Source organism: Plecotus auritus, assembly GCF_963455305.1.
Source record: "Plecotus auritus genome assembly, chromosome: X".
Lineage (NCBI taxonomy): Eukaryota > Metazoa > Chordata > Mammalia > Chiroptera > Vespertilionidae > Plecotus > Plecotus auritus.
The window spans coordinates 98,796,933-98,869,021 of NC_137784.1; the positions used below are offsets into that span (position 1 = coordinate 98,796,933).

The 72,089-nt window shown below is 41.0% G+C and overlaps 1 protein-coding gene across 2 annotated transcripts; it reads right to left on the reverse strand.

Moving 5' to 3' along the window:
* Window positions 1-776: 776 nt before the first annotated feature.
* Window positions 777-35,790, reverse strand: NKAP (NFKB activating protein). Of its 2 annotated transcripts, none has more exons than XM_080651886.1 (9): window positions 35,265-35,790; window positions 33,058-33,138; window positions 12,819-12,889; window positions 12,494-12,634; window positions 10,681-10,744; window positions 9,440-9,549; window positions 9,266-9,341; window positions 8,196-8,345; window positions 777-4,058 (listed from the first exon to the last, which is right to left on the reverse strand). In XM_080651886.1, exons 1-9 carry the CDS (start codon window positions 35,648-35,650, stop codon window positions 3,884-3,886), a joined length of 1,254 nt encoding a protein of 417 aa, XP_080508012.1. In that variant the 5' UTR covers window positions 35,651-35,790; the 3' UTR covers window positions 777-3,883. The 2 variants fall into 2 exon arrangements, with proteins under 2 accessions (XP_080508012.1, XP_080508013.1); XM_080651887.1 differs by having other exon boundaries at window positions 783-4,058; window positions 12,494-12,631.
* Window positions 35,791-72,089: the final 36,299 nt, after the last annotated feature.

Consider the following 72,089-nt stretch of genomic DNA (forward strand, 5'->3'; position numbering starts at 1 on the left):
CTAGGCTGAGAACTGTCTTTTTCTCTCTTAGGATGCACCCATTGAAATCTCTTATATCTTTGAAGGACAGTCACTAGTACACAGGTAATGAACATTTGGAGACTTATTTGAAATGGGTGGTAGATAAAGGTCATCATACCCCAGGAATCCAGGAGGCCCACAGCAACAGATAATTCACGTAAGGGTCACCTTTCTCATTTGGACCACCTACCCCATTAAGATGGACTGAAAGTAGGACACTACCATTATTCTAGAAAATTGTTTTTGTTTGCTTTTTAGTATCTTGTTTTTCAGTGATTATAAACTTGAGGATTAGTTAGAGTAGGGTGGTGGCAAAGTGGGTCATGTCTATTGTTTTTATGGGAAAACTCACAATTACATGGGATTAACATATATAATAACCTCTTTTATTTGTATAGCAGCTCTTTTAAAGAATATATATAAGCTCATTAATTCTTTTGACTGGGCCTAAGGAATAGATACAGTCTTAGACCCCCCTCCCAAAGGCTTTTTGCTCACTAGGAATGAAACAGAGTAAACAGGGAATAAATATTTGGCTCAATGGTTTCTTTCATTTTAAAAAGCTTTTGTTGTATTTGTTTTTCTTCCTCTGCAGACCAGGAACGACTCGCTTTCGAGAAAATTGGGTGAAGGAAATGGTTGTGGCCAAACATAATATAATGAAGTCATTTCCCTTCTAATTCAGTTGTGTCTGACTCTTACGGAATGTTTTATGATTGGATTTCTAATCAGAATGTATTAAAAAACACCATATTGCACATCAAACCACAAAATATTTATTGAATAATAAACCGGTGACACACAATCCAACTGTATTTTTTTTGCATTCATTCATTTTCCTTTTGGCAACTTCCATCATGCTAACAGAATAACCAGTAAGTTGTTTTTTATTTTCTAAAAGGTTTTTCCCATCACTATCTGCATCACTCAGAGTCTTACAAGTATAGAAGTTGAGTTTAGAGAGTTGCTAAAATTCACCTGCCAGACCAACCGAGATTGGTACTTGACTGCCTATTCCTCCATTTGAGCTAAGTGTCCAGCCCAGACACAACTCTCTTTTTTGTTTGTTTTTGTTAATCTAAACCCAAGGATATTTTTCCCATTAATTTTTAGAGAGAGTGGAGGGAGGGACGGAAGAGGGGAGGGGAGGGGAGGGGAGGGGAGGGGAGGAGGGAGGGGGGAGGGAGGGAGGGAGGGAGAGAGAGAGAGAGAGAAACAAACCCAGGTACGTGCCCTTGACCAGGAATTGAACCCACACCTTTTGGTACACAGGTCGATGCTCTAACCCCTGGAGCCACACTAGCCAGGGCCAGATACATCTCTTTATGGGCACTACTGGGGAACAGAAAAATGGCAACAGTTCTATGGCTCAAACTATAACCAGTCTGAAGGGTTTCTCTACTCACAGACCCCTCATTTACTGCGAGGAAGCATCACTGTTAAACACATTCTGAAATTCTAAAACTGGGCATGCTGCCTGCCACAACACAGCATTGAAATTATGGTAGCAGGGCTGCTTCAGGAATGGGGGCAATGAAACATGGAAGGCTCAGTCTCCACCCTCACTTATTTCTTGTCTTCTTCCCATCCTCACACCAGATTATTACTTGTTCCTACCATCCCTATGAGGCTGTCTTACCTGGCTACAAAATTTTTAAAACACCAAAGACAAATTACATTACAAGTGATTACTTATAGGTACATCAGAATACATATTTACATAGACAAGCACTGGAAGTAAACAGAACCCTAAAGACAATTGATGTGGTAAGACTGTGGGTAATTTTTCTTCTTTTAACTGTTACATTTGTGCAATAAATAAAAAAGGAGGGAAAATCTTAGAGCAACAGGGGAGGAGGTGGGAAACTAGATAAGGCTTCCTTGGAGAACAAAAAATAAAGTATTTCAAATAAAAAAGCCTGCCTATTAGACTTATGGCTCAGGTGACTAAACATAGTTTGAAGCAGTAACTCTCATGAGCTAAAAAGAAAATACTTTTAGATTTTTATTCTTCCCTACCCTTTCCCAGAAAATATGCTACCGAAGCTATTCTTGGCACATCTTTCTTGAACAAACTCTGATGAAAGAAATGGTAAAGTTCTGAAATAAATTATTTTTTTCCATTTACTCAACAAGCATTTGTTGGAGGAGGCAGAAGAATACAATGAAAATGCACAGTATTTATATATCACAAAATTGTTGCATTTGAACTATCTTGCCTACTGAAAATAAGAGAACAAACTCATTCAGTCTTTAGGAGCCAGTAATAAAAAATAATGTTCTCAGAGAACAAAAATTTTAAATGGGGATTGTAAGTTTAGGTTTTATTATACAGGGAAGTAGATAGATTAGGATTCCCAAATTTGGGATCTAGTTTCCTTTTAACTTTTGGAAAAAATAGATTTCTTAGACTAGACAACAATGTTGATAAATATAAATAACTTCAAATTCAGGGGTCATAAATGTTGCTACATGCCAAGTGGCTGTTTAGTTCATTAGTTATGGGTTAAAGGTAGACATTTTCCTAAGACATGCTAAATAGTAAAGCTTCTGATCTATGCGTTGAAATCTAACTGCCTAAAAAAAAAAAAAATCTGACTGCCTTATTTGAAAACTTTGAAAAAAATACTTTAAACTATTCTAAGGGGAGAGGAGAGGGCATTTTATAACAGCAGAGTCAGAATTTCCTTACCATCCAGGTAATTTAAATTTATCCTAGGCACATAATAATGCAGCTCAAAAAATCAACAAAAACAACCCAAGCTTCCACTGTTCCCTCCCCCTTCAATCTTGTGATCTAATGACTAAAATGCAACAAAATAGGGAAGAAAAAAGATTGTAATCTCACAGTCCCAGAATTTTGCATTTCTCCAAAATATACTAGTAAAAGTCAATAGTAGCCATAAAAAAGTGATAAATTGAGGGGGTTCTATATAAAATTAAAGATTAAACTGCATGACTGATGTAAAAAATAAACTGAAAGGTTTATGTAAAGGACAGACAAAAAATTACATAAAGGACAGGCAAAAATGTTTAATATAATTTTAGCTTCATCCTTATAAAACAACTAAGTTAAAGTAATAATTCATTATATTTTTCCGTATTAAATGCCTGACCACAGTTGACTCCCATTCATTTCTAGTATTCAAATTATGATCCAAGTACAGCTTAGATGAAAATAATGTACTTACATTGGCACAACAGTAGACTTCCCAATATTTTATATTTGGGAAACACACTTAACCTGTTAAGAATTTTTAAAACTAATGTTCACATTTTCAATTTATTAAATCTGTGGGTTAGTTTGCTTTTGGGTTTGTTTGTGGGTTTTAGGGTGAGGGTAGGGACTAAAATCAAAATACAGGCAGATTATATATTGTACAATAAAGTAAATCTTCAAATTCCAGATTTGCTTTTTTTCAGTAATGCCTTAATTTTGTTAACAAAACTGGCCTCCTGTGTGTTTCTATCAATCCATTTATAACACATTCAACATAGAGGAATAATAATTTTCCACAAGTTCAGTTGCGGGGGGGTGAGCGTCATGTAGAGCTAAGAGTAGCACTGTACCATGGTGTGAGACAGTGAAACTTATTTTTCATCTCACTGACATCTTCTCTCAGTGTTACCTCCCCAAATATAGTAGGATTTCATTCACAATTTGGATTTTTCAACCAGGAAGTTTTAATCCAAAATATCCCAAAGTTATATCAATAAGCAGCTTTTTAATTGAAGGACTGAAAGAATTAAATAGAAGGCACAGTAGCACTGTAAAGCTTTCCAGATCATAATAACCTTTTTGTATGTATATATGGAACCTAGACTTTTTGTTGAAAATGTCTGCTGAATAATCTGAAAATCCTTATTTGTCATCTTTCCCTTTAGTTTTTCTGTATACCATCTCTCGAAAACTGGCCAGAATCTTGTTTTCTCTCTTTCGTCTCTCTTCTTGGTTAAAGGATGCAAGAGCTCTCTTCTCATCAGCACTATAGATCTGGTTCTCTTTCCGTAGTCGCACAGCCTCCATTCGGCGATGCCTGGAGATAATTTCATTTTTGGTTTAATTTCTCAGTAATTATTCTCATAGTTATTCTCATCATTCCTCATTAATCCTTTCTTTTTTTAAACTATATTTTTATTGATTTCAGAGAGGAAGGGAGAGGGAGATAGAAACATCAATGCTGAGAGAATCATTTTTTGGCTGCCTCCTGCACACCCCCTACTGGGGGCTGAGCCTGCAACTCTGCATGTGCCCTTACCAGAATCAAACTGTGACCTCCTGGTTCACAGGTAGACGCTCAACCACTGAGCCACACTGGCCAGGCACTAATCCTTTCTTAATACAGAGTGGTTTACTTAAAAATATGACAAATAGAAACTGTTTTTGTAATGGGTTATATTTTCAAAAGATCATTCATTTTATCTGCTGTGTCCTTTGATTTATTTCTAGTATTCAATTAATGATCTCTGATGTCATGTCAACATTGTGAATGTCATTAATTTCAAATACTAAGGGCATAAGTCTGGTTCTGCTGTTTCCAGTAAAACAACCAGTGCTGGGGCTGACCAGCAGACCTTGAGCGATGGATGAACAGATTGCTTTGACACACGTTATTGTGAAAGAGAGGCTAAGGGATTAGTTTGCTTTAGGAGCAAATAGCCCTGTTCACCTGCCTCCTTTGGCTTTTATTGTAACAACAGCTTGAACTAAAATTAACTATTAGATACTATTAGTAGGGTAAGCATCCTTGAGAAAGCACATGCGTCCTTTAAGCAAGGACATGTCTAAGTAAACACCCGGGGGCTCAGACTTGTTTGGGAAAGTCAAGGCAGGGGCTGCCGCCTTTGGCAAGGTCCCCCAGAGGCCTCCGACCTTTCAGAGATTCCTCCTTCCAGACCTTCCAACCAAGTCCCATGCTTCCTCACAAACCAGAAACAGGCAAATTATATTAAACTTCCTAGGTGATATGTGGAATTTGCTTTTGTGGAATTAATAATAGGATAGATGAAAGATGTAAGCTGTCATCAATTAGGTGGAACTTCTTCAAGGTTCAAATTTATCATAGAACCAAAAGAACCAAGTCTAAATCTACAATTGAATTTAACTCCTTTAGCAGCTCAAAGAAAATAAAGAAGGGATTTAGCACAAGATACAAATCAGGAAAATATAGAGGCGGGGCGGAGGGAAACTATTACATCTTCAAAAGGTTGTTTATTTAGAAGGAAACTTTCATGAAAGCCTGCCTCTTTTATGTATATACTAGAGGCCTGGTGCACAAAATTCGTGCATGGGGGGGGGGAGGTGTCCCTCAGCCCAGCCTGCACCCTCTCCAATCTGGGACCCCTCGAGGGATGTCCGACTGCCCGTTTAGGCCAGATCTCAGTGGGATCTGGCCTAAACGAGCAGTCGGACATCCCTCCCACAATCTGGGACTGCTGGCTCCCAACTGCTTGCCTGCCTGCCTGCCTGCCTGATTGCCCCTAACCACTTCTGCTTGCCAGCCTGATCATCCCCTAACCACTCCCCTGCCAGCCTGATCACCCACTAACCACTCTGCTGCTGGCCTGGTCATCCCTAACTGCCTTCCCTTGCAGGCCTGGTTCCCCCCAACTGCCCTCCCCTGCAGGCCTGTTCACCCACAACTGCCCTCCCATGCTGGCCTGATTGCCCACCACTGCCCTCCCCTGCTGGCCATCTTGTGGTGGCCATCTTGTGATGACATGACAGTCAATTTGCATATTACCTCTTTATTATACAGGATATATATAGGGCGTAATGTCACAGGAAGGTCATGGTATCCTGCCACCTGTGAGGAGTAAGCCCAAGTTGCTGTTGGATGTGTTATACACAGAGGAGCCATTACTCAGGCACTCTGCTCTCTCCACATCCACCATCTTTAAAATATATATTTTTAATTGATTTCAGAGAGGAAGGGAGAGGGAGAGAGAAATAGAAACATCAACCCAGGCATGTGCCCTGACTGGGAATCAAACCCATGACCTCCTGATTCATAGGTGGACACTCAACCACTGAGCCATGCAGGTCAGGCATGATCATCTTATGTGTTTATATGTCATACATATTTCTTCTGACAAATGCCTCTTTGTATCCTTTTCCCACTTTCTTTTTTTGTTTTAAATATATTTTTCTTGCTTCTTTCTTATCTCAGCTTGGAACTTGTCTTTTTACTTATTTTAAGATGCCTTTTGATGAACAAAAGTTTGTACTTTTAACCTAGGCAAATTTATCAATATTTTATCTTATGGTTATTGCATATTTTTGCCCTTTAAAAAACACTTCCTCCACCCCAAGTTCTAATAGATATCTGCTCATATTTTATACTGAGTATTAAAGTTGTTTTGACATTTAAGTTCTTAACCTAGCTGTACTAATTTTTAAATATGGTAATATAGGGTTCTATTTTCATCTTTTCCCATACACATAATCATTTTTTTTCCTGAACCATTTACTGAATAGTTCCTTCTTTCCCCAGTGATTCTATAGGCTATCTCTTTCATATATCTAAGTTCCATACATGTATGGCTCTGTCCCTGGACTCTGTATTTTATTCCACTGAACAATTCATTTGTTCCCCAACACTTTTGAAAGTGCTATAAGCTTCATAATAAGTCCTTATATCTGGTAGGGCAAGTCTCATCTTCCTCCTCTTCTTTAGAAGTGAACAGGCTATTCTTGGCCCTCTAGTCTAACAAATACATTTTAAAACCAACTTACTAAGTTTCACGAAAAACTTTGTTGTGATTTTGATGAGAACTTTACTGAATCTACAGATCAATTTGGGAAGAACTGATAACTTTACAATATTGCCTTTCTGTCCATGAATATGGTATCTCTCCACTTATTTCTATTTTTTAATGTCTCTTAATAATGTTTTATAGTTTTCCCTGTATAGGTCCTAGACATTTTTTATTAAGATTTATTCCTGCTGGGCCAGTGTGGCTTAGTGATTGAATGTCAACCCATGAACCAAGAGGTCCTTGGTTCCATTCTCAGTCAGGGCACATGCCCATGTTGCAGGCTTGAACCCCAGGAGGGGTGTGCAGGGCAGCCGATCGATGTCTCTTTCTCATCAAAGTTTTTATCTCTCTATCCCTCTCCCTCTAAAATCAATAAAAACATATTTAAAAAATATTTATTCCTAAATCCTTCATATTCTCTGATACTATTACAAATATTATTTACTTTTTATTTAATTACATTTTCTAGTTGTTTGTTGATGGTGCATAGAAATGAAATTGATTTTTGTGTATTAATCTTATATACAACCATTTGTTAAACCCTCTTATTATTTTAATTTATCTCTAGGTTCTTTAGGATGTTCTATATAAACAATCCATATCATTCACAAAAAATGACTGTGTTATATCTTCATTTCCAGTCCATATGCCTCTAATTTCTTTTTATCTTATTGTGCTGATCCTCAGATATAATATTCTTAAATGTTGGGCCTCAGAATTATAAGATTCTGGAAGTACTTCAGGGGTACTGCAAATATTTGCCTCCAATTTTATTTTAAAATACGTATCTACCTTTAGAAGTTTATAAAGTTTTTAAAAATCCAAAATTCAGTTTGATCTTGGTAGAGATGCCCTTTTCACTCTCCTTGTTCTTCCTGGTACTTTGCTTTCTCTTCCCTAATTTTATATTCATTCCCCTATGCTGAACCTGATGTCTGTCATAAACCCTTTCTGCTCTTCATTCTCAGAGTCCACAGAGAACTAGAGAGTCCATGTTTTCTGAGTCCACAGAGGCAAACTTAGAAACCAGGAAACATTGTTTTATGAAAATACTTTCTTCATGAGGCAGTAATATATAGCTGAATTTAACTATATCCTCCAGAGGACAAACTATCTGTACCAAAATATGAAATAAGAAAGGATACTGGAAAGACTGATTCTTTGACACAGCCGAGTTTGAGGCTCAGTTTCATACATACTTAGAATTTTAGACAACTACATTTATGTTAATAAAACCAGTATTAAAACAATATTTATACTTTATTTATACTGTATTAATAAAACCAGTATTAAAACAATACTTATACATTAAGGAATGATCACTTAATGAAAATCAATCACCAAATATAAACCTAGTAGTGAGAAAGAAGGAAATGATTTAATCATAAAAATTGACTTCAATGCCAAGAACGTACCTGCTACCACTCATTACATAACCCGAACATTCAAATGATGCAATTTCTTCACTTGTCAAACCAATTTCACCTCTTCGTGGGATACGTTTTCCAGCTTTTACATATTCAGCCATAGCTGCACCTTCCCCAGGTAACAGAGCATGGCCATAGCTACAAAGTAATTCAGAATTCAGAAAAGGTTCATTATAAAAACCTCATCATCTAAAGAGAGCACAAAAATTCATTTTCTCTCAGCAAACATTAGGAATAACAATTGCTGAGTGGACACATGCTACGAAGCCTAATATTAATTAATTTAATTAGTAACCTATGTAACTAACCCAGAAGTGCAGAGATATTTTGGAAGAATAAAAGAACTGGTGTTAGTATGTATAGATTCATATTTTACAATTATGGATAAATTTATCCCTACAGGTACTGCTTCTTTCAGCGAATTTCTTTTCCTTAAAAAAAAAAAAAGTAAAGAAATAATATAGCTCAAATTTAACATACTGTTTAGCCTTATAACCAATAATAACACAGTAACAATTTTCTATTACCTTTCATTCAAGGGGACTTTAAAACCTATCATCCCTTCATTCAATTCATTGAATAATTCTTAAATACCTATTAAGCAAAAATAATCTCTGATCTTGTAGGATTTACATATTAATAAGAATATAATTGAAATACAATTAGAATATATAATACATATCACAAAAGAAATAGAAAATTCTATGAGGATTAAAGGATGAAAGAGGGGTAGGAACCACACCTACTTGTGGAGGTACTGGGAATCAGCACATGCCCCTCCTATTTAAATGGGCTTTGAAGGATGGTAAGGGTTTTAACAGGAAGAAATTTAAGGTATTGAAGAAAACAGGGCTGAGGAAAATAGGGAAAGCCTATTGGAGGAAGAAATAAGGGAAACAAGGCACAATGTGGGAAAGTGCACAGTAAACACAGGAAAATTTAGTTCAGCTCAGTTGGAACCTGGGGTATAAATGAGGGAGCAGAGGGAGATAAGCTTGGAAAGATAAGTTAGGGGCTTACTTTTGGGAAGCTACTTTGTAAATGCACTATCAACTTACTTCAGAGGTTTATCATCTTGAGAGGCAAGTGTTTTTGGAGCCTCTGGGCCAATTAAATCTGAGGGTTCTTCAGGCTCTGCATGAAAGATGTTCAGAAAAATAATTCACCTTTTGACAAATTGGTTAATTTAATGTTTTATCTGTTCTGAGTCAAAGTCTATCAGAAGAACCTACTTGATCGATCCTTCCAGGGATTCTCCAGAAACTCTTCTTGGGAATCTTTAGAACTTGAGTCACTGGAATCTTTTCTGCTCTTCTTAGACTTCTTTTTCTTGTATTTCTTCCTGTAATTATTATAATTTGATACAAATTGACTTAATATTCCCATGTTAAAGGGTACATTATTTTTTCAAGGCAATGAAAAGACTGATTAAAATGATATGAATTCTCAGCTTATTCACAATTTTTAGAGAATTTTAATTTAAAAATCTTCTAACTTATTTAACCAAATTATGTTTCACTATAAAAAAAAGATTCCTAAAGGGAAAAATGAAATAAATTTCTCATGATATAGAAAGATAACAGAAATAAAGCAGTTTAAAAAACAGCTCTTACCAATTTGAGCATCAATAATTTCAAGTGTAATAGATTAAAAATCTTTAAACATGTATCATGTATCAATACTTGGGTTCATAATGATGTTAAAATAACCCAGCTCATTATTTAAAAAACTCATAAAACAAAAAGGTAAGCAACTGGGGGGTAAGAGATCAACCAAAGGATGTAAGCATAACCAATGGACACAGACAGTAGGGGTGTGAGGGCCTGTGCTGGGGGGCGGGAGCGGACTGGGAGAGGTCAATGGGGGAAAAAGGAGATATGTAATACTTTCAACAATAAAGAATTTTTAAAAAGTAAGTAATTATCCTGTCCTTCCTATATAAACTGTACTTCAGGGTTGCCAAATAGTTGATGAGGGTAGGTTTCGCTTATAAATACAGAGGACAGAACATGTTAAAAGGACATGATAATACAATCAGCAAAATCCATACTGCAGGAAATTCTACAGGATGAACGATTTGGTTTCTTCAACAATTTGCAAGAACAAAAATAGGAGAGGATAGAGATGTAAGAGACATATAAATCAATGGCAATTTATGACATTACTTGGAGCCTGATTTGAATATACTGTACAAAAAACTACCAAGAATTGAGAGGTTGTTAAATATTTTTAGTACTGCAGTTATGATTTTTTTAAAAAAAAGAATGCCTATCTTTTAGAGAAACATGGTGATTTATGGATAGAATGATATCTGGGATTGGTATAAAAATAATGGGGGGGGGCAGTAAGACTGCCCATGAGTTGGTAATTGTGCAAGCTGGGCAATAGTTACATGGGGGATCATTTTACTGTTTTACGTAATTTTATATATATTTGAACTTTTCCATAATAAAAATTAAAGAAAAAAACTGACGATCTGCGTTTCTTCTTCTTTTCCTTTTTCTTGGCTTTCTTTGATCTCCTTTTTGTGTCTTCATCTGCAAATGAAAGCACATTAGAAATTTTTAAAAAATTCATATCCCCGATACTTTTGAGTAGATAAATATCCCATTGCTGTTCTATTTGTTGTTACACAGAATTAATTAATTCATTTATTGCTACTTGTCAGGAAGTATGCTAGGCACTGGGGACACAGAAGTTAAAGTCACACTAAGTACTTGGTGATAAGGGGTATTATTTTTGTTACATGAAATAACATATTGTTATTAAATAGGAAAATGTCACAAAAAGAGATGTATACAGAAATCCTTGGGGTAGCAGTGTGATATTTGTAATTTATGTCGACTATCTCAGAAAAAAAAAATATTTGAAGCAAATATTTCAAAATACTAACAATTGTTAAAACCTAGGTGATATGTATATGGTTTTATGCTATTCTCTTTACTTTTCTGAATGTCTGGGTATCTTCATGATAGAAAGAGAGAAAACCCTATGTGTGTTTGGGGGGATGCTTTCCAGGAGCTCAGTCTAATGGAAGAGAAAGAGGTGAAGAGATAAATAGAATCTGGAGTGATAGGGGGAAGCCTGGGGCACTCTGGGCCTACAGGAGTCTCAAAATCAGGCTGATATGGAGAGGGTAGTTGAGGAATTGCTGGCCAGGCAAAGGTGACTCTAAAGCTACTTCTTTTTAAAATCAGTTTCTAAAGAAAAAAAATACAATAAAATCAGTTTTATTACAAAAGTAATGCATGCTAATTGCTGAAATGAGTAAGCCAAGCCACATGCAGGGAGAGACTGGCATTGCAGGCAGACAGACTATCTGTATCAAGTAACAAAAACAAGAGAAAGAACATGGGATATTGAGGAGACAGAAAGTAGTTCTCAAGCTACAGAGGATGCTCTGAGAGAAAGTGAGAGAGTATATGTGATCAGAGTGGATTAATCAAGGTCTGAACTTTACCCTGAAGGCCATTAAGAGCTACTAAATGAAGCATTAAGTAGGGGACTGAAATGTTCAGATTTGTGCTTTAACACGTTAAACACCAAGCCTGTTTGGTCTTCCTTTCCGTTTCAGTCACCAGTGACTGACATGGCGCTTAAAGTGTTAAGAAAGTCCAGTCTTCCAGCAATGAGGAAGAAAAGTGACAATGGAGGCTAGGCAACCCAGGTGACATGAGAGGAAGGGGTACGTTTGTGTAATGTGTCCTTAGAGGAGGCATCCTCTGTCAATCATCAGCCAGGACTGGGCACAAAAAAGGTGGCTTTTTGATGTGTAACCCACAGGGGTGTCTTCCTTCCTTAAATCAGCTGCCAGCCTGAAGGGGAACCTTTATGTGTAACCTTTTGAAAATTGCACAAAGGTTCCCACTGAGTGTGAGAATTACACAAAAGAGCTGCTCTACTGGGCTGATGCAGCCCTGTATGGCTTGGTTTGGCACCACACGCCTTGCAGCCCAATCCCAACTTGGTTCAGTACCACAGGCCTTGTACAACTACACACAAACAATCTAGAGTCACACTGCTTACGTTTGAATCCAAAATGTGTGACCTTGAGGGTGGTACTTTAAGCTGCTCTGTGCCTCCCTTTCCTCATCTCTAAGATGTATCCTATAGTTACTGTGTGGATTAACTAGCAAGGACTTAGCAGGGTGCCAGGCACAAAGTCAGTAAGTGTTAAAAGACTCTTGACTATTACTATTGTTTTTAAGAAACTACTTCTGAAATAAACTTTAAGAAGTAAAAGTAGTTTTGAAGCGAGGCTTGCAGAATGATGCTGACTTTCTTACCACTGGAGTCTGTTTCAGAATCAGAGTCACTGTCGCTATCGTCAGAATACTTCTTGTGTTTTCTTTTAGATGATTTTTTCTTTCTCCGTTTCTTGGACCTTTCTTTTGAATGGCTAGACTTCTTCTTCTTCTTCTTTTCTTCTACATAAAATACAAATAAAAACTAACGTCTAAAGAAGTATTACTGAATACCAATTTTACTGTATTTGAAATACTGAAAAGGAATGTGATAGACAATTTGAACAAAAGTAATGCCTAATGTTCAACTATTTATAAACTTATTTTTAAACTTCTAAATAAAAAAGCTCTGCATTTAAAATAATACCTTCTGAAGTAGAAGCTGAAGTGGTGCTTTTCTTTGGTTCTTCATCCTCTACTGGTGTATGTTCATCAGAGCTGAATTTAAAGAAGATGGTTATAAGAATCAGAAAACTGGTGGGCCAGTCAAGATGATGGAATAGGTAAACATGGTACTTGGAACGTCCTATAACCACATCAAAATTACAACTAAACTACAGAACCACCATCATTCAGAACCACCTGAAATCTAGCTGAACCGAGTCCTACAACTAAAAATATACAGAAGAAGCCACATCGAGACTGGTAGGAGAGGCAGAGACACTGAATGGGCTAGTCCCACACCCATGTGTGGCAGTTAAAAATTGGGAGGGATACCTTGGATGTAGAGTTCACCCCTGAGAAGTGAGGGGTCCAGTCCCACACCAAGCCCCCCAACCCAGGGTTCCAGTGCCAGGAAGAAAAGGTACCATAACTCCTGGCTCTAAAAACAAGCAGGGGTTGTGGCTGAGTGAGAGAAAGGGACTTACTCAGACTCACTCACTCTGAGTTTTAGCACTGGGGCAGCAGCTCAAAAGGCATTAGGGACATATGGGGAGAAACTAAATTCTCAGGGCAAGTCTAGAACTTCCTACAACCACAGCTTTCTCCCAGACAGAAGTGGTGGCAGAGGCCATTGTTCCCTTGCTGAACTCTTGCCACATAGAGCCGGCAAGTGGGTGCCATATCTGAGTCTCCATCAAGCTGACTAAGAATGTTTGCTCTGCCCTGGTGATTTCCTGAGACCCCATCCCTCCCAACTTTCAAGCCCACCAAAGCCTTTTCCAGTGGCTTTGCTCTCTTGCCTCATGCTTTGGACTTTCCTAAAATCTCTCAAACAAGCAGCATCTGGCTTCTTTGTATTCTGTGTCTCTTGCTAAGTGGTCCCAGGCCCAGCACTAGCAACAGCCAGACTTGGTTTGCAGCTTGGCCTCTCTCAGGTACCTCCAAGCCCAGCACAAGTAGCAGCCATCTGCAGTAGCTCATGTAAGTGGACCCAGGCAGGGCACAGGCTGTGGCTGACCATGCACCTTCCAGGAGGCTCCAGAGACAGCATACCTGGTGGACAGCTTCATACCATGCTGGATTATATCCCAACTACCTTCACGAGTGACACACTCAAAGGGTGGGTTCAGCAGGCACCAAAGCCCCATTGAAGTGAGTCCTGTTCTGTGGGGTTGGCCACTTCACAGCAGCTCCTCTGCTGTACTTATAGCTGGTCTTTGCAGCAGAGTGGCCTGGGGGTGGGGGGGGTGGTCAATCCCCCCCAATGCCGTGCCAACAGCAATCGAGGCTCAATTACAACAGAATAGTGCACACAGCCCACACAGGGGGTGCACCTGGAATGCCCAGCTCAGGTGACCAGGAACACTGTGCCACTGTGCACTATTAGATACCTACTACGTAAGGCCACTCTACCAAGACTGGGAGACATAGCAGCTCTACATGATACATAGAAACAAACACAGGGAGGCTGCCAAAATGAGGAGACAAAGAAACAGGTCCCAAATGAAGAACAGAACAAAACTCCAGAAAAAGAACTAAGCAAAATGGAGACAAGCAATTTACAAGATGCAAAGTTCAAAACACTGGTTATAAGGATGTTCAAGGAACTTAGAATTTCAACAGCATAAAAAAAGGACATGGAGTCCTGGCTGGCTGATCAGTGGTTAGAGTGTCATCCTATAGACTGAATGGTTGCAGGTTTGATTCCCAGTCAAGGGCATATACCTCATATATAGGCTTGATCCCCGCCCCAATCAGGGCATATGTAGGAGGCAACCAATCGATGTGTCTCTCTCACATTGATGTCTATGTCTCTCTCTCTCTCTTTTCCCTCCTCTCTCTCTCAAAAACCAATGGAGAGAATATCCTCAGGTAAGGAATCAAAAAGGACATGGAGCCTGGCCAGTATGGCTCGGTTGGTTGCAGCACTGACCCATACATGGGTTCTATTCCTGGTCAGGGCACATGTGGGAGGCAGATGATTGCTGTTCCTCTTTCACATTGATGTTTCCCTCTCTCTCCCTCTCCCTTCCTCTCTCTCTTAAAATCAAGAAAAAAATATCCTCAGGTAAGGATTAAAAAAATAAAATAAGGACATGGAAACTATAAAAAAGGACCAGTCAGAAATGAAGGATACACTAACTGAAATGAAGAATAAATTACAGGGAATCAACAGTAGAGTAGATGAAGCAAAGAATCAAATCAGCGATTTGGAAAACAAGGAAGCAGAAAACACCCAATCAGAACAACAAAAAGAATAAAAAAGATGAGGATAGTGTATGGAGCCTTTGGGACAACTTCAAGCATACCAACATTCGTACCATGGGGGTGCCGCAAAGGGAAGAGAGACAGTAAGGAACTGAAAACCTATTTGAAAAAATAATGATAGAAAACTTCCCTAACCTGGTAAAGAAAGTAGACATAGAAGTCCAGGAAGCACAGAAAGTCGCAAAAGTAAATTAAACCAAAGAGGCCTATACCAAGATACATCATAATTAAAACGTCAGAAGTTAAAGAAAAAGAGAGAATATTTTTTTGAAAAAATTTTACTTATTGATTTGAGAGAGAGAGAGAGAGAGAGAGAGAGAGAGAGAGAGAGAGAGAGGAAGAGAGAGAGAGGAAGAGAGACAGAGATTAACTTGTTGTTCCACTTATTTATGCATTCATTAGTTGATTCTTATATGTGCCCTGACTGGGATCAAACCCACAACCTGGGCATATTAGGACACTGTTCTAATCAACTGAGATACCTGGCCAGTGCCAAAGAGAGAATCTTAAAAGCAGCAAGAGAAAAGCAGTTAGTAACCTATAAGGGACCTCCCATAATACTATCAACTGATTTCTCAGCAGAAACTTTGCAAGCCAGAGGGACTGGCACAAAATATTCAAAGTGATGAAAAGCAAGGATCTACAACCAAGATTACTCTATACAGCAAATCTATTATTTAGAATCAAAGGACATACAAAGAGGTTCCCAGGCAAGAAAAAGCTAAAGGTGTTTGTTCATCACCAACAAATGAGTATTACAATAAACATTAAGGTGTCTTCAAGAAGAAGAAGAAAAGACAAAAAATATGAACAACAAAATGGCAATAAATACATTATCTATCAATAATCACTTTAAATACAAATAGATTAAATGCTCTAATCGAAAGATATATGGTGAGCCTTGGCTAGGTTGCTCAGTTTGTTGGAGTGTAATCCTATACACCAAAAAGTTGCAAGTTCAATCCCTTGTCTGGGTACATACGGGAAACAACTAATCAATGTTTCTCTCTCACATTGATGTTTCTCTCTCTCTCTCTCTCTCTCTCTCTCTCTCTCTCTCCCCCCCCTCTCCCCCTCTCTCCCCCTCTCTCTTCCTCTCATTCTAAAATTAATAAAAACATATCCTCGGGTGAGGATTTAAAAAAAAAGATATACAGTGACTAAATGGATAATAAAATAAGACTTTTACATATGCTGCCTACAAGAGACTCACTTCAGATTGAAAGACACACACAGACTGAAAGTAAAGGGATGGAAAATATATTTTCTGAAAATGGAAACAAAACAAAACAAAACAAAAAGCTGGGGTAGCAATACTTAATATCAGACGAAATAGACTTTAAAGCAAAGGCTATAACAAGAGACAAAGAAGAATCCAGCAACTCCACTTCTGGGTATTTCTCCAAAGAAAGCCAAAACACTAAATTGAAAAGACATAGAACCCTTGTGGGGTAGCTCAGTTGGTTAAAGCATTGTCCCAATATGCCCTTGGTGGGTTCAATCCTCAATTAGGGCACATACAAGAACCAACTAATGAATGCATAAATAAGTGAAACAACAAGTCAATGTCTCTCTCAAATCAAAATTAAAAACTAAAAATAAAAGATATATAATCCATGTTTATTGCAGCATTACTTATAATAGCCAAGATATGGAAGCAACCCAAGTGTCCATCAATAGATAGCATGGCCCATCCAGTGTGGATGAGTGGTTGAGCATTGACCTATGAACTAGGAGGTCACAGTTCAAGTCCCAGTCTGGGCACATGCCTGAGTTGTGGGCTCAATCACTGGTAGGAGGCAGCTGATCAATGATTTTCTCTCATCATTGATGTTTCTGTCTCTCTCCCTCTCTGAAATCAATAAAAATGTATATATTTAAAAAGATGAAATGGATGGACCTAGAGGATATTATGCTAAGTTAAATAAGTCAGACAGAATTTAAAAAGCCAGATGGTTTCACTTATATGTGGAATCTAAAAAACAAATAAGCAGAACAGAACAAACTCATAGATACAGAGAACATTTCGATGGTTACCAGATGGGAGAAGGTTTGTGGGGATGGGTGAAGAAGGTGAAGGGATTTAGAAGTACAAATTGGTAGTTACAGAATAGTCAAAGGGTATAAAGTATAGGATAGGAAATATAGTCAATAATTATATATGGTATCAGATGGGCACTATATTTATCAGGGTGATCACTTCATAAGTTATATAAATGTCTAATCACAAGGTTGTACACCTGAAACTAATATAATATTGTATGTCAACTGTAATTTAAAAAGAAAAAAAAAGAGAGAGAGAGAAACCAAGATGGCGGCATAGGTAAACACCTGAAATTGCTGCCTCGAACAACCACTTCAAAACTACAACTAAAAGATAAAACGGACATCATCCAGAACCACAGGACGGCTGGCTGAGTGGAAATTCTACAACTACAAGGAAAGAGAAAAGCACACTGAGACTCGGAGGAGGTGCGGAAATAAAGTGCAGAGGTATGGAGGCGCGTGAGCAGAAAGGGCTGGCAACTGAGTACGTGGTTGTCTTTTTCAATCGGGAGGGAGACAAAAGCTCCTGACTGCTCTGAACTCCAGTTCTGGGCGAGACTCTGGGGACCCAGACTCATACAGGGAAAACTGGACTGGCTGGCATCGGCAGAACTCAAGGGCGGCTTTCTCTCAGAGATGCTTGCAGCGATTACCATGGGACACTGAGACCCGGGCCTCTTCGGGCAGGGCTGAGAATCAGCCATAGCTGTTTGCTCTGCCCTGTTGATTCCCTGAGACCCCGCCCCACCTAAGCTGTGCACAGAGGCCTTTGCATATGAATGGCCTGGCCCTTTGCAATCTAAAATTACCTAACAAACTGCAGCTGGGTCAGAGAGACCCAGAACTTCCAAAAGAAGGCCCAAAGCCCCACAGCAGCTTACACTGCTTCACAGCTGGGCCTCATGTGGGCACCTCCAAACTCCAAAGAAGAGGAATCTGCAGATCTCTCTGTAGCTCCTGCTGGGTGGCCTCAGGAAGAGGCTAAATTAGCACCTCCTTAGAGATCCAAGAGCCAGTGTACGCAGTGGTCAGTGTGGGACCATCCAGATTACAACTCCTCAGATCCATAAGGGACACACTTAGGGGGCAGACTCAGTGAGCACCAAAGCCCCACTGAAGCAAGTCTTGCCCCATAAGGGTGTCTCCAGCACAGAAGTTCTCCCAGCGTAGACACAGCTGACCCTCACAGCCAATTGGCCTGGAGATAAATTCCTCCCAGTGATACCAACAACAATCAAGGCTTAACTACAACAAGACTGTGCACACAGCCCACAAAGGGGTGCACCAAGAGTGTCCACCTTAGGTAACTGGGGAGGCTGAGCCACTGGGCCCTATAGGACACCTACCACACAAACCCACTCTATCAACACAGGGAAGCAGCCAAAATGCGAAGACAAAGAAACAGGTCACAAATGAAAGAAATGGAGGAAAGCAAACTACTGGATATAGAGTTCAAAACCATGGTTATAAGGTTTTTCAAGAATTTTCTAGAAAAGGCCGATAAATTTAGTGAGACCCTCAAGGATATGAAAAAGGACCAACTAGAAATTAAGCATACACTGACTGAAATAAAGAAAAATATACAGAGATCCAACAGCAGACTAGAGGATCGCAAGAATCAAGTCAAAGATTTGAAATATGAAGAAGCAAAAAACACCCAACCAGAAAAGCAAAAAGAAAAAAGAATCCAAAAATATGAAGATAGTGTAAGGAGCCTCTGGGACAACTTCAAGCATACCAACATCCGAATTATGGGGGTGCCTGAATAGAGAGAGAGCAAGATATTGAAAACCAATTTGTAGAAATAATGACAGAAAACTTCCCCTACCTGGTGAAACAAATAGACTTACAAGTCCAGGAAGCGCAGAGAACCCCAAACAAAAGGAATCCAAAGAGGACCACACCAAGACACATCATAATTAAAATGCCAAGAGCAAAAGACAAAGAGAATATTAAAAGCAGCAAGAGAGTAACAGTTAGTTACCTATAAGGGAGTACCCATACGATTGTCAGCTGATTTCTCAACAGAAACTATGCAGGCCAGATGGGAGTGGCAAGAAATATTCAAAGTGTTGAATAGCAAGAATCTACAACCAAGATTACTCTACCCAGCAAAGCTATCATTCAGAATTGAAGGGCAGATAAAGAGCTTCACAGATAAGAAAAAGCTAAAGGAGTTCATCACCACCAAACCAGTATTATATGAAATGCTGAAAGGTATTCTTTAAGAAGAGGAAGAAGAAGAAAAAGGTAAAGATAAAAATTATGAACAACAAATACATATCTATCAACAAGTGAATCTAAAAATCAAGTGAATAAAAATCTGATGAACAGAATAAACTGGTGAATATAATAGAATCAGGAGCATAGAAAGGGAGTGGACTGACAATTCTCAGGGGGAAAGGGGTGTGGGGGGTGTGGGAAGACAAAAATCGTACACCTATGGATGAGGAAAGTGGGGCGGGATAAGGGCAGAGGTTGGGGTGGGAACCGGGTGGAGGGGAGCTATGGTGGGTAAAAAGAGGAACAACTGTAATAATCTGAACAATAAAGATTTATTAAAAAAATAAAAAGAAAAAAGAATCAGAAAAGTAATGAAATATGGACCACTGAGTATAAAAATATAGACTTAAAAATTTTCAGTAACAAATGATTTCCAAGAAACATTAAAATAAGCACTGGACTGCTTTTCTAAGAGTACAGTTTAAGGATTTACCACCTTCATAATAATAGTAGAGGCCCAGTGCACAAGTTAGTGCACTGGTGTGGTCCCTCAGCCTGGCCTGCAGGGATCAGGCTGAAACCGGCTCTCTGACATCCCCCGAGGGATTCCAGATTGCAAGAGGGCGGTACTTGGGTGACGCACCCCGGAATTGGGCTCCCTCCTCTCTGGTTCTGGGTGTGTCACCTGAGAACTGCAGCTGCCAAGTCACTGCAGCTTGGCAGCTCCTGCATTGAGCGTCTGCCCCCTGTTGGTCAGTGCGTGTCATAGCTACCGGTTGGAGCGTCTGCCCCCTGGTGGTCATTGCGCATCATAACTACCGGTCAGATGGTCAAACAGTCGGATGATCACTTAGGCTTTTATATATATAGATAATAATTATTTACCCTTGCATAATGCTTTAGAGTTCACAAAGTGCTATTCCAACTGAAAGTAGAATGTAAGATTTCTATTTTCAGAAGAAGCCTCAGAGAAAATGTAGGGAACCATAAGGAAAGATGAAAGAAAGTGGAGATAAGAAGGCTTAGGGAAGACATCATAATTTTATTCTATGTGTGTAAAGGACATATGGCAGAACAGCAACTGTTCTGTCTCCCTAGAGCAGTGGTCGGCAAACTGCGGCTCACGAGCCACATGCGGCTCTTTGGCCCCTTGAGTTTTTAGCAAAGGCCAGCTTAGGAGTACCCTAATTAAGTTAATAACAATGTACCTACCTATATAGTTTGTTTAAAAAATTTGGCTCTCAAAAGAAATTTCAACCGTTGTACTGTTGATATTTGGCCTGTTCACTAATGAGTTTGCCGAACACTGCCCTAGAGCAAGAAGAACCTGACATACTACAGTGTAAACACATTTCATTCTGTTGTAGATAATTTTGCAAATGAGTATTATAAAAATTCTGTAATAGCTTAGAAAAGGAATCACTATCCTATATAATAAAAGGTTAATATGCAAATTGTCCCCTCGAGAGTTCGACAACCAGGAGTTTGACCACTTGCTATGATGTGCACTGACCACCAGGAGGTGGCACGGAATGAAAGAACACCTCTGCTGGCGGCTGGAAGGCCCCAATCGGCCCTGATAGCCAGCCAGGACTAGGGACCCTACCCTTGCATGAATTTCGTGCACCAGGCCTCTAGTATCATATAATCTTTTCTCTGAAAATCACATCTGGAATAATTTAAATATTACCTAGAAAATTACTTTTAGGGTTCTTTCCAATTCTAATTCTTTGAATTCAGATTCTTCAAAGCATTTCACAAAGATATTTGTTAAGAACAAGTTTCAGATAATAATGCTTTATCACCCTATCACAAATTACAAGTTTACCTGTCAAGCCCATTGTTTCAACTTAACCTAAAGTAGACACAGAAACAGGGGAGAGGGAATAAGAATCATATGAACAGAATCAAAGAGAAAAAAATAAGAAAAATGAAAAAGGATTAAGCCTTTAGATAGTATCTGACACAGGAAAATGAAACAAAACCATATCAGTATATTCATTGTAAAAAAATTCATTTGGGCCCTAGCTGGTTTGGCTCAGTGGACAGAGCATCACCCTGTGGACCAAAGGGTCTCAGGTTTGATTCTGGTCAAGGGCATATACCTTGGTTGCAGGCACCTCCCTGGCCTGGGCCCTGGTTGCGGCTTGTGCAGGAGGCAACCAATTGAACTGTTTCTCTCATATCAATGTTTCTCTCTGTCTTTCCCTATCTCTTCCACTCTCTCTAAAAATCAATGGGAAAATATCCTCGGGTGAGGTTTAACACACACACACAATTCATTTGGGAACAGAATAGAGAGCGTGGAAATAAACCTACGCATACATGGTCAATTTGTGTACAACAAAGGAGCCAAGAATATACAGAGTAGGGCACAAGTAGGTTTACAATTGTGAGTATGGGGAACACAGAGTTTATTCTTGCATTACTATTTATTAGCTATTATGTTATTTTCCATGTTAACAACTGTAAACCTACTTTTGCCCACCTCTGTATAAAAATATCAAATCATTATGTTATGCACCTGAAACTAATATAATGTTGTATGTCAATTACCTCAAAAAGTCCCTTTGTAGATCAACAACAATACAATCATAGCAGGGGACTTTAACACCCCACTGACTTCACTGGATAGATCTTCCAGGCAAAAAACTAACAAGGAAACAGTGACTCTAAAGGACACACTGGATCAGATGGATTTTAATTGACATTTATAGAACATTTCACCACAAAGCTGAAAATATACATTCTTCTCAAGTGCACATGGATCAATCACAAAGACAGACCACATGTTAGGACACAGCACGAGTCTCTACAAATTCAAGAAGACTAAAATCATATCAAGCATCTTCTCAGTGGAATGAAATTAGAAATCAACTGCAATAAAAACAGCCAAAAACATTCAAACACATGGAGGCTAAATAGCATGCTATTAAACAATGAATGGGTTACCAACGAAACCAAGAAAGAAATAAAAAACTTCCAGGAAACAAATGAAAACAAATACACAACCACCCAAAATCTCTGAGTCACAGTAAAAGTAGTCCTGAGAGGGAAGTTCATAGCACTACAGGCCTACCTCAAAAAACAAGAAAAATCAACAATAAACTATATAACCCTACAACTTAAAAGAACTAGAAAGAGAATAACAAGAAACTCCCAGAGTAAGTAAAAGGAAGGAAATAATAAAATTGGAGCATAGCACTCAAGGGGAGGGGACCTCACAAAGATTTGAACTTTCACTCACTAAAGAGTAAAACCAGGATTAAAAATGGCAGCAGAGTAAGTGGATGTTGCACAAACATGCTCCCAGGAATAAACTGGAATTACAACTAAAATACAGAAAAATTTCCTGAATAATCAACAGAAGACTCACTGGAGAGAACCCTGATAACCAAGGACAGTAAGTGGAGACTGCATAGAGACTGGTAGGAGGAGGGAAGGCATGGCAGGGCTCTTACAGATAGCAACTGAAGTTCTGGAGAGAGCTCTCAGCTGTGGGGGTTTTCCATTGAGAACTCTGAGGTCTAATCCCCAAGCTGGGAACCCCAGCAGAGAGAACCAGAACTGAGAAGGGTACCCACATAACATCTGGCTGTGAAAAGCAGCAAGGTTGCTGCCTGTCAGGAATTGATGGCTGGAAATTAAGGCATCCTCTTAAAGGGCCAACACACAAAATTCCCTGAGGAGCCACTCATCTTGTGCTCTGGCAGAGGGAGGGCAGAATGGACTGGAGTAGTGTGAGCAGAAGCCATGATCAGGGACTCGGGGGTTAGAGTTTAGGAGGCAGACACCCCAGTTTTCTGTGCTGAGTCATTCCCTCACACTGCAGAGGACATATTTCTCATGCAGACATTAGCTATATAGGCGGCTTTGCCTGGGGGGAAAGACAGTTGACTCGCCCTATTGGAAAATACCTTGCCCCGTGGTGTGAAGTTTCCAAGGCCCAATAGGATACTGAGAATAACAATTAGCTTCCAGGCAGAAGCAATTACCCCACCCTGTTGAAAAAAAACTCACCACACCAGTGGACAATTGCCTGAGGGCAATTCAAGATGAAATCCTATCAGTCTGTAGGCAGAGGCGGTCTCCGGAGGCTTTGAGTCTTTGCCTGATCTAATTAGACAGAAACAGTGTTTGACACTGTCCTACACTAGAGACTGAGAGGTGTAGTAGAGCTACCTAATACATAGTCACAAATCCAAAGAGGCAGCCAAAATGAGGAGACAAAGAAACAACCCCATAATGAAATAAAAGAATTCTCCAGAAGAAGAAATGAAATGGAGATAAGAAATTTATCTGATACAGAGTTCAGAATAATGATGGAAAAGATGCTCAAAAGCATGAGAAAAGATACAGTAATAACAAAAACAGAAATAAAGAATGACATAGCACAAATAAAGGAACACATTGGAAGGAACACACAGCAGATTAGGGGAAGCTGAGGATCGAATCAGTGAATTAGAAGACAGGGTTGAAAAAAAAATCACTCAATTGGAGAACCAAAAAAGAAAAAAAAAACAATTGAAAAACAGGAGGACAGTTTATGAGAGCTGTGGGACAATGTGAAACGTAACAATATTCGAATAGCAGGTATGCCAGAAGAGGCAGAAAGGGAGAAAAGATAGAGAACGTGTTTGAAGAAATAATCACAGAAAACTTCCCTAATCTAGTAAAGAAAAAGTCACACAAGTTCAGGAGGCACAGAGAACCGCAAGCAAGAAGAACACAAACAGACCCATGCCCAGACACATCAAAATTAAAATGCCAAAAATTAAAGACAAAGAGAGAAACTTAAAGGCAGCAAGAGAAAAGAGAAAAGCAAACGGTTAACTATAAAGGAACTCCCATAAGGCTGACACTCATCAGAAACTCTACAAGCCAGAAGGGAATGGCATGAAGTACTCAAGGTAATGGAAAGCAAGGATCTGAAACCAAAGTTACAATATCCAACAAGGCTATCATTCAAAATAGATGGTCAAATAAAGAACTTCCTGGGGGGAAAAAAGGCTAAAGGAGTACATCACCACCAAGCCAGCATTACAAGAAATGCTAAAGGGACTGCTGTAATGAGAAGAAGAAACAGAGAGAGAAACCTAGGCATACAGAATTAAAATGGCAATAAATAAGTACCTATCAATAATAACTTTAAATATAAATGGATTAAATGCTCCTAGCAAAAGGCATAGAGTAGCTGAATGGATACAAAAACATGACCTAACTATATGCTGTCTACAAGAGACCTACCTCAGAACAAAAGATACACACAGGAGTGAAGGAACAGAAAAAAATTTTCCATGCAAATGGCAAAGAAAAAAAAACCTGGAGTAGAATACTCATATCCGACAAAACAGACTTCAAAATGACAGCCATCACAAGAGATAACAAAGGTCACTACATAATACTAAAGGGATCGATCCAAAAGAGGATATAACCCTGGTAAACATATATGCACCCAATATAAGAGCACATAAATATATAACAAAAACTTATAGAGAACTTTAAAGGAGAGACCAACAACAATACAGTCATAGTAGGGGAATTTAACACCCCACTGACTTCACTGGATAGATCTTCCAGGCAAAAAATTAACAAGGAAACAGTGTCTCTAAAGGACACACTGATCAGATGGATTTAATTGACATTTATAGAACATTTCACGCCAAAGATGAGAACATACATTCTCCTCAAGAGTACATGGACCATTCACAAAGATAGATCACACGTTAGAACACAAAATAAGTCTCTACAAGTTCAAGAAGATTGAAATCGTATCAAGCATCTTCTCAGATCACAGTGGAATGAAATTAGAATTCAACTACAGTAAAAACACCCCAAAACATTCAAACACATGGAGGCTAAATAGTATGTTATTAAACAATGGATGGGTTACCAACGAGATCAAGAAAGAAATAAAGAACTTCCTGGAAACAAGTGAAAATGAACACACAACAACCCAAAATCTCTGAGTCACAGCAAAAGCAGTCCTGAGAGGGAAGTTCACAGGACTACCGGCCTACCTCAAAAAACAAGAAAAATCAACAATAAACCATTTAACCCTACAACTTAAAGAACTATAAAGAGTGCAACAAGAAAAGTCCAGTGTAAGTAGAAGGAAGGAAATAATGAATATTAGAGCAGAAATAAATGACATAGAGACTAAAAACAAATGAACAAACAAACAAAAACAACAACAACACAAAAATCAACGAAACCAAGTGCTGGTTCTCTGAGAGGATAAACAAGATTGATGGACTGTTAGCCAAATTCATCAAGAAACAAAGAGAGAGGACCAAAATAAATAAAATCAGAAACAAAAGCAGAGAGGTAACCACTGACCACTGACACCACAGAAATAAAAAGGATTGTAAGAAAATACTATGAACAGCAATATGCTAAGAAGCTGGACAATGAGGATGAAATGGCCAAATTCCTAGAAAAAAAAACACAATCTCTTAAAACGGAATCAGGAAGAATAAAAAAATCTAGATAGGGCAATAACAACTGATGAAATAGAAATAGTAATCAAGAAACTCACACCAAACAAAAGCCCTGGTACTGATGGCTTCACAGGGGTGTTTCACCAAATATTCAAGGAAGAACTAACACCTATACTCCTCAAACTATTCCTAAAAGTCCAAGAGGAAGGAACACTTCCAAGCTCTTTTTATGATGCCAGCATTATCCTAATTCCCAAACCAGATAAAGACACTACAAAGAAAGAATTACAGGCCAATATTCCTGATGAACATAGATGTTAAAATCCTCAACAAAATATTAGCAAATTGGATCCAGTAATACATTTAAAAGATCATACACCATGATCAAGTGGGATTTCTGCCAGGATGCAAGGCTGGTGCAATATTCACAAACCAATAAACGTGATACATCATATAAAGAAAATGAAAGACAAAAATCACATGATCACATCAACAGACACAGAAAAAGCATTCAACATAATCCAACACCCATTTTTGATAAAAACTCTCAGCAAAGTGGGAATAGAGGGAGCATATCTCAACATGATAAAGGCCATATATGACAAACCTACAACGAACATCATACTCAATGGGCAAAAATAAAAAGCATTTCCTCTAAGAACAGGAACAAGACAGGGATGTCTGCTTTCACCACTCCTATTCAACATAGTACTGAAAGTCCTAGCCACATTGATCAGACAAGAAGAAGAAATACAAGGCATCCAAATTGGAAAGTAGGAAATAAAACTCTCATTATTCGCAGATGACATGATATTGTACATAGAAAACCCTAAAGCCCTGACTGGTTTGGCTCAGTGGATAGAGCGTTGGGCCGTGGACTGAAAGGGTTCAATTCCAGTGGAGGGCATGTACCTTGGTTGCGGGCTCAATCCCCAGTAGGGGGCGTGCATGAGGCAGCTCATCCATGTTTCTCTCTCATTGATGTTTCTGACAATCACTCTCCCTTCCTCTCTGTAAAAAATCAATAAAAATATAAAAAAAGAAAGAAATCTATGTTAAAAAAAAAGAAAAAGAAAACCCTAAAGACTCCACCAAAAAACTACTAGATTTAATAAATGAATTTGGCAATGTAGCAGGATACAAAATCAACACTAAAAAAATCGAGGGCTTTTTTATTCACCAATAATAAATTCTCAGAGAAACTAAACAAACAATCCCATTTACCATTGCAACAAAAAAATTAAGATACTCAGGAATAAACTTAACCAAGGAGGCAAACTACAGTACTCAGAAAACTACAGGGCGTTGAAAAATGAGAGAGAAGAAGATATAAACAAGTGGAAGAATATACCGTATTCATGGATTGGTAGAAGCAACATCATTAAAATGTTCATATTACCCAAGGAAATCTACAAATTCAATGCAACCCCTATTTACACTAATAAAAGAGAAATATGCAAATTGCCCATCACTCTGCTACGCCCACCAGACAATCAGGAGTGAGTATGCAAATTAACTCAACAATGATGGCAGCGGCCATGGAGCTGTAGTGAGCAGGAGGCTTGGGTTGCCCCCGGTGATGGAGGAAGCCAAGCTTTTCGCCTACCCTGGCTGCCGCTGAAGGAGTGGCTGGGAGCCTGGGTCACCGGGGGCAGGCTGGGGGCGACCCAGGCTTCCAGCCTGCCCTGGCCACCTCTGAAGGAGGGGCTGGGAACCTGGGTCACTGGGGGTGTGTGGCCAGCTTGAAAACAGTCCTCAGCCCCTACCCAGGCTGGTCACACCCTCCACGGGGTGAGGGTCCCCGCTGGGGGGCTTGGCCAGCCTGCAAACAGCCATCAGCCCCTCACCCAGGCTGGCCAGGCACCCCAGTGGGGCCCCCACCCTGAAGGGGGTGTGGCAAGCCTGAAAACTGCCCTCAGCCCCTCACCCAGGCTGGCCACGCCCCCATGGGGTGAGGGTCCCAACTGGGAGGCATGGCCAGCCTGCAAACAGCCATCAGCCCCTCACCCTGGCTGGCCAGGCACCCCAGCGGGAACCCCCACCCTGAAGGGGGTGTGGCCAGCTTGAAAACAGCCCTCAGCCCCTCACCCAGGCTGGCCACGCCCCCCCAGCAGGGACCCTCACCCCATGGGGGCGTGGCTGGCCTGCAAAGCACCACAGGCCCCTCACCCAGGCTGCCCCACACCCCAAGGGAACCCCCACCCTGATCCGGGACACCCTTCAGGGCAAACCAGCCTGCCCCCACCTGTGCACCAGGCCCCTATCTATATTAATAAAAGGGTAATATGCTAATTAGACTGGGAGACCTTCCAGGAGACCTTCTGGATGTTCTGGACAAGCCATGGTGGCGGGGCCGAGGTAGAGGCGGTTAGAGGCCAAGAGGGGAGGGCAGTTGTGGGTGATCAGGCCAGGATGGGATGGCAGTTGTGGGTATCAGGCCAGTGGTGGGGGGGCCACTGGGGGTCATCAGGCTAGCGGGGGGGGGCAGTTGGGGGTGAGCAGACCAGCAGGGGGGCCAGTTGGGGGCAAGCAGGCCATCATTGGGGGTCAGTTGGGGGTGATCAGGACAACAGGGGGGCAGTTTGGGGTGAGCAGGCCAGCAGGGGGGCAGTTGGGGGCGAGCAGGCCAGTGGGGAGGGCAGGTGGGGGCGAGCAGGCCAGCAGGGGGGAGCAGTTGGGGGTGATCAGGCTGGTGGGGGGCAGGGCCGTTGGGGATAAGCAGACCAGCAAGGGGGCCAGTTGGGGGTGAGCAGGCCATCAGTGGGGGTCAGCTGGAGGTGATCAGGACAATGCGGGGGCAGTTTGGAGTGAGCAGGCCAGCAGGGGGGCAGTTGGGGGTGAGCAGGCCAGTGGGGAGGGGAGGTGGGAGCAAGCAGGCCAGCAGGGGGGGCAGTTGGGGGTGAGCAGGCTGGCAGGGGGGGAAGTTGGGGGCGAGCACACTGGCACGGGGGGCAGTTGGGGGTGATCAAGCTGGCGGGGGGGCATTTGGGGGCAAGCAGGCTGGCAGGCAGGTGAGTGGTTAAGAGCCAGCAGTCCCAGATTGCGAGAGGGATGTCCAACTGCCAGTTTAGGCCTGTTCCCTGTAAACCGGCAGTAGGACATCCTTCGAGGGGTCCCTGATTGGAGAGGGTGCAGGCCGGGCTGAGGGACACTCCCCTGCCCCTGTGCACAAATTTTGTGCACCGGGCCACTAGTTAAAATACTAAAGGCATATTTTACAGACCTAGAACAAACTCTCCAAAAATTTATATGGAATTAAAAAAAGACCCCGAATAGCTGCAGCAATCTTGAGAAAGAAAAACAAAGTTGGAGGAATCACAATACCAGATTTCAAGTTATACTACAAAGCCACCATAATCAAAACAGCCTGGTACTGGCACAAGAACAGACCTATAGATCGACAGAACAGAACGGAAAGCCCAGAAATCGACCCAAGCCATTATGCTCAATTAATATTTGACAAGGAGGCAAGAGCATACAATGGAGTCAAGAGAGTCTCTTCAATAAATGGTGTTGGGAAAATTGAACAGATACATGCAAAAAAATGAAAGTAGACCACACATTTACAACATATACAAGAATAAACTCAAAATGGATAAAGGACTTAAATTTAAGTCATGAAACCATAAAAATCCTAGAAGAAACCATAAGCAGCAAAATCTCAGACATCCCTTGTAGCAATATGTTTACAGATACATTTCCTAAGGCAAAGGAAACTAAGTAGAAAATAAATAAATGAGACTACATCAAAATAAAAAGCTTCTGCACAGCAAAAGAAACCATCAACAAAATGAAATGGGAGGCCACTGTAAGAGAGAACGTATTTGGCAATGATACATCTGATAAAGGGTTTAAATATCCAAAATATATAAGGAACTCATGCAACTTAACAAAAGGAAGACAATTTATCCAATAAAAAGGATGGGCAAAGGACCGAAATAGACACTTCTCCAAAGAGGACATACAGATGGCCAAGAGACATATGAAAAATGCTCTAAGTCACTGATCATCAGAGAGATGCAAATTGAAACGAAAAGAAGTATCACCTCACACCTGTAAGAACAGCTACCATCAACAAATCAACAGCTCTAGCCAGTTTGGTTTAGTGAATAGAGAGTGGGCCTGCAGACTGAAGGGTTCCAGGTTGGATTCTGGCCAAGGTGTGGGTTGCAGGCTCGATCCCCAGTAGGGGGCGTGCAGGAGGCAGCCGATCAATGATTCTCTCTCATCATTGATGTTTCTATTTCTCTCTCCCTCTTCCTTCCTCTCTGAAATCAATAAATAAATATATTAAAAACAAAACAAAAACAAAAAATAAATCAACAAATGACAAGTGCTGGCGAGGATGTGGAGAAAAGGGAACCCTAGTACACTGCTAGTGGGAATGCAGACTGGTGCAGCCATTATGGAAAATAGTATGGAGTTTCCTCAAAAAATTAAAAATGGAACTGCCGTTTGACCCAGTGATCCCACTTCTAGGAAAATATTCTAAGAAACCTGAAACACCAATCAGAAAGAATGTATGCACCCCTATGTTCATAACAGCACAATTTACAATAGCTAAGATCTGGAAACAGCCCAAGTGCCCATCAGTAGATGAGTAGACAAAAAAGCTGTGGTACGTTTATATCATGGAATGCTATGCAGCAGTAAAAAAGAAGGATCTCTTACCCTCTGAGACAGCATTGAAGGACCTGGAGAATATCATGCTAAGTGAAATAAGTCAGTCAGAGAAAGACAGGTATCACATGATCTTACTCATATGTAGAATCTAAGTAACAAAAAACAAACAAACTGATAAACAGAGTGGATTCAGAGAGTGGAAATAAACAACACAGAGACCAAAAAACAATACAAAAGATCAATAAAACCAAGAGCTGGTTCTCTGAAAGGATAAACAAGATTGATGAACCTCTAGCCAGGCTCACCAAGAAGCAAAGAGAGAGGACCCAAATAAACAAAATCAGAAATGAAAGAGGCAAAATAACAACAGACCCCACAGAAATACGAAGAATCATAAAAAAAAAATACGATGAGTAACTCTATTCCAACAAACTGGTCAACCTAGGACAGTGGTCGGCAAACTCATTAGTCAACAGAGCGGCAAACCACGGCTCGCGAGCTGCAGTTTGCTGACCACTGACCTAGGAGAAATGGACATATTCCTAGAAAAATACGACCTTCCAAAATTCAACCAGGAGGAATCAAAAAACCTGAATAGGCCAATAACTACTGATGAAATTGAAGCAGTAATCAAAAAACTACCAGCAAACAAAATCCCTGGTCCAAATAGCTTTACAGGGGAGTTCTAGCAAACATTCAAAGAAGAACTAAAACCTATCCTCTTCAGACTATTCAAAAAAATTCAGGAGGAAGGCACATTTCCAAGCTCTTTTTATGAATCCAGCATTACCCTAATTCCAAAACCAGATAAAGACACCACAAAGAAAGAGAACTACAGGCCAATATCCCCGATGAACATACTAGTGCATGCTAAAATCCTCAACAAAATTCTGGCAAATTGGATCCAGCATTACATTAGAAGGATCATAAACCATGACCAAGTGGGATTTATACCAGGATGTAAGGATGGTACAGTATCAGTATTTGCAGATGACATGATATTGTACATAGAAAACCCAAAAGGCTCGATCAAAAAACTTCTAGACTTAATAAATGAATTTGGCAATGTAGCAGGATACAAAATTAACGCCCAGAAATAGATGGCATTTTTATATACATCAATAATGAACTCACAGAAAGAGAAACTAAAAAAATAATGCCATTTACCATTACACCAAAAAAAAAATATTAAGATATCTAGGAATAAAGTTAACTAAGGATGTAAAAGACCTGTACTTGGAAAACTATAGGATATTGAAAAAAGAGATAGAGGAAGACATAACCAAATGGAAGAACATACCGTGTTCATGGATTGGTAGAATCAACGTCATTAAAATGTCCATACTACCCAAAGCAATTTATAGATTCAATGCAATCCCCATTAAAATACCAAATATTTCACAGACTTAGAACAAACTCTCCAAAAATTCATCTGGAATAATAAAAGACCCCGAATAGTCACAGCAATCCTGAGAAAGAAGAACAAAGTTGGAGGGATCACAATACCAGATATCAAGCTATATTACAAAGCCACTGTTCTCAAAACTGCCTGGTACTGGCACAGACATACAGACCAATGGAACAGAAGAGAGAACCCAGAAATCGACCCAAGCCATTGTGCTCAATATTTGACAAAGGAGGCAAGAACATACAATAGAGTCAAGACAGTTTCTTCAATAAATGATATTGGGAAAACTGGACAGATACAGCGAAAAAATGAAACTAGGGTGGGGGTAAGGGGGAGAGATCAACCAAAGGACTTGTATGTATGTATATAAGCCTAACCAATGGGCACAGACACCAGGGGGGTGAGGGAATGAGTGGGGGGGGGCAATAGGGGGATAAGGACACATATGTAATACCTTAATCAATAAAGAAAAAAAACAAAACAAAACTGTGGTACATCTATGCAATAGAATACTATGCTGCTGTAAAAAAAAGAAATCTTACCATTTGCAACAGCATGGATAGAACTGGAGAGCATTATGCTAAGTGAAATAACCCAGTTGGAGAAAGATAAATATCACATGGTCTCACTCATTTGTGGAATATAATGAACAACATAAACTGATGAACTAAAATAGATCCAGAGACATAGAAGCATAGGACAGACTGTCGAGCCTCAGAGGAAAGGCAGGGGAGGGTGAGAGGGGTGGTGGGTAAGAGATCAACCAAAGGACTTGTATGTATACATAAAAGTATAACCAAAGGACACAGACAGTAGGGGAGTGGGGACATGTGCTGGGGGGTGGGAGCAGATGGGGAGATGTCAATGGGGGAAAAAGGAGACACATGTAATACTCTCAACAATAAAAAATTTAAATTAAAAAAAGAAACAATATAAATGTATTTGTTTAAACACTGAACCCTTCTATGATTAGGAAATTAGCAACCCGTGAATAACAATTTAAGAAAACTTATCAGCATGCCAATCCACTCTCAAAATGTTTGAATCTTTAGGTATCTTCAATGTTTTAAAACTTAAGGGGTAGAAGAGCATAAATCACATGAAAGGAGAAAAATGTGAGCTGTACTTCAAGTTCTTCACTTAACAAAAAATTTGACAACAGACTGGATTTAAACAAATGATAAATTAAAAAAAAAGATTTTTAAATCACTTACTCTGGTTCTGGATTCTTTGGAGAAAGTCCCCATACTTCAGGAGCTCCCAATTCTCCAATCCTCTCTCTCTCACTTAATCTCCTAGAAGATACAGGCATGTAAATTACAACTCCAAAAATAAATGTTTCCTAAATATATAATCAAATTCCAAGGAGTCCAGTTGAGTCCTATTTTCCCTTTACATTTTAAACTTTAAATTAATAAAAACTTGGTTTAAATATAAACTCAACAATTATGATCTGATGTTTTGATAGTACTTTCAAATGGTACAGACTACAAACAGCCTGAGAGGCTGGGCCAGAAATGCATCCTATCAAGTGAATCCTTTCTGCTGCATACATGACATTGCTCCCAACTGCTCATTTCATCTTCTGCAATATATGACAGAAACAGTTTTACATTTGGAAACACTTCATTTGTTTACACATTTATGAAAATAAAGAGAAGTCATTATTTTTGTTTGGTCAAACCTTCCATTTTCTGGAACTCAAGAATCAATGAAGAAAATAAAAATGAAGCATTAGAAGTAGAAAATAAAGGAAGCTCTGAAAACAAGTTTTATTGGAGAAAAACTGTACTCAATGAGATACAGGGTTTGTTTTCTTTCTGTTTTCTTTTTAGTTCTTCTTCTTTTTTTTTTTTTTTTTTTTTTTTTTTAGAAAAGAAGTACGTATTTATCTACTCTTGGAGGCCACAAAATTTTTTTCTTGTTTTATGTTTGTGATTTCTTCTCTTAATTTTTGTTATAACTCATAAACAAGCAAACAAAATATAAAAAAAAACTAAGGCTCTCCCAGCTGGCGTGGTTCAGTGGTTCAGCGTCGACCTATAAACCAGGAGGCCATGATTCCATTCCTGGTCAGGGCACATGCCTGGGTTGCAGGCTGGATCCCAGTTAGGGAGCGTGCAGGAGGCAGCCAATCAATGATTCTATCTCATCACTGATGTTTCTCTCTCTCTCTCTCTTTCCCTTCCTTTCTGAAATCAATAAAAATATATTTAAAAACAAAACAAAAAAAATAAGGCTCAGTGCCTCAAAGTTTAGCTGCTTGTTACTCCATTAAAAAAAACACCACCTTACAATATAAATATAATTTGTTGATTGTTTGAATAAATGATTTTTCACTTCTTTATTCAGGGAAAGGGACATTATAACCATGCAGTCAGAGTCAGGCTTCCTACTTGAAGAAACAGACAGTTTAAAAAGGGACATACTTATAACTGAACTTGGGATATAATGCATAGGGGCGTGGAGGAAGAATGCCTGATAGGCTGTAAAGATCAAGCAGTTAAATTCTTCAAATTCAGGCAGTCTGATTCTGGAGCCTGTCCTCTTAATGGACTGTGCTTTATGGACTTTCCACTCCTGGAAGAAAACAATTCATGGGGCCATCTCTCAGCTGTTATAACCTTAACCTCAATGACTGTAATACTTTAAAAGTGCCTGACACTCAATAAGTTTAACACTCAATAAGCATTTGATATTAAGGCTTAGTAATAATTATAACCCCTTTCCTTTCTACTTTTTTAAACTACCATTTTTCCCACTCTAATAATCACTCTCATTAGAGACCTGATCTCATCCTGACCTTATTTTTCATCGTCAAGACTGAGAACACTTAACAAGACATTTCTCAATGTAGCCTAATCTACAGTTTAGCAGGTCACTTTTTCTACATTCATTTAAAACTTCTCCTAAGTTTTTCTCCTCTCCAATTTAAACCCTTAATCTCAATTCTTCCCAGCTCGTTATAAAACATTTCCACTTACATATCCTGTTATCATCTTAAACCTGTCTGATCATTCATTCAACAAGCAATGGTTGTGTTTCTACAAAGCACTGCAAATTTTGTAATCAATAAAATAGGGCTTCTCCTAGTGGGAAATAAAAACATGCTCATGAATGATAACCACGCAACCAAGTAAATGCTATATAATTCCGGTAGGTCTGCGGCTCCTGTCCATGTCCGCTACATGTCAGGAGGCAGAAGGCAGACCAGGGCACTGTCTAAAGGGACCTGAGGATGAGTGAAAACCTAAGGGAAGAAAAGAGCGAATAAGGTGTTGTCGTGGGTGGACTGAAGGAAGGGATGAAAATGGGCGCAAGGCAGGCAGAAAGAGCGAAATGCAAATAGTCAGTAGAGATGAACTATAAATCGACTAGAAAGGGAGGTGGGCGCAAGAGAGGGTGCGTCCGTCTCACTCACTTCTGCCGCAGGCTTTCCTCCCTCTCCTTGTCCAGGAGGCTAGGCCAAGGCTTGTCGCTCCCGTAGGGGCGTGAGTAGCCGCCATAATAGGCGGACGAGGAGGCAGAAGCGAAGGGGGTGCCCCGTGTCGCAGAGGGCCGCTCTCGAGAGCGTGACCGCGAGCGAGAGCGGTAGGGCTGGTTTCGGGAGCCTTGGCTGAGGCCACTTGGCTGATGGCTGAGGCCATTCCGATCCCCAGACCGAGAACAAGAGTGCGAGCGAGAGCGGCGGCCCCGCGGGGAGCGGGCGGATTTGCTGGGTTTAGGGCTCCTCGACGAACTGCGACGCTTCACCCTGGAGCCCGAGGCCTCCCTCTCCGGGCTGCGCGAACCAGACACCGGAGCCATCACTGCCGCTGGGTTCCCGAGGCCGGGGGCGGGGGAGGGGGCTATCTCGCTAACCTGGGAAGATAACGGCTGTCTTGGGTCGCAGAACCTGTCACCACACCACAACCCGAACCTGAGAAAACCTTGGAAACAGTTCCGGGTACGTCGGCAAATATCTTCCCCTTAGCTAGTGCTGCCTACGGGAGGAGATGTGTGTATCGGCATAAAGAAGCCGGTGGGGCAACCGGATCCGTACCTCCTTCCGGTTCCGAGCGAGGTTGCTCGATTCTAAACTGGACTGGAGACCTTATCTTTTCTTCATCCTCAAATGGAAATACCTGAAGAGAAGGACGAGACGACAGGCCACAGCACACTTTTCACTCAGCGGCCATGTGAACAACAAACCCATGTAATTTTACATGTTTGTGTATATGTGTATGTAGGCGCGCACACGCGATCACACACACACACACACACACACACACACACACACACACACACACAATTTTCTGTTTCCAATCCCAAGCAAAATAGGTAAGGTTTATCTTAATTGGTGGTTAGCTATGATTCCTAAGCCCCATATTGCACAATTAGCTTAGAGGGCACACAGTCGATGTTAATGACTTGATCCTGATACACTCCAGTTAAATTTGCAGCCTAGAGAAAAATTGCATATTTTCCCCCCAGACATCCACCCCCACCAATTTACTCCAGCAAAAGGAATTTGTAATCCCGCCCCCTCCTTGCCCGGCCCCTTAAACTAGTCCCATCATATACTAGGTAGGCAACACATGGTCAATTATCATTATTTCTATTCATTTTACACTGTTTTTAAATTGGAACACTAATTCCACAGACTTTAATTTTTGAAGACACAATGAGTTTGTTGTGGAAATTCTGGATCCATTCTACTAGTAGCTAGATGGCCTCGGTGCCTTTGCTCCTAAGACATAACTTACCAGACCGTGAAAGCTAATGCCATTAATTATTGGAAAACTCCTTTTTTGGAATTTAAAGATAAGATAGATGTAGGACATAATGTTAAATGGAAAAAGTGGACCACACTATTGGATATCTCCCCCCCCCCCCACATTGGTGAAGAGAGGTAGAATCTTCTTTGGAGATAAAATACACCATGAATTATTCACATTTGTATTTCCACTCAGGACTACAGAGATTTTATTTAACCTCAATAATCTTATATTTGTATTTCTTTTTTTCCTCACAAATATTCCATCTCTCAATGTCCCCAGTACAATTACTCATTTGTTTTATCCCACAATGCGCATATAGCAGGGTCAGTGTAAACATACACTGAAGCTGTAATGAAATAATTACTAAAAAGAGTTGAAGATTTTTTATCCTTAGGGCATACCCCCACTAGGGATGCATGATGAAATTACTGTATCTTAAACTGACATAAAAGTGTTTCTCTCTGTGTGATTATGCCACTAATTTAATACACAGATTCATTTGTTTAGTTTTACTTTCAATATTTAGGGATTAATTTTTGTTGTATAACCATGTTGGATATCTTCTATTTAAAAACAATTGGTCATGGGTGAGGACCAAGAAATGAAGTAAGAGAGCGGCTGGACTACTTGTTTCCTAGGAAAAGTTCGTTTTTTGGAGTTCACCAAAGCAACTGTCCCGGTCTAGGCACTGTCCATGCAGCTCTTCCCGGAGGTCATAGACTCCCAGACTGCAGTAACCGGGGTCTTCATGGCTGCGCACCCGGGAAGGGTCCACGTCTTGAACGCCGTCTCTGTACTCCAGCCTGTAACGATCCCTGGTCCTCTTTCCGGTGCCTGGTCCAAGCAGTGCTGCTGGTGGTGGGACCTGCTGGGATGCGAAAGCAACAAGGGCGTGGCTGTAACAGGAATGGGTGCTTGCCAGAAGGGTGTGAGTAGGGGTGTGCATGTGAGGGCTCTAACTTGCAGTTTAGCTGATTACTTAGATTTGGGTGAGGGCACTGTCCTGAGGAAGGAACTTTGGTGGATAGTGCAAGCTGACCGGGGATGGGGCGAGGGGCGGAGAGCACGGACCGACACAGGTACACCGAGCCCCGGGAGAAGTGTTGGGAGAAGCCTCTCTGCCTGGCCCTCGATGCCCACCAGTGGGCACTGGGCTTGTTGCCCTTAGGTCAGAGACAGGGCTGAAAAAAACGCTGAGACTCTAGCAACTCTCCAGCACGCTGGAGCTGCAGCAGTCTACCTTGTCCCGTGGGCTCTAAGCACCACTCTCCCCTCCCGGGAGTCAGTAATTAATGGATGGGACGCTCAGGTTCTGGTCGGTTCTCCCCCAAAATCCACTAATCGGACTAGTAATTCAGATGAAATGATAAATTAGACTACTTGGAGTCCCACTGCGGGCACCTGCATCCTAGCTTTGCTTTGCTTTTGCTAGCTGGCTAACCTGGCAAGTTGCTTTACCACCCTGTGCCTCAGTTTCCTCATCTGTGAACTTGCTGTCATAATAGTATCTACCTCATGGGGTTGTGAAAATTAATTGAGATAATAACAGTAGGCCACACTTAGCTGGTTCTTACTGTGTTCCAGGCAATAGTCTAAGTGATCCTATCTAATAAAAGAGTAATATGCAAATTGACCATCACTCCAACACACAAGAAGGCCGCCCCCACGTGGTCAAAGATGGCTGCCCCCATGTGGACACAAGATGGCCACCACAAGATGGCTGGCAAGGGAGGGCAGTTGTGGGCTATCAGGCCAGCAGGAGAGGGCATTTAGGAGGGACCAGGCCTGCAAGGGAGGGCAGTTGGGGGTGATCAGGCCAGCAGGGGAGGGCAGTTAGGGGTGACCAGGCCGGCAGAGGAGGGCAGTTGGGGGGGACCAGGCCTGCAGGGGAGGTCAGTTGGGGGTGACCAGGCCGGCAGGGGAGAACAGTTGGGGGGGACCAGGCCTGCAGGGAAGGGCAGTTGGGGGGGACCAGGCCTGCAGGGGAGGGCAGTTGGGGCAGACCAGGCCTGCAGGAGAGAGCAGTTGGTGACAACCAGGCTGGCAAGGGAGGGCAGCTAGGGGTGCCCAGGTCAGCAGGGGAGGGCAGTTGGGGGAGACCAGGCCTGTAGCGGAGGGCAGTTGGGGGGGACCCGGCCTGCAGGGGAGGACAGTTGGGGGAGACCAGGCCTGTAGGGGAGGGCAGTTGGGGGGGACCAGGCCTCAGGGGAGGGCAGTTGGGGGGGACCAGGCCTGCAGGGAAGGGCAGTTGGTGATGACCAGGCTGGCAGGGGAGGGAAGTTAGGGGCAACCAGGCTGGCAAGGGAGGGCAGCTAGGGTGACCAGGTCAGCAGGGGAGGGCAGTTAGGGGCAACCAGGCCTGCAGGGGAGGACAGTTGGGGGCATTCGGGCTGGCAGGGGAGCAGTTAGGCATCAATCAGGCTGGCAGGGAGTGGTTAGGGGGTGATTAGGCTGACAGGCAGAAGCGGTTAGGGGCAAACAGGCAGGCAGGCAGGCAAGCAGTTGGGAGCCAGCAGTCCTGGATTGTGAGAGGGATCCCAGATTGGAGAGGGTACAGGCTGAGCTGAGGGACACACACCCCTGTGCACAAATTTAGTGCACCGGGCCTCTAGTTTGTTTAAATTAACACAGTCCTCTTAACAAACCTATGTTGTAAAAAACTAGATTATATAGAGACTAGAGGCCCGATGCACAAAGATTGGTGCAAGAATGAGCCTTCCTTCCCCTGGTTGCTGGCACCGCCTTTGCTCCGGCCCCAAGCTGCCTTTCCGCCCACGCTGCCCAGAGGCCCAGAGCAGCTGGGGCAGTGCCGAACACCTGCATTGTCACCATGGTGATGACCAAGCATCCTGCCCCCTGCCTCTTCTGTGCCTGTGTATGCAAATTAACCCACCATCTTTGTTGGGTTAATTTGCATACTCACTCCTGATTGGCTGGTGGGGGTCACAGAGGTATGGTCAATTTGCATCTTTCTCTTTTATTAGTGTAGATAACTAGATATCTGAATGAGTAGGAGAAGGCAGGAAGCTGAAAAATACATTTTTTCTCAATCCAACATTTTATTTTTCATGAAAATAACGTGTTAGTAATATAATTTGTGGTACCTAAGCAACAGGAGGATAACAGAGAAAAATGGGGTGGAGGGAACCTAGAAACTAACTGAAGTTAGGATGTTGAAAACACATTCTTCTCAATAAGTGCAACTTATTACAGGCTTACCTTGGAGATATTGAGGATTTGGTTCCAGACCACAACAATAAAGTGAATCATGATAATTTTTGCTGGTGGAGGGCCATTTTTTTATTTAAAAAATAAAAAACACATCTGTGAAGCTCAATAAAGCAAAGCCCAATAAAATGAGGTATGCCTGTATTTCTTCTTGAAATGAGATAACCTATGGTAAATATTTAACTAGAAATAATCAGTAAAGTACTTAATCCCTAAAGAGGAAAACATATACTTCTCATCACTAGAATAATTTATTTTCATTGAAGAATGATGCAAATATTTATTGCAAAAATACCATAAAATATTACAATAAATAATAGATGTTAACTAAATATAAAGTTAAATAAGGATAACTAGAGATAAGTAGAATAAGAAGAGTTTGAAACTAGAAAAAACAATCCTTGCTAATTGTAAATTACTATTTCTGGCTGGAATAATGAGTTACTGCTATAGATTTTCAATTGTACTTTTGTAACTACTTGAGTAGAGAAAACAAGACTACCTAGTTGAAGGAAGGAAGCTGAAAATCTGTTTCTTTTCAACTCTAATTGTTGGACTAAAGGATTAGTGCTATAGGCATCTAGTGGCACATAGGTCATTAATAGCCAATAAATTAATAGTCATATCCAAAATAATGAGTTGAAAGCAGGACGTTGAAGAAAAGTGCTTGAATGTTGGAAGTTGAATAACCATTTAGTGTTGCATTCTTATCTACTATTGGAATAATGAGATAGTACTATAGCTGCACAATTTACCATAGCTAAGATTTGGAAACAGCCTAAGTGCCCATCAGCAGATGAGTGGATTATAAAACTGTGGTACATCTACACAGTGGAATACTATGCTGCTGTAAAAAAGGAACTCTTACCATTTGCAACAACATGGATGGAGCTGGAGAGCATTATGCTAAGCGAAATAAGCCAATCAGAGAAAGATAAATATCACATGTGGGATATCATATGTGGGATATAATGGACAACATATACCAACAAACAAAAATAGATCCAGAGACAAAGAAACACTGAACAGACCGTCCAACCTCAGAGAAAAGTTGGGGGGGGGGCGGTAAGAGATCAACCAAAGGACTTGAATGCATGCATATTAGCATGACCAGTGAACACAGACAGTGGGGCAGTGGGGGCTTGTCCTGGGGGGCAGGAGTGGTGGTGGGGGGAGTTAATCGGGGAAAAAGGAGACATATATAATACTTTAAACAATAAAACAATAAAAAGTTGCCTCCTGTCCTGGCTGGTTTGGCTCAGTGGATGGAGCGTTGGCCTGCGGACTGGAGGGTCCCGGGTTCGATTCCAGTCGGGGGCACATACCTTGGTTGCAGGCTCCTGGGGTCCTGGTCCTGGTCAGAAGCAACCAATTAATGTGTTTCTCTCACATCAATATTTCTCTCTGTCTTTCCCTCTCTTCCACTGTCCCTAAAAATTAATAGAAAAATATCCTCAGGTGAGCATTAACAATAAATATATAATTGCCTCCTAAAACTAATATTTTCAGCTCTTTAATCTGAAACGAATTTTGGAATTTATTGAATGGCTTCTCAATAGCTATTAGAATATTTTATTATTTAAGTGTTCACTGTTATAATTACTGGACTGTGTATTTACTTTTTAATTTGTTTAATTAATTAGTGAAATAATTTTTAGTATTTTTAATGAAATTTTATTTTGAGAAGTATTCTTGTGTAATATAAGCCTTGATTTCCTAGACTAATCTACTCTCAGTTGTAGTGAATTATTCTCTCATGGTACCAAAATGTTGTCCAGGATCATATTTATTATTTTTTATAAATAAATTGGTCCTAAACATTGTGTATGTGTTGTATATTTCAGATTTGAGATGTGAAAACAATGCCTGCCTCATTAAATGAATTAAAGACCACATAATCACTTTCTGTATGTTGTACAGATGCTATATATCCGATGAGGTTTTAAAAAATGGTCAGGCTTGCCCTAGCCGGTTTGGCTCAGTGGATAGAGTGTCGGCCTGCGGACTGAAAGGTCCTAGGTTCTATTCCGGTCAAGGGCATGTACCTTGGTTGTGGGCATATTCCCAGTGGGGGGTGTGAAGGAGGCAGCTGATCAATGTTTCTCTCTCATCAATGTTTCTTACTCTCTGTACCTCTCCCTTCCTCTCTGTAAAAAATCAATAAAATATATTAAAAAAATAAAAAATAAAAAATGGTCAGGCTCAATAGTCTTTTTTATGTAACTTTTCCATTTCTTTCTCTGTTTTTGGTCTCTTTGCCTCTACATTATGGGCCATTTAAAAAATTTTACATTTCACATAAGGTTTCTTATAAATTTAACATTCTGATCAATATATCTCTATTTATTAACAATATATACATTTATTATAAAATATATTTCACGGTAATCTTTATATGTCTCATTTTCATTTTATTATTGTGTATTCTATTTTTATAGAATTCAACAGATTTATCACTTTTTTCTAATTTAAAATCTATTTTATTATTATCTTATTCCCCCAAAGAGTTGATTTCTAATGTTAGACTTATTAATCTCTTCTGACTTGAAAAAATATATTTTTATTGATTTCAGAGAGGAGGGGAGAGGGAGAGAGATAGAAACATCAAAGATGGGAGAGAATCATGGATCCGCTGCCTCCTGCACGCCCCCTACTGGGGATAGGGCCCGCAGCCTGGGCATGTGCCCTTGACTGGAGTCGAGCCTGGGACCCTTCAGTCTGCAGATCGGCGCTTTATCCACAGAGCCAACCAGCTAGGTCCTGACTTTTTAAAAAATATATTTTCATTGATTTCAGAGAGGAAAGGAGAGAGGGGAGAGAGAGAGAAAGATTGGTGATGAGAGAGATTCATTGATTGGCTGCCTCCTGCACACTGTCTACTGGGGATTGAGCCTGCAACTCTGGCATGTGCCCTTGACTGTAATTGAACCCGGGACTCTTTGGATCCCCAGGCCGACATTCTATCCATTGAGTCAAACCAGCTAGGCGCAGTGGTGGGCAAACTCATTAGTCAACAGAGCCAAATATCAACAGTACAACGATTGAAATTTCTTTTGAGAGCCAAATTTTTTAAACTTAAACTTCTTCTAATGCCACTTCTTCAAAATAGACTCGCCCAGGCTGTGGTATTTTGTGGAAGAGCCACACTCAAGGGGCCAAAGAGCCTCATGTGGCTCGAGAGCCTCAGTTTGCTGACCACTGAGCTAGGGCATTTTCTGACATTTTTTAATTATTTGTCATGACATATATTTAACCAGATACCATCTTTATAATCCCTGTTTTTAGGTATTTGAAATACTGTAAATAGAATAGATTTTAATGCAATCTTAACTTTTAGTCTGTTTTTGTCTCATGGAGATAAAGTGTAATTCTTAGAGACAGTATATGATTGACCTTTTTAATAAATCAATAACCCTTCATAATCTTATAGATAAATTTAATCTATTTCTATTTTGTATTTCAACTATTTTTGGCATGTGTTTGAATATAATAAATAAAATTATAGGTTTTTTAAATAAAAAAATCAATGGGAAAATATCGGGTGAGATTTAAAAAAATAAAATAATAAATAAGAACAATAAAAAGATAATGGCCAGATACTAAAATATTTGCAAAAACACATATTTGATAAAGGACTTGTATCTAAAATATACAAAGATCTTTTAAAACTCAACAACAACAAAAAATAAACAACCCAATTTAGGAACAGGTGAAAAAAAAAGCCTTCACCAAAGAAGCTATACAGATGGCAAGCAAGTAGCATATGACATCATTTTCCATAACGGAATTGAAAATTTAAACAACCATGAAATACCACTACAGACACATTCAAATAATTAAAATTAAGAAAGCTGATGAGGATGTGGAGCAGCAGTAACCCTCATTCATTGTTGATAGGATGCAAAATGGTACAGATACTTTGGAAGACTATTTGGAAGTTTCTTACAAAGTTAAACATACTCTTACCGTACATTCCAGCAACAGCACTCCTATATATTTATCCAAATGAGTTAAAAACTTATGTTTATAAACGAACTTGTATGTGAATGTTTATAGCAACACTATTCATAATAACCAAAAAGTTGAAATATCAGGGGTGGGAAAAGTAAGGATAAATAGGTAAAGGACAGGGGATTTTTTAGGACAATGAAACTATTCTATATGATACTCTAATGCATGATATTATGCATTCACCAAAACTCACAGAACTGTACAATGCAGAGTGAAATTTCATGCAAATTATGGGCTTCAGTTAATAATGTATTGATATAGGTTCATTAACTGTAACAAATGCATCACAAATGCAAACTATTAATAACAGGGCAAACTGTGTGTTGGAGGAGGGTATATGGAATTCTCTGTACTATCTGCTCAGTTTTCTGTAATTCTAAACTTCTAAAAATTAACTCAACTAATTTAAAAATATGAAAAAGATAATGGCTGAGGTTTTTGGAAGCTGAGAAGGCATAAAACAAAAGATCCAAGAAGTTCAGAGAACCCAAAGCAGGATAAATATAAAAGTCAAATAAAATAAACCAAATGCATTTAGGCATGTCATAGTTAAACTGATTGAAAACAAAATTTTAAAAGAAGTCAGAGGGGAAAGGATGCATTACAAATAGAGAAACAATATTCAGAATGAAGAATGCCTTCTCATGAAAAGCAAGTGAATCCAGAAGACAATGCACAAGCATCTTTAAAATACTTAAAGAAACCAATGATCAACTCAGTATCTTATATTTACTGAAAGAATTCATCACAAAAATGGTAGCCTAAAGACATGTATTAATTCTCTCTCTACCTCTGACACACACACCCACGTACTCATATAGGAGAGGTGAGATAGTTCATTTTTAGCAAACTCTAAGGTTAAACTTAACAACAACAATCAATGAATCTCTGTCATCACCAGTAATAAAGACAAACAGAAAAAGTATGTCAAATATATGTTAATGAAGGAAACTAGACTTCTGTGAACACACAATAGAGTATACAGATATTGGATTATGGTGTACACCTGAAATTTTATAATGTTAGTAACCAATGTTGCCTCAATGAATTTAACAAAAAACAATAAATTATGAAAAAAGGTATATATCAAGTCAGTAACTTTGGCAGACAGTGACATTTTACTCCTAGCCAAAGCTGGAGTATATTCCAGTTATGGTGGCCATGTCTCACAGAAAATTACTTTATTGGTACTGTGCTATATTTGACATGGGAGTACAGTTCAGATCTTGATGTTACCCATCCCTGACTTTGACATTGATCTTCTCTATGAAAAAGGACCTGCAAGCACCATTTCTCTCTCTTTTTACAGGGATGGATCTTAGATTACCAAAGCAACTTTTGAATTCCAGGAACTTTTGTGATTTGGGTACTGTTTTTTCTTAATGGAGGAAAGAGGGGAAAGAAACAGGACATGAATGGCTATAGAACACTTCCATGCCAGGCAGGGTGCTAGGTTCTTCGTGTGTACTATTGTGTTGAAGAGTCAAGACAACCTGAGGAGATGGGTACAGTCCCGGGAGATACAGTGTAAACTGGTTGAGAACTATAAGCCCCAGAGTCAGACTGCCCATGTTCCAGACCCCTGACCCTGAACAAGTGGCTAAAACTTTCTGTATTGTTTCCTTCACTGTAAAATACAAATAATAATAGTACCTACTTTATTTATGAGGATCAAATGTGTTACTATCTGTAAAGTGGCTAATATAGGGCCTGGCAAGTGTTATTTAAGTGTTAGTTATTTTTTTCCCAAAAAATATGTTTTATTTATTTATTTTTATTATTTTTAAAATATATTTTACAGAGAGAAAGGGAGAGGGATAGAGAGTTAGAAACATCGATGAGAGAGAAGAATCAATCAGCTGCCTCCTGCACACTCCCTATATGTACACAACCAAGGTACATGCCCTTGACCAGAATCGAACCTGGGACCCTTGAGTCTGCAGGCCGACGCTCTATCCACTGAGCCAAACTAGTTAGGGCTTCTTTACTGATTAAGATATTACATATGTGTCCTTATCATCCCATTGCCCCCTATCCCTGATCACGCCCTCACCCCCCTGGTGTCTGTGTCCATTGGTTAGGCTTATATGCATGCATACAAGTCCTTTGGTTGATCTCTCCTCCTTTCCCCCACCCTCCCCTACCTTCCCTCTGATGTTTGAGCATCTGATTGATGCTTCTCTGTCTCTGGATCTGTTTTTGTTCATCAGTTTATGTTGTTCATTATATTCCACAAATGAGTGAGATCATGTGATATTTATCTTTCTCCGATTGACTTATTTCACTTAGCATAATGCTCTATAGGTCCATTCATGCTGTTGCAAATGGTAGGAGTTCCTTCCTTTTTACAGCAGCGTAGTATTCCATTGTGTAGATGTACCACAGTTTTTAAATCCACTCATCTGCTGATGGACACTTATGCTGTTTCCAAATCTTAGCTATTGTAAATTGTGCTTCTGTGAACATAGAAGTGTTAGCTATTTTAAAGCCTATCTATTTATTCTTAAAGAGATAAAGCAAAGATACCTTTGTAAACATTTCAAACACCTTACAGTTGGGGATCCAGCACACAGTTAAAGGCCCTATTAATGCCAGGGCTTTAATGTGTACTTTTGGTAATGGAGCCCCTAAGGGCCCCTGGGAGGGGGAGGAAGATGCCTATTAAGAGCAGGACTAACAACAACCCTGGCCTTCTTTCTAGAAGCTGAGAGGATGTATCCATTGCACAGAGCCCAGGGCTCCCAGCACTCCTGCAGTTGTCAAATAGGCAGGGCCATTTAAAATCACCTGTTAAAAACAATCAAACATAATGTTCAATCAATGTACAAATACTATTGATATTTATACTATGACTGGATAAGGAAGAGAGGTGGAGGAAAGGAAAAAAGAAAGAAGAAAAGGCAGAGAGACAGGAGGGAGGGAAAACTCCCCCTGGGGATGAATACCTGACAAGTTAGTAAACTGTTTACCTTGAGATAAGTAAACTGCACATCTTTGACTTGGGACAACAAGGGAAGATATCACTGACTTCTTCAATACTAATGAACTCTTAACGGTTTAGAACACAGCATTCTATACACGAACATAGTGTGCATCCTTTTGTTCTCCACTTCGATGTTTATTTTGGAACTTGCATTAAAATCAACTTTCTGAACCTTTTCTGGGAGGAGGGAACAACCCCTCACACCTCCATTTCTCTAATTCCAGAGAAAACTAGTTTTGGGACTTATTTTTGTCCAATCAGATCTAATAATAGAATGAATCCTGGGAATAAAAACTTTCAGGAATAAAAGAATTAAAATTAAAATGAGGTAAATAATTCTTTTGTATTTTTTTCATTCTGGAAAAAAATGGATTTGGCTTGTGTGTGACATGTGACATTTTGCCCCTGTGGAAAACATATTTTTGCATCTCATATCCAGATTTCAAGATATTAAGCACACCAACCAGGATTTGTAATCATATGCTATGTTTGGACTCAATTTTTTATACTGAAAGAAATTTAGATAATGCAAGTGAGACTTTAAAATTCAGGGGTGGGGAACGTCCAGCCCGTGGGCTACATAAGGCCCATGAAATCATTTGGTCTGGCCCTGCCTAGGCATTAGGGATGAGTTAATTAAATGCTTGACCAAATATAGCAGGCTATATTTTTATATATATTTTTTTTATTGATTTCAAAGAGGAAGGGAGAGGGAGAGAGAGATAGAAACATCAAGGATGCGAGAGAATCATTGATCGGCTGCCTCCTACATGTCCCACACTAGGGATCAAGCCTGCAACCCAGGCATGTGCCCTGACAGGGAATCAAACCGTGACCTCCTGGTCCATAGGTCGACATTCAACCAGTGAGCCACGCGGGCTGCCGGTCAGGTTATAGCAGGCTAATTTTCTTTTTTTTTTTTTTTTTTTTTTTTTTTTTTTTTTTTTTTTCAAATTTTTATTAAGGTATTATATGTGTACATATCTTACCATTGCCCCCCACCCCCACCCCACTCCCATACATGCCCTCACCCCCCAATGTTTTGCATCCGTTGGTTACTCTTATATACATGCATATAAGTCCTTCAGTTGATCTCTTATTTCCCCCACCTCTCCCTAACCTTACCACTGTAATTTGACAGTCTGTTTGATGCTTTACTGCCTCTGTAACTATCTTTTTGTTCATCAGTTTATAATGTTTTTCATTATCCCCAAATGAGTGGGATCATGTGGTATTTTTCTTTCATTGACTGGCTTATTTCACTTAGCATAATGTTCTCTAATTCCATCCAAGTGCCTACAAATGGTAGTAATTCCTTCTTTTTTACGGCAGCATAGTATTCCATTGTGTAGATGTACCATAGTTTTCTGATCCAGTCATCTGCTGATGGGCACCTAGGCTGTTTCCAAATCTTAGCTATTGTAAATTGTGCTGCTATGAACATAGGGGTGCATATATCCTTTCTGATTGGTGTTTCTGGTTTCTTAGGATATATTCCTAGGAGTGGGATTACTGGGTCAAATGGAAGTTCCATTTTCAGTTTTTTGAGGAAACTCCATACTGTTCTCCACAGTGGCTGCACCAGTCTGCATTCCCACCAGCAGTGCACGAGGGTTCCTTTTTCTCCGCATCCTCGCCAACACTTGTCGTTTGTTGATTTGTTGATGATAGCCATTCTGACAGGTGTGAGATGGTATCGCATTGTTGTTTTGATTTGCATCTCTCGGATAATTAGTGACTTTGAGCATGTTTTCATGTGTCTCTTGGCCTTCCTTCTGTCTTCTTTCGAAAAGCTTCTATTTAGGTCCGTTGCCCATTTTTTTATTGGATCATTTATCTTCCTTTTATTAAGTTGTATAAGCTGCCTGTAGATGTTGGAAATTAAACCTTTATCAGTGATACCACTTGCAAATATGTTCTCCCATACAGTGGGGTTTCTTGTTGTTTTGTTGATGGTTTCTTTTGCTGTGCAAAAGCTTTTTATTTTGATGTAGTCCCATTTGTTTATTTTCTGTTTGGCTTCCATTGCCCTAGGGGCAGTATCACTGAAAAAGTTCTTTTGGCAAATGTCTGAGATTTTGCTGCCTGTGGATTCCTCTAGTATTTTTATGGTTTCCCGTCTTATATTTAAGTCCTGTACCCATTTTGAGTTTATTTTTGTGTATGGTGTAAGTTGGTGATCTAGTTTCATTTTTTTGCATGTATCTGTCCAATTTTCCCAACACCATTTATTAAAGAGACTGTCTTGACTCCATTGTATGCTCATGCCTCCTTTGTCAAATATTAAATGCGCATATTGGTTTGGGTCGATATCTGGATTCTCTATTCTGTTCCATTGATCTATATGTCTGTTCTTGTGCCAGTACCAGGCTGTTTTGATGACAGTGGCTTTGTAATACAGCTTGAAATCTGGTATTGAGATCCCTCCTACTTTATTCTTCTTTCTCAGGATTGCTGTGGCTATTCGGGGTCTTTTTTTATTCCAGATGAATTTTTGGAGAGTTCTTTCTAGGTCTGTGAAATACGCCGTTGGTATTTTAATGGGGAGTGCATTGAATCTATAGATTGCTTTGGGTAGTATGGACATTTTAATGATGTTGATTCTACCAATCCATGAACATGGTATGTTCTTCCATCTGTTTACATCTTCCTCTATCTCTTTTTTCAGTGTCCTGTAGTTTTCCGCATATAGGTCTTTTACCTCCTTGGTTAGGTTTATTCCTAAGTATCTTAATTTTTTTGGTGCGATGGAAAATGGGATTGCTTTTTTAGTCTCTCTTTCTGTAAGTTCATTGTTGGTGTATAGAAATGCCATAGATTTCTTGGTGTTAATTTTGTATCCTGCTACATTGCCGAATTCATTTATTAAGTCTGTTAGTTTTTTGATGGAGTCTTTTGGGTTTTTTATGTACAATATCATGTCATCTGCAAATAAGGACAGCTTTACTTCTTCTTTTCCAATTTGGATGCCTTTTATTTCTTCTTCTTGTCTAATTGCAGTGGCTAATACTTCCAGTACTATGTCAAACAGGAGTGGTGAGAGTGGGCATCCCTGTCTTGTTCCTGTTCTTAGGGGAAATGGTTTTAGTTTTTGCCCATTGAGTATGATGTTAGCTGTGGGTTTATCATATATAGCTTTTATGATGTTGAGGTATGATCCTTCTATTCCCACCTTGTTGAGAGTTTTTATCAAGAAAGGGTGTTGGATTTTGTCAAATGCTTTTTCTGCATCAATTGATATGACTATGTGATTTTTATCTCTCAATTTGTTTATGTGATGTATCACATTTATTGATTTGCGGATATTGAACCATCCTTGCATTCCTGGGATAAACCCTACTTGGTCATGCTGTATGATCTTTCTGATGTACTGCTGGATCCTATTTGCTAGAATTTTGTTGAGGATTTTGGCATCTACATTCATGAGGGATATTGGCCTGTAATTCTCTTTCATTGTGTTGTCTTTATCTGGTTTTGGTATTAGGGTGATGCTGGCTTCATAGAAGGAGCTTGGAAGTGTTCCTTCCTCTTGAATTTTTTGGAATAGTCTGAGGAGGATAGGTTTTAGTTCTTCCTTGAATGTTTGGTAGAACTCTCCTGTGAAGCCATCTGGCCCCGGGCTTTTGTTTGCCGGAAGCTCTTTGATGACTGCTTCAATTTCTTCCATAGTTACTGGCATGTTGAGCTGTTTAGATTCTTCCTGATTGAGTTTTGGAAGGTTATATTTTTCTAGGAATATGTCCATTTCCTCCAGGTTGTCCAGTTTGTTGGAATAGAGTTGTTCGTAGTATTTTTTAACAATCCTTTGTATTTCGGCGGGATCTGTTGTTATTTCACCTCTTTCATTTCTGATCTTGTTTATTTGGGTCCTCTCCCTTTGCTTCTTGGTGAGCCTGGCTAGAGGTTCATCAATCTTGTTTATCCTTTCAAAGAACCAGCTCTTGGTTTTGTTGATCTTTTGTATTGTTTCTTTGGTCTCTATGTCGTTTATCTGTGCTCTGATCTTTATTATTTCCTTCCTTCTGCTTACACTGGGCTTTTCTTGTTGCTCTTTTTCTAACTCTTTGAGTTGTTGGGTTAGGTAATTTATTACCCCTGTTTCTTGTTTTTTGCAGTAGGCTTGTAGAGCTATGAACTTCCCTCTCAAGACTGCTTTCGCTGTGTCCCATAGATTTTGGATTGTAGTGTTTTCATTGTCATTTGTTGTCATGATGTTTTTTATTTCTTCTTTGATCTCTCTGTTAACCCAGTCATGGTTTAATAGCATGCTGTTTAGTCTCCATGTGTTTGATTTCTTTGGGTTGTTTTTATTGTAGTTGATTTCCAGTTTTATGCCACTGTGGTCTGAGAAGATGCTTGATATGATTTCTATCTTCTTGAATTTGAAGAGACTTTGCCTATGTCCCAACATATGGTCTATCTTTGAAAATGACCCATGTGCGCTTGAGAAGAATGTATATTCTGTGGCTTTGGGGTGAAATGTTCTGAAGATGTCAATTAATTCCATCTGGTCTAGTGAGTCATTTAGGATTGATGTTTCTTTGCTGATGTTTTGTTTAGAGGATTTGTCCAATGGTGATAGTGGGGTATTAAAGTCTCCTACTATGATTGTATTGCTGTCAATGTCTCCCTTGATATCCTCCAGGAGTTTTTTTATGTATTTGGGTGCTCCTGTATTGGGTGCATATATGTTTACCAGAGTTATTTCTTCTTGTTGGATTGCTCCCTTTAGTATTATGAAATGGCCTTCCTTATCTCTTGTTATGTCCTTCAGTTTGAGATCTAATTTGTCAGAAATAAGTATTGCTACCCCAGCTTTTTTTTCAGTTCCATTTGCCTGGAAAACCTTTTTCCATCCCTTCACCCTCAGTCTGTGTGCGTCTTTTTTTCTGAGGTGGGTTTCTTGTAGACAGCAGATATATGGGTCGTGTTTTCTTATCCAATCTGTTACCCTATGTCTTTTGATTGGGGCATTTAATCCATTTACATTTAAAGTTATTATTGATAGGTACTTATTTGTCGCCATTCCTATTCTTTACCCCTGTGTTACTTCTTCGCTTCCTGTTTATTTCTTTCTTTCTTTCTTTTTTTTTTTTTTTTTTACAGTAGACCCTTTAGCATTTCTTGCATTGCTGGTTTGGTGGTAATAAATTCCCTTAGTCCTTTTTTGTCTGTGAAGCTCCTGATTTCACCTTCAATTTTGATTGACAGCCTTGCTGGGTACAGTATTCTTGGATTCAGCCCCTTCCTTTGCATGACTTTGTATATTTCATTCCATTCCCTTCTGGCCTGATGAGTTTCTGTTGAGAAATCAGTTGCTAGTCTGATGGGGGTTCCTTTGTATGTAACTTTCTGTCTCTCTCTTGCTGCTTTTAAGATTCTTACTTTGTCGTTGGTGTTTGCCAATTTAATTATAATGTGCCTTGGCGTCGGTCTTTTGGGGTTCATTTTGCTTGGGACTCTGTGAGCTTCTTGGATTTGTGTGGGTTTTTTCTTCCCTATATCTGGGAAATTTTCTGTCATTATTTCTTCAAAGAGGTTTTCTATTCCTTGCTCAGCTTCCTTTCCTTCTGGAACCCCTATTATGCGGATGTTGTTTTGTTTCGTGTTGTCCCAAAGTTCCCTTAGACTCTCCTCCTGCCTTTTAATTTTTTTTTCTAGAAGTTGCTTTTCTTGGGTATTTTTTTCCATCTTGTCTTCTAGCTCACTGATGCGGTCCTCTGCTTCTTCTAGTCTACTCTTGATGCTTTCTATTGAGTTCTTTACAGCAGCGATGTCATTTTTCATTTCTTCTTGGTTCTTCTTCATTTCCTCTTGGTTCTTGCTCATATTGTCGAATTTGTCTTCCATTCTTTTCAGCCACCTTATGACCATTTCTCTGAATTCTTTTTCTGGAAGGTTGCTTGCCTCCATTTCGTTTACTTCCTTTTCTGGTGATGCCTGCTTTTCTTTCATATGCGGGCTGCTTCTTTGTCTCCCCATGGTCTCTCTTCTCTGGGTGTCTGGTTATGTAGTTCTCTCTCTCCTGGGTTGATTTAAAGGCACAAAATACAGCACTACCAGGTACAACTCACAAGGCACTGAACAGGAATGTATTCACGATATTAATAACCTCCAATAAAGGTGACCACCAGAGAAAGGCAAATTAGGTGATAGGAGAGAAAGAAGAAGAGGAAAAAAGAAAGAAAGAAAGAAAAAAAGAAAAAAGGAGTGTGAAAATGAAATTGGGAAAAGGGAAAGTAAAGAGAAAAAAAAAAAGTAAGAGACAAGAAATTGACTAAGAGAGAAAGGGGAACAGACTATATATATTGGGGATAAAACTCCAATAGAACAATCACTAATCCCAGCAAATGCCAGCAACAAGTGCCTGGGGATTAGTACAAACTACAACACCAACTAATATGGAGTGAGGCAAGGGAAAGCTGAAGCACAAAACAAACAAAAGAATAAACAAAAGAAGAATAAGCAAAACAATCTCACAAAAAAAGCATAAAAATTGGATATAATCTACATTCAAGCAAACAACAACAAAAGGACAGAGATAAGGACAAGTTTATGGATAACTCAGACAGCGAAGGGAGAGGTGTATGTGGACTTGGAGCAGGGGATTGAAGATTAGATATGTAAGTAGGGTGAAATTTTAACAAGGGGTAAACAGAAAGAATAGGGAAAATCTAAAGCAGTAAAAGGGTAAGACAAACAGGACACTGAAAAGGGGGAGGTTAGGAAGAGAGTGATGGCCTAAAGGTAGAGTTGAGATAGAGTAAAACGATGCTAAAGGAAAGATAAAAAATAGAATGTAGAACCCTAATCCCAAAATAAAATGAAGAGAAAATAAAATGACACTTAAAAAAAAAAAAAAAAAAGATAAAATAGCAGTAGTAATAATACGGATTGAAAATAAAAATGTAATCATTAAAAAGGCAAAATCAAGTGATGAAAAAAGAAAAAAAAGTTTCTTGATTAAAAGATGCAAAAAATGAAAATTAAAAAAAAATAAAAAAATAAAAAAAATAAAAGGTAAAAATAAAATGTGGAGTAGTGAAGGTCATTCACTTCCTCTGTTTTTCTGTTTGGCACGCCTGTTTCTCAGTCCAGACAGTATTGCAGTTCCCTGCGATCCACTGCTCTTCGGTGTTGTAAGCCAGTCCTGATTTTAAGCAGGCGGTGGTGTGTCTTAATTTCTCGTATTCCTTTATTTTTGATTACACAAGAGTCAATTTGAGATTCAGCCCCTGGGTGGCAGTGTTTCTGGATTGACTTCCGGGTCTATCTATGGCCTCTCTAGGGAGTGTTAGAGCCTTCTTTCCCTGTGGCACTCGGGCCTGTGGGCGTGGTCTGCCTCAGAGCTGACTCTCTGATGGTCACTCCCCGCTCCGATCCCCGGGTTCCAGAAAAACAACCTTCCCCTGCAGTCTCCCAGGGTGTCCCCAACTGGGTGATCCTATGTATTGGGCTTAGTAATCAGAAGCAAGGATTTGAAGAGGAAAAAGCCCAAGTGTGCGAACTCCGGGACTGCGAGTGAGCCCAGGCACCCAGGGAGCGCACGGGCTGCGCGTAAGTCGGGACTGCCTGAAATTCTTAGGGTGTCCCTGCACTTCAGATCAAAATGGGTTGCTTTTTAGAGTGCCCTTCTCTTAGCAGCTCTGAGGACCCCTTTCCACAGTCACAGATCACGCCAGCCCCTACAGCCACGGATTTTTCTAGGCACAGACTTCCCTGGTCCTCCAGCTCCCGCAAAACGCGCGTTCCTCTCTCCCGCCGGGACCAGAGACCTCACCTTATCCCAGGCGAAATCTGACCTTTCCGTGGTGGAGTGTAGAGCTCCTCTGAGCCCGTGTGCTTGCGCCAGTTGGGGAGCGTTGTTCTGGGGCTCGCAGCTGTTCCTGGGGTGCCGCAGTTGTGGATTCTCAGGCTTCAGATAAGCTCCACTTTCCGGATCAAGATGGCGCAGACTCCGCGTCCAAGCCCGCAGCTCCGGGAGGGGACCCAGCCGCAGTTCTTGCTGCCAGGTCAGGGGAACCCCGTTCAGCAGTCCCCCACCTCCTTCTGGAATTCAGCTGTCTCCCAACCAGCCAACAAACACTCCTTGCGCGACCCTCAGCTGTTCTTTCTTTCTGCTCCGGGACAAGGCTCGGAACACGTCTGTCTATTCCGCCGCCATTATTCTCTCCTCTAGCAGGCTAATTTTCAAGTTGATAATTTTATATGGCCTACGAATGATGTTATAAATATCCTAATGGCCCTTGGCAGAAAAAAGGTTCCCTACCACTAACCTAGAGGTTGGCCTTCTCTGAAGGATGCCTGCATGCTCTGTCTTGCAGGCCATCCCACTGCCTGGGCTTGTGAACCTTCACCTGTACCTGTGAAGGGAATGGACTGGATACCCGAAAACATCCCCACAGTGCAGACAGACTACTGTGGTTTCTTCCTTTAACCAGGGCGTCCCCCAGAAGAAAAAGAGGTACTTTGCTTGAGAGAGCCCCATAAAATGATTGCACTACTGCTCCACCATATTCACCCTTTTCCTGCCAGGCCCCTCACCATTTGTCTCATGTGCCAAATGAAGGTGATCTTGTGTGAGAGCTCCACAAAAGAAAATAAGTATGTGTCTGCTAAGAGGAGGTGGCTGAGGCAAGGATTCCTTCTCATGGGAACACCCTGCTGCCTTGGCTTAATGGGAGGAGGGGGCATAAGGCAAGTCTTCAATGAAAAATAAAAATAAAAATAAAAGTTATGGCATTCAGCATTCTTAGGATGAAGGTTATGTTATCACAGCAACTGACCCCAGAGGTGCCCACTCAAGGTTTGGAGAACGCCAGTCCAGGCTCTGGGCTATGGGAAGTCAAATGAGACCCAGATGCACTTCTCAATAAGCAAGTCCAGGGAAGTGCTCTATGTTGTCTCCATTATTTCTCTCCCAGAAACCCAGCATTTCCTAGAGGTGTCCCATGAGCACCGAATGACTGCATGGTAAGATGGTAGTTCCATGTGTGCTCAGAGCAAGCCCCGTGGCCATCACAACAGCCCATGATGAGAATTCAGGCAAATGTATATCTGTTCCTGTTTGAAACAACTCAGGTCTTCACTCCCCTGTTGTGTATACATTCACGGTAACTCTTCTCTTCCTTTAAAAAGTCCCTTTTCACATCTATTTGGAGGACCACACTCCTGTATCGCCCCATAAAGAATTGTTTCTGGGCCCTTTGTTTCCCCTGCCCTTTGTTCTATGTACTTGTAGATAAAATGGTTGCTTGGATTTTTGATTGACAGGCATTTCCAAGGCAGATCTCCAAGGTTCTGATTACATTACATTTGTCTGAATTTTGATCCAGCTTTCATAAATGTAGTTTTTAAAACAAGTTAGCTCACACCTTCTTCCTACTTATTTTGACCTCCCACCTTAATATTTGGAAAGTTCACTGGCAGGTGTTCTTTATTGTGAAACACTTTGGAAAGCAAGAGTGCATCCAGAGCTATTACACAACTATTCCATGCTGAACCTACTGAACTCCTTACAAGATCGTGCTTATAAATCCTCAGCCACAATAAACATGTTCAAGGACAACCTGGATAGGGCCAACGTACTTTCAGGAAGCCAGATTCTAAAGTCAAAGTTATTTCCTCATATTAGCATAGTGAATTTCTAATCTACGCTTTTGCCATATTTGAAGTTTACTTTGAGATAAATTATCTTTGGGGCATTAGTTAATTTGGGGGATTAATTTGAGAAGACATCTCTCTTTGCAAACCTAGGCAAGGGTAAATTATTTTTTAAAAATATATTTTATTGATATTTTACAGAGAGGAAGGGAGAGGGATAGAGAGTTGGAAACATCGATGAGAGAGAAACATCGATCAGCTGCCTCCTGCACACCCGCCACCGGGGATGTGCCCGCAACCAAGGTACATGCCCTTGACCGGAATCGAACCTGGGATCCTTCAGTCCGCAGGCCGACGCTCTATCCACTGAGCCAAACTGGTCAGGGCAAGGGGTAAATTATTATATGTAGCAATGCTTTGCATATTGTTTATGTCTCATGCTACCATACCACCTTAATACGTCTGGCACCGGAAAGAAGTAGTCATGTTTAAAAAGTCGTGTATGTGACAAAGACACCATCCACTTACAGGAAATAGATTCACGTTTTCTTCTCTTTCGGGCAGCCGGAGCATGACCAAAGAATGTTCTTTGTGAGTGTGTGTCAGACTGGGGGTGACGGTTCAAGGAGGGATTTGTGCTGACTATTCCCACCTTTCAGTCTCAGGTTGGGAAGGCTGAATGTGGTCCTTTCAGCTGTGGCCAGAGAGAGAAGAAATCAGGACTGGGTCTGACGGTGTCCTAGAGTTTATATGTGTACAGGTCCTGCAGTTCGGTGAGTACTTAAAGCATCAAGAAACCTCATGTTTAAAAGAGAAGGAAAGTTGGTCAGCACTAGGAATTAAGAAAGTTTGACTTCAAAATCATCTAATGGAAATGGAAATGAGTATACGTGGGGTGTTCTCAAATTTACCATACCCCCACAAGGCTTGAGGTCTCTCACTAGTAATATCATCTTTCTGCCGAAGCCCGAAAAAACACACACACCACTTTAGTGACATCGGACACCCACAATCGAGCAGGTTGGAAGAAGAAAGGGATAAAAATTAGTGAGCACCATGGCAAAGAGTGGATGCCTTCCCAAGAAAACGGAGCCGCCCTTCACCCTGGGAGCGCAGAAGCACCGAGACACTGACCTTTGGTTAACTCCCAGCAGAGAGGAAAGTCTGATGACACCACTGTACCTTCTCTTCAGTCATTGCAGTCACTCCCTAGGGTGACTGTGGTGTCCACAATTGGTCACTTTTAACATAAAACCCCACTAAAAGAGCCTCACATTACTAAAGATTACTGCAAAACAAAGGTTCATCTGGGAAAATTTAATGCTTTTTAAAAAGTGGGCCTGGCCTCTTCACTCCCCCAACCCCATTTTCCTCTCCCTGGCAGGTCCACACAAGGAGGCCAGCGGGAGCAAAGCAAAGGTACAACTGCTTCCTTCCAATGAGTGAGTCTTCTGCAACACGGCTCAGGAGACCATCTCCTTACACTGGGTTTGAGCAGCACCAAACCCAACGTTCCCCTTTAGTGCTCAGCAGCAGAATCTGGAATTCTCTCCAGGATGTGCAGGGGGGCAAGGTCCATTTGAAGGCGTGATGGGCAGCTTCTGAGCTGAGGAAGGAATGATAGATAATAGGCTTTCCTGGGCTGGTGGGGGGAGGGGAGAAAAGGGAGAAGGGCCTCTTTGTGGCCTTGGTGGAATCTCTTCTCACTTTTCTTTTGAGCCAGCAGAACCCGTGGGCCAGAATATTTCCAATCTCCTCCACAAAAGGGAAGGAGGTAAACGGGATGTGGCGCACACTGTGCCCATCACGCCTTCAAATGGACCTTGCCCCCCTGCACATCCTGGAGAGAATTCCAGATTCTGCTGCTGAGCACTAAAGGGGAACGTTGGGTTTGGTGCTGCTCAAACCCAGTGTAAGGAGATGGTCTCCTGAGCCGTGTTGCAGAAGACTCACTCATTGGAAGGAAGCAGTTGTACCTTTGCTTTGCTCCCGCTGGCCTCCTTGTGTGGACCTGCCAGAGAGAGGAAAATGGGGTTGGGGGAGTGAAGAGGCCAGGCCCACTTTTTAAAAAGCATTAAGTTCTTCTCAGATGAACCTTTGTTTGATGGTCACATTCCCATAACGCCCTGTGAATAGCCTTCTAGGCTGATTCCCTTTGAGTCCAGTGTTCAGCCTGAACTTGTCAGCATGAATGGAGCTCACCCTGTCTGGAAACACCTTCTTATCTCACTGGAGGCACACCCCATCCAAATTTGCACATATCTGTGGTCCCAAAGGGGCAGGGTGGTGATGAGGTGGGAAGATGGTGGGAACTGAGGAGAAGGTATGGGTCAGTGCAAACTTACCCTGGGCACATGGGAAATTTCCGCCATGTGCAGGGCTTACTGAAAATGATTCAGGAGGTCATCTTATGAAAGGAGGCCTCCTTGTCATTGAGTTAAAATGACACTTCCTTCACAATTTCCATACATAGCCTACTAGTCCCATATGGCACACAAACAAACACAAGCTGAGAATTTGCCTCTTTATTAATAACACAACTGCCGAGGAGGTGAGGGAGGTATGGGTGCCATAAGGGTCAGTGGCACCAGACAAACAGATCTCCACTCAGGATCCTGGACAAGGATGGCATTCTAGGGCTTCTGCAACACCATAAAGTAGAGGTGGTTCAGAGTAGCAGGTGGTGCATTCCTCAGCATTGATAATCTCTCATTCCTCGAATCCTTGGCCCTCCTATTCTTAAACCAAGCCTACAATGAGAGAGAAAAGGGATGGGTTTGTATAGTGAATAGTCAGTGTCATCACAGAAAAAAATCAACACATGCAACATTATATGCCATTGAGACTTCAACTGCATCAGAAGCTATTTCCGTATTCCCAAAATACCTCAGCAAAGTTAACATACCACCACACCCCTTCAGCTGACACTTGGTGCACACCCCTTACTAGTATGTGCCAGGTGCTGCAATAGGCTCATTACTCCCACTTTTAATTTTCTAATGGCTTTTGCCACGTGTTGGATGCAGGTCTAGCCTGAGTTGCACCATTCCTTGGTGGCAGGATAAAGAAAGGTGTGTGTCCTGAGAGCTGTCAGCGGTTCAGCAGGCTTCTGCACCCTCCTCACTAGGAATAGTGTCACTTTGTGCATGTGAGAATTTAGTCATGGTAAACAGTGGGCCCTATTTTAAATCATAATGAGTTTAAAGGCTCCCTATTTGAAATTCCCATCTTCTGTGCAAAGTACATAATTAATTGGAAGCAACCTATGGGCTTTTTAGATGGAAGGTTTCCTTCAGGGATGTCTAAGGGGTCATTAGTCCTCTGAAACCTCTTGAGAGTTAGAAAGGTGCTCCAGCAAGGAAGGCTAGTCATGGAGTCTGTGGCTTGTCTACTGGGCCATGGGAGTTGCTGAAACCCCCGGACACAGCCTTGACATTTTAGCCTGTAGTGATAAGCACTGTTGAGTCCAGCTCAACCAGATGCCAATTGACTAAAACTCTCAAAAACATCTTTGGCCAACCAAAAGTTTAGAGGTAAGAGGCATATCATTGTAACCACTGTAATTTCTTTCCTTCTTTTTTTTCTTAAATCCCCACCCAAGGATACGTTTCTATTGATTTGCAGAGAGAGAAGAAGGGAGAGAGAGAAAAATATCGTATGTACACCAGCCATGATGAAACCCACAACTTAGGTATGTGTCCTGAGGGTGAGTCAAACCCACAACCCTTTCTTTTTTTTTTTTTTTTTTTGAAATGTTACCAGGAGATTGTTATCCAATACTGGGTTGTATTTTCTTTTCTTTTTTTAATATTTTTTTTATTGATTTTTTTTACAGAGAGTAAGGGAGAGGGATAGAGAGCTAGAAACATCGATGAGAGAGAAACATCGATCAGCTGCCTCCCGCACACACCCTAGTGCGAATGTGCCTGCAACTGAGGTACATGCCCTTGACTGGAATCGAACCCGGGACCCTTCAGTCCGCAGGCCAACGCTCTATCCACTGAGCCAAACCGGTTAGGGCAAACCCACAACCCTTTCGGTGCAGGGGATGACCTTCCAACCAACTGAGCCACTGGCTGGGGAAAACCATTCTTAATTCTTCACACCCACCCTGCCCCATCCTGCAAACCCTCCTGGGGTCAGGACCAGGTCAGCTCTCTGCTCTGGCTACAGTTCCAGGACCCTCCAGCAGAGCTGCTGTTGTCCACTATGGCAGGTTATCCTAGGCGCTGCTACTTGACCAGGAGTCCCAATCCCATCCCTCATTCATAAGGCAGGAGGTGGAACAGGCATTTCATAAAGAGAATCAAGTACCAGAGTAAGGATCATAAGTATTTTCCTCCCTGAATATCTACCAACTCTTAGAAAACAAACAAAATTGTCAGATTTAGACTATCTTCTCACTGTTCTAGTTAATGGGGTTTATGTTGTAATTAAATCCTTTTAAGTTCCTAAACTGCACATGTCAAGTGACATAAAAGAGCATCTCTCCTGCCTGAGACCTTGTTTTTTCCCTCCCCTATTAGGATTAGTGGTCTTTGTGCTGCAGAAATATGTAGTGTAAACAAGCTTTAGGAGGATTCAAATACACCAGTGGTCACATCTCCATGAACGTAAACAAAGCCCACAGCTAGCTGTGGCATGGGCTCATAGTGGGTCTGTATTCCCAGTACTTGTTTCACAAAACGGTTCCATTAGCAAAAGAAAGGAGGAAACCCCTGTAGTAAGCTTCTTGTGGAAATTCATCTGTAGGGTTTGGAAATGGAAGAGAACAGTACGTTTTCCCCTGGTTTGTTTCTTGAGGCTCCTATTCCCTTCTCCATGCCACTGAGAGAGCACGATGTTAGCCCAGGGAAGGGGAAAAGCAGGTCACAGAACCTTAAGTTCTTTGTTTTCTTCCGCATATGCCTTGCCAGCCTGAGAAAGTGCTCCCAACCTCCTCCAGAACTTTCCAACCTGAGCCAGGCCTGTGAGCCCAGTCTGTGGTGTCAGGATGCCAGATCTCAGGGGTCTGCTTGGTTGGGCTGCAGCCCATTTCCATCACTGCACTCACACATGCATCTGTAGCAAAGCTCATGAACCCATCCTGATTTTCTTCCCTTTGCTTTGTGCAAACATCACTTTGATACAACTTTTGATCCCAGGACCTACCAGTTAGTCATCACAGCCTGCAAGACCGAAAAAAGTATTTGAAATTAACACAGCTATGGATCTCTCTGAAATGGGGCCACCCCACCACACCCCTCACCACCAAACAACCTCCACAAAACTTGCCTCTTCAAAACAGTAACACCAACATGGAGAAAAAAATCCTTAGATCTTAGAAATTCCTCATGAGAATATTCACTTATGCATTACATAGATTCATAAAGTTGAACTTGTGTAGATTCTGCCAGGCCTATTTGGACTGTATGTAACTTTTCTCTAACCTTTTCACCCTTCTTAGCTCAATTCATATTACTTTTAGCTCATTTGTTTCATTCTACACACAGCATTCCAAAGCTTGTACATTTCCCCCATTCTCACCCCCATTATTCTAGCAATGTTTTTAGGTTGATATACCAGTGGGTTTCAGAAATTTGAAACATGGGGCTGTGACTTTTTACAGTGCCTTATTAAACACTTAAAAACAAAAGGAGCTGAACCAGGTGATGAAACATGTAAGCTATCTTACCCTATCAGCTTAATTAAACATAAGTTGTTGGTACCGAGCAGCGATTTTCAACCTTTTGATCTCATGGCACACATAAACCAATTACTAAAATTCTGTGGCACATCAAAAAATTTTATATTTTGCCGATCTCTCAAAAAAATATAGGTATAATTTTGATTCATTCACACCAGACGACTACTGTTGTGCTGGCTGCTGTCAGTTTTGTATATGACAATGTAAAGGAAAGGAGGTCAGAGACCCTGACTAAATATTGACGTACTGCATGTTTTAAAAATTATTGTGGCACACAGGTTGAACATAACCGATAAAGAGCGTCCTGTGGATAAGTTACTCCATCACCCCAATATTTATAAACACATGGATTTAGCTAAGAGCTTAATCTTGGCTCTAAATAATTTAGTACAATTTGACATTCTTATAAGCTGCTCCTCTGTGCATTAATCTGACTATTTCTAAAGTCAGGCTGAGCCCCAACATGACTCCACACACAGGGAAGTGCTCCTTAAGGGACACCAGTGATAAGAATTGAAGTTGATTGAATGTACTGACAGAGATCAAGGCAGGCCGCCCCAAAATATGTGGATGTGGCATACTGATTGTTTTTTGTGAAAGTTACTTGAAAAAGAGCTGGTGCAAGAAGAACAAAAAACTCTGACTCTCCTCTCTCTGTCCCCCTAAAAGCAGGAATAAATCTCCCCATATGAAAGGTACCATCCCTGCACCGGGAGCTAAAGAGACATCCTCATCGCCAGAGATAGGGAATTCAGGACCCAGAGGCCTACACGGACAAGTCTTTAATAATTATTTACTAATTTACTCCCCTAAGCCAAACTCTGCTTGGAATCTTCACTGATTAAGCACCCAAGTCCCTTTGTCTTGTCCATTCCTCACAAATATATTGTTTCTTTCTCTAAGCAGTACAAAACTGCCTGCTTGGGACCTTTCCTTATGTCGCCTTTTTGTGAGATCACCCTATGTACATATAACTTCCTTTTTTTCTCCTGTTAATCTGTCTTGTGTCACTGCACTTGTTAGACCAACCAGAAGAATTAAAAAGGGAAGGGGGAAAATTTCCCCTCTCCCAAACGATATACTTATACATGTATATATGTGTATATGGTTATAGAAATAAATATCTATACTTTTATAAACAATATATGTTTAATTCTCTACCCAGACTTGGTGAAATGTTTTTTCCCCCTTTAAGAAATTGTGTTCTAAAAAACAAAGGGGACATCTGTAATTCTTTCAACAATAAAGATAATATTTAATAAAAGAGATTGTGTTCTGTCTGGTAATGGGAAATAACCGTAAGTTGGAGTTTACATATCCCATTTCCCTCCATAAAGATTCCTGAGAGCAAAAGTTATTTGTCAACAGAAAAAGACACCAACGTGAGAATATCTAGAAAAAAGGTGTCCAAGTTCTGAAACAGGTTTTAGGATGGCTCTCTGGCAAACGGCTTTTTCAGGTTTACTGACCTTCACTCTGGCTTCAGTATCACCGATGCGTCTCGCAAGGTCCCTTCTAAGGGGAGAAAATAAGAGATGCTCAGTATTTGGCATGGTAAATAAAATGAAATGCATGCATATACATTTCATGCTTGTTTAAAATTTGCATTCTCCTCTCACGAACTCCACAAAGTAAATTTTTCTGTCATTCCCAGCACCAGGCTTGCTTTATAGGTGGTTGCCCCACAACATGTAAGGTGGCATCAACTACTCAGCAGTCATAATAAATAATTTCAACGGGCTATTTAAAAATATAAACATTTATTTTAATTTAGGCAAAAATCTATGATGAACCAAGTATAGAACTTTGAAATAAAATAAGGATCCAACATTGCAGTTGTTTTAGAGAACCTCATTCTCTTTACCTTGATTCCAAAAATCCTACTTACAAACCCAGGCCAGGCAATAAAAGAAAAAAATACATAAATTGAACCACATCCAAATTAAAAACTTCTGTGAATCCAAAGGACACAACCAATGGAGAGAAAAGGCAACACATGGGATGGGAGAAAATATTTGCAAGTCATATATCTGATAAGGAGTTTATATGCGGGATATGTCAAGACCCCTATAACACAACTCTAAGAAAACACCCAGGTGAAAAAATGGGCATGGACTTGAATATACATTTCTCCAAAGATGATATACAAATGGTTACTAAGCACACGAAAAGGTGCTCCACATCACTAATCATAAAAATAAATGCAATTGAAACCACACTGATACCACCTCATCCCATTAGCATGGCTGCTATAAAAAATTAAATCTGAAAATAACAAATGTTGTGGATGACATGGCAATATTTGACCTTTGTGCACTGCTACTCAGAATTCATGATTCCACTTGCATGAGGTACTTGTGTGGGTATAACATAATAGAGTTACAGTTTTACAGGAGGAAGAGTTCTGGAGATGTATGGCAGTGATGGTTGCACAGTAAGAATAATGTACTTAATAACACTGAACTGTCCACATAAAATGGTTAAGATGGTACATTTTACATTATCAGTCTGTTATCGTAATAAAAATTAGTAACAATAAATTGCTCTTATAAAAACTTAAAATGGGAAAAGGACTTGAGGAAGCACATGAAAAGATGCTGAACATCATGTATCAATAGAAACATGCAAATCAAAACCGTAAGATGCCACTTCACATCCACTGAGATGGCTAATATCAAAGGGCAGAAAGTAACAAGTGTTGGGAATAATGTGGAGAAATTGCCATCCTTGTGACTGCTAGAGGAAACGCAAAATGGTGCAGCTACCATGGAAAAGAGTAGAGCAGTTGCTCAAAAAAATTAAAACAGGATCACCATATGATCCAGCAATTCCACTTGAGGGTCTACACAAAATACTTGAAAACAGTGACTCCCTAGTGATTTTGCACACCCGTGTTCACAGCATTATTCACCAAAACATAGAAGCAACACAAGTGCCCATTAATAAATAAATAGATAAACAAAATATGTATTTCCACACAATGGAATATCATTCAGCCTTAAAAAGGAAGGACATCCTATCACATGCGACAACTTGGAAGAAACTTGAGGGCATTATACTAAGTGAAACAGTCCAGTCACAAAAAGAAAACGACTGTATGATGCCACTTCTAGGAGGCACCTGGGCAGCAGAGTTGTTTACTGTGTACAGTTTTCGTTAAACAGAAGGAAAAGTATTCTGGGGCTTGGTCGCACAGCATGAATGTACTTAACGCGACTGAACTGCTCACTGAGAAATGGTCAAGATAGCGAAATTTATCATTATGTATACATTACCACAATTTTTAAAAATGACCACTGACCAGAAACCAGACTTGATGCACGTGACGACTGTATGAAAATATTTCCCCGATGCGCAGAAGGCATTCCCCTCCCCCAACCCTGGAGCACAGGTGGCTTTTTGAGCTTAGAAAGGGAGAAGGCGCAGGGCAGAGAAAAATGTGCCGAGAAAATGGCGCCTCTTGGAGAATGCCACTTACCTTGTGATCCTGTCCGGGTATGGAGTGTGTCTGTACATGCTTTCCAGCTCCTCCACTTGGACCTGCGTGAACTTACGGGGTGGCATTCGTGGCTTCAGGTTTTCGTGCTGAAGACCCGCAGCAGGCGCCAGCTGGGCCATGGCAGCCGGCTGCTGCCCGGGCTCCTGGTTGCCTCTGCCGCCTTCGTGGCCGATGTCACCTTCGTGGCCGCTGTTACCTTCGTGGCCGTTGTCATCTTCCTGGTCGGCCTCGTAGTTGATGTCGCCTTCTTGGTAGACGTTATTCATGAGGCACAGCTCTCTTTCCTCAGCATGGGCTTCTTCGTCGGCTTCTGGGCCCGCATCCTGCACAGAATCGGATCTTATTTGCACTTCGGGGAAAGTTTCGCCTAGGCTCCACAAACCGAGGTCATAGTAGTCCCAGGGCGGAGCCTCCATGGCTGCAATGCAGCCGAGGTAGAGCGCCCCCTGGAACTGTGCTGGTCCTGAGAACCCAGCTGCCTGCAGGAGCTGTTTCTCTTTGGCACCGGTTATAACCGGATTGTAGCAAGTTCAATGCCTATGCTATCGGATTTACTCCATTGCTATTGGCTTATCCCCTCCCCCGCCTTCCAGGAGAATCTTGGTGGGTGGGACTTGCTTAGGCGGGAAAACCTCAGGGGCGTGGCCAAAAACAGGGACACTATGGGAAAGAAGGCTGCTGGTAGTCGGCATGGGTGTATGGAATCAGGGTTCTAATTTATATCTCCACTTACTTCTCCCGGCTTTAGCAGAGTGCCTGCCCCGAGGAAGGGGCTGTGCTTTATTGTGCAAGCTGATTTCGGGTGTGGGGCATCGAGAGATGGATAATGCCAGGTGTGACCTCACAGAACCACTGGACCCCTTATAGAAAAGATGGGAGAATGTCCCAGGAACCAACATTGGGTCCTTGCAGACCACGGGCTAGTAATTAAGCTGAAATGATCAAACAAGGGTACTTATTGCCCTGGGTTTCTGCGAGGACCCTGAAGGCAGAGGAGGCTATGCTCTCTGGGTCGCCAGGAGGTGGATCTTGCGGCTGGGTGTGCACAGTATTCTGGGCCAGATGCCCTCTGCAGGAAACCCGATGCACCCCTTGAGAAAGTTCAAGGACTCCAGAGTTGTAGTCACCAGTTCTTGCCTGAGGGCAAGCCTAGACCCCAGCCCATTGCTTAGTGCGTCCAAGAGCACTTTCACTTCAGGGTCTCTGGACACCACAGTGGAGTCCGTGTCCTCTTCTTCCTGCCAGTCCAAAGTCTCTGGTTGCAGGTCCCCCAAGCAAGTTCAAGGCTCCCGGTGCTGGGCTCTGGCTGTGAAGCCAGATGTGTTTCCAACTGTTCCCCCTGCTGCCTCGTTCTTACCACTTTCCTCACTTTTTCTAGAAATATATCGTGACTGCTTGCTCAGGAAAAGGATAAAATTGTATTATTGTCAAGAAAAGGAAATCCAAGCCAGACTGAGGGCTCTATGGTTCTCCCTTCAAGATGTGCTTTGTAGAAGCTCCAGGAGGCATTAATATCCTAGATATGAAAAATAGCTTCTAATAATGGGCCCTAGGCTTGGTATCATACATGATTTACCCTCTTGTTACCATCACCAGCATCACTGTCCTCAGCATCATTTAAACCATTTTGTGCATCCTCAAAGGTATGGGGCTCGGAAACTTCACAGACTGTACCTAAGGAATAAGTGCCCCCTGCCTGTATTGTGGAGGATGGCTCGGAAAGCAGCTAGGAGATGGTGATTGACACATTCACAGTGCATGTGTGTGTGGGGGGGGGGGTGGGGGGGGTCTGTGTGTGTGTGAAAGAGAGAGGGAACAGGTAATAATGCAGAGACCAGCTCATGATTTGATGGAGAACTGGAATGCTCTGCTGCCCACTCTGCCCTAAGGATGTTGGCTGACTATGCTAGAGATGATTGCTGAGTCCTGTGACCTTCATCCTCAGAATGTGAGAGGGACTGACAGTGAGGAAAAGTTGGCCAACAAGCCACATCTAGAAGCACAGCCAATGGCTCCTGGTTTCACAGAATCCACAAACAATTGAACAACTATGACTTCTCACCTATGTGTGAAAAGGGAAAAAAGGAGTGGATTACAGAGCTAAGTAAGATATAGCCCCTTGGTCTTGCATTGCTTAACTCCATTTCACTGGAATTCCCTTTTTTGCAGCATTTAATGTACAAGTGATATTCAAAGACAAATGTGTCACATTTACTATTTTTTTTTCCTTTCTTATTTTTCTTTTTTTTTTTAAATAAATCTTTATTCAGATTATTACAATTATTTCTCCTTTTTCCCCCCATAGCTCCCCTCCACCCCTTTCCCACCCCACCTTCTGCCCTTACCTCCCCCCCACTGTCCTCATCCATAGGTGTATGATTTTTGTCCATTCTCTTCATGAACCCCCCCATACCCCTTTCCCCCTGAGAATTATCAGCCCACTCCCTTTCTATGCCCCTGATTCTATTATATTCACCAGATTATTCTGCTCCTCAGGTTTTTAATTCACTTGATTTTTAGGTTGGCTTGTTGATAGATATGTATTTGTTGTTCATAATTTTTTCTCTTTACTTTTTTCTTCTTCTTCTTCTTTAAGAATACCTTTCAGCATTTCATATAGTACTGGTTTGGTGGTGATGAACTCCTTCAGCTTTTTCTTATCTGTGAAGCTCTTTATCTGCCCTTCAATTCTGAATGATAGCTTTGCTGGGTAGAGTAATCTTGGTTGTAGGTTCTTGCTATTCATCACATTGAAAATTTCTTGCCACTCCCGTCTGGCCTGCATAGTTTCTGTTGAGAAGTCAGCTGACAGTCGTATGGGTGCTCCCTTGTAGGTAATTAACTGTTTTTCTCTTGCTGCTTTTAATATTCTCTCTTTGTCTTTTGCTCTTGGCATTTTAATTATGATGTGTCTTGGTGTGGTCCTCTTTGGATTTTTTTTGTTTGGGGTTCTGTGGGCTTCTTGGACTTGTAAGTCTATTTCTTTCACCAGGTGGGGGAAGTTTTCGGTCATTATTTCTTCAAATAGGTTTTCAGTATCTTGCTCTCTCTCTTCTTCTGGCACCCCCATAATTCTGATGTTGGTACGCTTGAAGTTGTCCCAGAGTCTTCTTACATTATCTTCAACTTTTTGGATTTTTTTTTTGCTTTTTGCTTTTTCGGTTGAGTGTTTTTTGCTTCTTTGTATTTCAATTCTTTGACTTGATTCTTGTGTTCCTCTATTCTGTTTCTGGGTCTCTGTATAATATTTTTTATTTCAGTCAGTGTATGTTTAATTTCTAGTTGGTCCTTTTTCATATCTTCGAGGGTCTCGTTATATTTATCGGCCTTTTCTAGGATATTCTTAAAAAGTCTTATAACGGTGGTTTTGAATTCTATATCCAGTCGTTTGTTTTCCTCCATTTCTTTCGTTTGTGATCTGATTCTTTGACCCCGCATTTTCACTGAATCCCTGAGTTGGTAAGGTAGATATTTGTGCTAGGTTTCCAATATGGCCCAGTGGGTCTGCTTCCCCAGTTAACCTGAGGTGGACACTCTTGGTGCACCCCTTTGTGGACTGTGTGTACAGCCTTGTTGTAATTAAGTCTTTATTGTTGTTGGTATCACTGGGAAGAATTGACCTCCGGGCCAGTTGGCTGTAAGGATCAGCTGTGTCTATGCTGGGAGAAGCCTGGTGCTGGAGACAGCCTTATAGGATTAGACTTGCCAAATTGCAATAGCCTCTGTGCTCAGCTTGGATGGGGTGGAGTCTCAGTCTTGGCTTCCTGTCAGCCCCGCCCCTGCGCGCATGTGCGCTTTCAGTCCTCCGCCTTCCCCAGCTCGAGTCTCCGCCTGAGAGTCCAGACTCCCCCCACAAGAGCGTGGGTCCCCAGGGGCTCGCCTGGAACTGGGGTTCACTGCAGTCAGAACTGGGGCTCGGTGCAGTCAGAATCCTCTGACTCCCCTCCACTAGGGAAAGCCTGTGGCGACCCCCGCAGCCTTTGTGCGCACTGGCCCGTGTGCGCCTTCAGACTTCTGCCTTTCCCAGCTCGCGGTCCGAGGCTTCCTTCCCCCTTCCGCCAGAGGAAGTCAGCCAAGCTCTCAGCCGCCCTTCCTCTCTGCGCGCACAAAGCCCCTTTGCCGTACCTCCAATTCTCTGTGAGCTTTTCTCCTTCCTTCTAGTTGTAGAATTTTCACTCAGCCTGCTTTCCTGTGGTTCTGGATGGTGTCCGTTCTGTCTTTTAGTTGTAGTTTTGAAATTGTTGTGCGAGGCAGCAGTTTAGGTGTTTACCTATGCCGCCATCTTGGTTTCTCCTCCTCCTTTCTTATTTTTCATTTATTTTTAATTTACTATTTCTTTGAGGGTATATTGATATTTTATAAAATATAATTTATTGATTTTTTAAGAGAGGAATGGAGAAGGATAGAGAGTTAGAAACATCAATGAAAGAGAAACATTAATCAGCTGCCTCCTGCAAACTCCCTGCTGGGTATGTGCCTGCAACCAAGGTACATGCCCTTGACCGGAATTGAACTTGGGACCCTTGAGTCTGCAGGCCGATGCTCTATCCATTGAGCCAAACTGGTTAGGGCTATATTGACATTTTAATTGTGGAACTCTTACATTAGAAGCATTCGGGCCTTCTTTTTTGTTTAAGTTTTCTTTAAATAGGAAATAACTGAACTGCCTCTGAAGGCAGATCTGTGAAACTGCAAGAAACACTCCACAAAGTACCTTTATACAAAAATACATTTAGCATAAATAAACCATACCAATATACTAAACACACACACACACACACACACACACACACACACACACAAAGATGGGCAGTCTGAAAACTTTGGATTGAAACCCACAGATATTCTTTTTTTTTCCAAATTTTTATTAAGGTATATGTGTACATATCTTACCATTGCCCCCCCCACCCCACTCCCATACATGCTCTCACCCCCCAATGTTTTGCATCCATTGGTTACTCTTATATGCATGCATACAAGTGCTTCAGTTGATCTCTTATTTCCCTCACCTCTCTCTAACCTTACCGCTGTAATTAGACAGTCTGTTTGATGCTTTACTGCCTCTTTAACTATCTTTTGGTTCATCAGTTTATAATGTTTTTCATTATCCCCAAATGAGTGGGATCATGTGGTATTTTTATTTCATTGACTGGCTTATTTCACTTAGCATAATGTTCTCCAATTCCATCCAGGTGCTTACAAATGGTAGTAATTCCTTCTTTTTTATGGTAACACCCACAGATATTCTGACCATATTAATGCTGTGCACTTCTCTTGCTTTTTAAAGTGCAAGACTTCCAGATTCTTATGCGATTGTGTTTAAAGACTGCTTAACATTCACCCAGGGAAAAGATCACTTTCTCTTTGAAAAAGGGACAGCTTAATCCACAGTTAACTTGACTTTTTCATATTGCAGTGTCTGTACCTGCCATGTTATATATGGCCTCAGATTCTAAGACAGAATAAACGGATGCATGAATGAACCAAATAGAAAAGGACACAATGCAGAGGAAAGGAAATCCACTAATGGTTCAGGTAGAAGAAAACATAAAACATCCCTGATCAGTATGCTATAGTTTAACCTGTTTGATTCTATGCCAAAATATTGCATTTGGCTAAAGTGAATCCTTAATTAAACAGAATGTATAAGAACTCATTTAGTATCCTACCATACTTCTGTCTGAATACCTGTCTGAGTTGAGATTTTGGTGTAACTGGGTGGGTCTATGGAACTCACGTGGCATCCTTGCAAATTTCTCCTGGTCAGAACGACGAAATAGAACCTGGACGTTATGTGGGGTGTTGGGACTGGGGACTAGGCCAGAAACAGTCTCATTTTGAGACCAACTGCCTGTCTTAACTTTCCTTCCTTCCTTGTGAGTATTTCAATCCTGGTGAAAACCCTGAAAGCAAGCCAGAGAGAAAATACAGCTCTGTTGCTTAACTTTGTGATGGGATCTATGAACGATGTGAAAGACTTACTTAAGTATGAACCTGAGGTATTCTTTTATCTGTCTCCAGTTAGCACCCATATCCCTGCACGTGCCCCCCGCACCCCCTCCCGCCAACAACTCTGTGCACAGCCATCCACATGGATTTTGTTCTTCCCCTATGTCTCCACTGCTTCTTTCCCACTTCAGATTTCAAAATATCCTTTGCTACTCTCCTTTTTCTACAATATTCCAAAGAATGGAACAGGGACTCTTTCTTGGTCTCTACTTGCCTACTCCCTCATCCACCGAAAACCTAAGTTCTAGCGCTAAAATAGAAAATTATGTTCGATATAAAAGGAGAAACCAAGATGGCAGCATAGGTAAACACCTAAACTGCTGCCTCGCACAATTTCAAAACTACAACTAAAAGACAGAACGGACACCATCCAGAACCACAGGAAAGCTGGCTGAGTGGAAATTCTACAACTAGAAGGAAAGAGAAAAGCTCACAGAGAATTGGAGGTACGGCAAATGGTCTTTGTG

Excerpts from the sequence above, each read along its gene's own strand:
- NKAP (XM_080651886.1), bottom strand. The coding sequence starts at position 35,650 with ATGGCTCCGGTGTCTGGTTCGCGCAGCCCGGAGAGGGAGGCCTCGGGC. Across the intron at positions 12,635-12,818 it reads TTCAGCTTCTACTTCAGAAG|AAGAAAAGAAGAAGAAGAAG; the intron begins GTATTATTTTAA and ends TATTTTATGTAG. Across the intron at positions 10,745-12,493 it reads TTCTGAAACAGACTCCAGTG|ATGAAGACACAAAAAGGAGA; the intron begins GTAAGAAAGTCA and ends TTTCATTTGCAG.